Source organism: Pelobates fuscus, chromosome 7 (genome assembly GCF_036172605.1).
Source record: "Pelobates fuscus isolate aPelFus1 chromosome 7, aPelFus1.pri, whole genome shotgun sequence".
NCBI lineage: Eukaryota > Metazoa > Chordata > Amphibia > Anura > Pelobatidae > Pelobates > Pelobates fuscus.
The window spans coordinates 47,115,594-47,187,682 of record NC_086323.1 but is presented as its reverse complement, the minus strand read 5'-3'; the positions used below and the strand labels follow the sequence as shown (position 1 = coordinate 47,187,682).

General features: G+C 40.8%; 1 protein-coding gene across 2 annotated transcripts; it reads left to right on the top strand.

Annotated features, from left to right (window-relative positions):
• Nucleotides 1-29,691: 29,691 nt before the first annotated feature.
• On the top strand, nucleotides 29,692-49,182 carry NDC1 (NDC1 transmembrane nucleoporin). Of its 2 annotated transcripts, none has more exons than XM_063427246.1 (18): nucleotides 29,692-29,827; nucleotides 30,625-30,745; nucleotides 32,026-32,127; nucleotides 33,254-33,428; nucleotides 33,522-33,663; nucleotides 35,170-35,278; nucleotides 36,639-36,690; nucleotides 36,942-37,074; nucleotides 37,348-37,440; nucleotides 39,188-39,269; nucleotides 39,385-39,546; nucleotides 39,659-39,901; nucleotides 40,823-40,938; nucleotides 41,863-41,913; nucleotides 42,213-42,276; nucleotides 42,639-42,739; nucleotides 46,092-46,252; nucleotides 48,336-49,182. In XM_063427246.1, the coding sequence occupies exons 1-18, from the start codon at nucleotides 29,714-29,716 to the stop codon at nucleotides 48,397-48,399; spliced, it is 2,085 nt and encodes a 694-aa protein (XP_063283316.1). In that variant the 5' UTR covers nucleotides 29,692-29,713; the 3' UTR covers nucleotides 48,400-49,182. The 2 variants fall into 2 exon arrangements, with proteins under 2 accessions (XP_063283316.1, XP_063283315.1); XM_063427245.1 differs by having other exon boundaries at nucleotides 29,692-29,875.
• The last annotated feature ends 22,907 nt before the right edge of the window (nucleotides 49,183-72,089 follow it).

The following is a 72,089-nucleotide window of genomic DNA, read 5'->3' as shown; positions in this document are numbered from 1 at the left end:
CTTTGAGCGCTGAGCTGGAGCCATTCCAATTTTTATTTGTGGTGCGTGAATTCGGGCAGGCATTGCTGTCTTCATCACCACGGAGTAGTGAGACTTATAAAGTGGGTTTTTATAGGGGCACTACAAGGGTGAGGGTAGCGCAGACACTATTAGTGGGCTGCTGTGTCGAGGGAGGCATATGGATTTCGGACCGGTGTTAGCTGTTATCCTTGGCCGCTGGTAGTAAGATACTACGGGATTGAGGGAGGTGACTTTGGAGTAAGCACACGAGTAAAGGAAAGGGATTACTGTTGATTTTATTTGAACTGTGATGCATGCACTGTATTTCAATTGTTTTGTTGTCTTGTTTGTCTAATTAGGAGTCTCATGAACTCCTGTGTCTGTCTCTAAGGATTTTCCTTGCCTTTCATCTTTTCTACACTTTCTATATTATTATACTATCCACTCCCATTTCTCTTAAAAGGGAAGTGATTGGTCACACACTTCTCACCTCGCTCCAATCCGTGTCTACCACCCCGGGTAGGCGGATTCAGTGACTAGTCTACGTTTTGGGAAGACGCACCTGAGAAAGACCCACGGTTCTCGGGTGGCAGTCGAGCATTGTAGACGTTCCTGTTCAGTTTTCCTTCTCTCTCCCTATATCTAGGACGCTGGTATAGGGGAAAAAGGGATTATGGGGCAGGATTTAAGCAAGCCCAGTAAGGGCTGGCTAGCGCGTGTGATCTAGTTGAAGATAGAGATTGCTAAAGTGTGTAAAATTGCTGTGCCTTCACGTGGTAGATTACTGACAGAGAAGAAAGCAAGCTTACTGGTACAGAGTAGCAATGCAATTCAGCAGGAAGGTTGGGCTGAGGAAGAACTAGATCACAAAGGGTTAAGAATGTATGTATATCATAATAATTGTTTTTGTATTCTGTATTAGCCATTACCCTGGTAGAGGGTGGGGGTTTTGTATTGAGTTTCACTGAGAATATTATTAAATGTTGTGCTTTTGTGTCTCTTTGCTTTTGCAATAACTGTAACGTGGCTATCCTTCTGTCTTGTTACTGTACAGCATTGACATGGTTAAAGAGATTCTGCTGGCAGTCTCTCTCTCTCTCCCACTTCCCCCGCCTTCCTCTCTCTCTTGCTTTCTGTGAGGGGGGGTTGCGTGCTTGCAGATTCAGATTTGTGTTTCGTAGAGTTATTACTGATAAGACTTAGCAATGGAATTTTTGCTCGGAAATATTCTAATTGTGTATTTTGTTATTTCAATTGAAGTTGATAGGATCGTGTGGGGGATGTAGCTCAATGTTTATTGCGAAGGTTAGGAAAGTGAATCTGATGCAGGAATAGAGAATTATTTGGACGAGTTAAAAATGTAAAGGCAAGTGTGATTTGTTGCAATACTATGCAATGTGGATAGAGGGAATATGCAAACTTGTTACGTTAGATTGTGCAGAGGAAAAGTGAATTGGTAATTGTTGGTTGCATCCCGTGAGTTTATTTATTTATTTGGCACCATGTTATTTCAAAGCTTCACGGACTGTTACATGTATAATGCTTTCATTTGTCAGCTGAAATGCCCTACAAGAAAATGGCCCCTAGAACAAAAGAAGGTTGTCCTTAGTACCCACGCCTCCTCCTGCCCTCACTCTGCCCTTAGTGAGGTCATATCCGCCCGTGTATTGTGTCATGCTCATCCTATCTTAAAGACATGCTGTCTTCCTTAATTCCCATATATTATGAACAAAAAGGTTACGGTTACTAGGATTATCCTGCTATTAGTTTCCCTGTGTCAGGAAGGTGTCTGTGACAAGTATTGGTTAATATGTAGATAGAATATATATATGTCTATCGTTTCACGTATAAGTAACAAGTGTGTTTTAGCTTTGTGTACAAAGATTGATAACATGCTGAAAGAAGGGTTATCTTAAAGAACATTTACTAAAAGAAAGTTCTAATAAACCAAGATTTCTTGAACAAATGGTAATACAATTAGGGATTGGTTTCAAAATGTTTTTACTGGATAATGTTTGCCTCCAGATTAAAAGACTGACTAACATAATTTTTTTGTTGTAAGCCCAGATATTTTATTATTGCATATGCATAGGAATTGAGACTTTGGGCATTATAGTATATTAATTCTAGATCTGTTACTAGCAGCAAGTGCTTAGCCTTATGCCTATCCCACGCATGCTTAAACACTTCTACCAGTTAACCTCTACCACTACAGTTGGAAGGCTATTCCATGTTTCCACTACCCTCTCAGTAATGTGATGCTTCCTGATATTATTTTTTTTTAAACCTTTGTCCCTCTATTTTTGAGACTATGTCCTCTTGTTATGGTAGTTTTTCCTTCTTTTAAATATAGTCTCCACTTTTACTGTGTTGTTTCCCTTTATGTATTTAAAATGCTTTTATCATCTTTTCACCAAGCTATACCTGTCAAGATCCTTTAACCTTTCCTGGTGAATTTTACCCTGCAATCCGTGAACCAGTTTAGTAGCCCTTCTTTGAACTCTCTCTAAGGTATCCATATCCTTCTGAAGATATGGTCTCCAGTACTGTATCCAGTACTCTAAGTAAGGTCTCACCAGTGTTCTGTACAATGGCATGCGCACTTCCCTCTTCCTATTGCTAATACCTCTCCCTATGCAACCAAGCATTCTGCTAGCATTCCCTGCTGCTCTATTACATTGTACATTGTCATTAACAGCCAGAAACTGGAGAACAAGAAATGTGAATTAATGTATAGCCTTTTATAAGCTTAACAAAATATCCATTATCTTTTCCATTTATTTTCCAGAAGACAATGTTATTTGTCTATTTCGTATGTTTTAAAAATACATTATCAGTGAAGAGTAGAATAAATTTTATCCCATTTGCGAGACATAAAATTGTGATAATGTATATTTGTGATATAAGTAGAAATTACATTTTGAGATGTTAGATATAAATTATTAAATTAAGAACGAGAGTCAGGGATAGCGTCTGTCTCCGCGGGCACAAGACCCCGTGTGGAGAAGTGGTGGGCAAGCCATCATGGGCCACCCATGGGAGTGAAACGTTCGAGGCTTGTGGAGACAAGATGAGCATGTTAGCCTTTTATTATTTTTCTCTAGGGAAAGCATAGGGCCAGTTAATAGTTGTTGTACATGGGCTATTTGCAGCCTCCATTGCATTTCTACCTAGTCTTGATTTCTGATGTATCCTCCATTGCTACATCACCTGTCTGCTCCCTTACCTGCCCACCCCCGCTTATTCCTCCCACCGATCCCTCCCCTTCATCTGCAGTCCCCCACTTTCTTCTACTACCCCTCCCTCTACTCCACCTTCTCCTCTCTCCTCCTACTTCTCCTCTTCTCCTCCTCCTACTCCTCCCTCTCCTCCACCTTCTCCTCTCTCCTCCTACTTCTCCTCTACTCCTCCCTCTACTCCACCTTCTCCTCTCTCCTCCTACTTCTCCTCTACTCCTCCTCCTACTCCTCCCTCTACTCCACCTTCTCCTCCTCCTACTCCTTCTTCCTGCTCTTACTCCTCCTTCTTCTTCCTGCTCCTCCCTCTACTCCACTTTCTCCTCCTACTCCTCCCTCTCCTCCACCTTCTCCTCTCTCCTCCTACTTCTCCTCTACTCCTCCTCCTACTCCTCCCTCTACTCCACCTTCTCCTCCTCCTACTCCTTCTTCCTGCTCTTACTCCTCCTTCTTCTTCCTGCTCCTCCCTCTACTCCACTTTCTCCTCCTACTCCTCCCTCTCCTCCACCTTCTCCTCTCTCCTCCTACTTCTCCTCTACTCCTCCTCCTACTCCTCCCTCTACTCCACCTTCTCCTCCTCCTACTCCTTCTTCCTGCTCTTACTCCTCCTTCTTCTTCCTGCTCCTCCCTCTACTCCACTTTCTCCTTCCACTCCACCTTCTCCTCTCTCCTCCTACTTCTCCTCTATTCCTCCTTCTCCTCCTCCTACTCCACCTTCTTCCCTCTCACTCTATCCGCTACTCATTCTTCCATCTCCCCACCACCATCTCTATATCCTTTATATGCTTCCTCCCTTCTTATTCCTTACCAATTTCCTCCACCCATAGACAACTCTGCCTCTACCTGACAACATTATATTTTGAAGAAAAGTTGCTCTCGCCACTCTTCCGCCACTTCCCAGGGGGGAATACCACACTGAAAGAACTGTTTTGGGCACTCTCAAGGAAATAGTGCGGCCCTGACCCAGATTCCCATGGAAGTAAGGGAGGTGGCTGTCCCTCATGTTTTTTCTTCACTAAGTCCCCAGAAATCTCATGAAAGGAACTTGACTCATTAGAACAAAACATGAACATTCAATTTACAAATCTCTACAGAGGGGGGTCAGCAAGAGAACTGTGAATAGAAAGACAAAGTAGCTTTACCAGATCCTGACTCCACTCTGTTTGCGGATAAAGAGGAAAGGTACCATACTGGATTTGCTGTTGCTACAGAAGATCAGGTACGTCAAGCACCTTCACTTTCCTCACTCACATCTGCTCAAGACGCTGAATTGACAGCCTTCTCAGTGGCATACAAAATGCCTGAAGGAAGACATGCCAATATCTACACTGACTCAAGACATGCCCTGGGTGCAGCACATTATTTTGGATCAATCTGGAAGATAAGAAGCACCACTCAGCTGACTAAAAGCTGCCAACCAAGCCACAAGTGCACCAAGGGAAGTGGACAGAATGGTGTCCGCTAAAGAAACTTCTATACTCACCATGTAGATCCTACCTACAGATCTCAAGCTTCTAAAAGAATGACAAAGCAGCTACTGACCCTGAATAAATACAAAGCTGGAAAAACAGAAAGGGGCAACCCTTGAAGACGGGCTGTACTCCAACGCTCTTAAGCTCTGTTTACCCAAAAACATGTACTGGGCAGTGAGCCCATGGAACTTTATACCTATCCAAGACCCTCATGAACTCTTTGATCTCTAAATACTCTAAAGCACCTAGAATTACTCCTCTAATCACCAGTCACTGCCGATCCTGTGTTATTTGTGCCAAGGACAGCTCAGGCAGAAGAGGAGGAGAATCCTAAGCACCTAGCTAACTCTCAATATCCCTTTCAAGAATCCAGGTGACAAAGAGCTACTGGGTCAAATATGCACTAGTTATAATAGACATTTTGTCAGGATGGCCAGAAGCCTAGCCGGTCATCAATGTGACAACCAAGACCATATATCCAATAGTGCATTGTGAAAGTTGCAGAGATCACTCAGTGGATTCATTGTTCCAGATTCAAGACTCTCTCTATCTCTGCAACATGAGAAGTAACATTTGTTGATTTTGACACACTTTTGACTCTAAAGAAAAAAAAATGACTTGTTAAATAAAAAGATACCAGCAAGTAGGTGTTTGATGGCCATAATAATGCCTGACCACCTGCCATCGATGGAAAGCCGAGGACCCCAAAAGGAGACCTCGTGAAGCTGAAGAGATCCAAATGCCAAGCTTCCTCAGGATTATTTGCCCATCCTGAGTTTGTGGTGATATTAATATTGACTAAATGATCCGAGTCCACCTACGCTGATGTAGCGTGGGACAGGTTTAATACTACACCCTAGCCAAGGTTATTATGTCAATACACATAATACATGACAAGGTACTCTTGACACACCACATTCATGCTTCAGAACATAAAAAGGAGCACCCCTCTAAAGGGAAAGTTTGATATATATATATATATATTGATGCCATAGGTGTGCCAAGGGGGGTACCAGATGATTTTGCAGTAAAGGGAAAGTTTGAGTCCATTTTCCCAACCGTCACTGCTAATAATAATAATAATATTTTGATTTGCATTTATTATATCTATTGCAACCAACAACGTTTACCTGTCACCATGACTTGTGCCTATATTCCAGATAACACAGGTCCATATGGTAATGTAAGCTTGTCTATTTATGATGTCCCTCTGAAGAACTAAGAAGACTTTAAGAACCGTTACTTCATAGGGTTTTGTGCCTTTGGGCTAACCTGTCTTCTGAAACTAACTAATAAAGTTTATCTCTTAGAATATTAACATTTCATAGGGGGGACTGATGTAGAATTATTAAAAATCTTTATTGAACTTGTATTGAATTATTGTACTAACTCCATTTTAACTGCATACTGTGAATGCTCCATTTTGTCCTCCTAACCTGACTTCTTCAATCCTCCATTTTGTCCTCATAACCTAACTTGTTCATTTTAAAACTACATTACATGACAGAATTTCCCAGCACATCTAATACAATAGACAAAGACTGTATTCTCTATAAAGACATGATTAACTCAGGAACTGCTGACTTTACTGACTTTCCCCTAACTTGCAACATAGTATAATTTGAAGGCCACGAGAACACAGTAGTAATGAAATGTTCTATTCATAAGAGACCTTGCACCTGGACATGAGGCCCGATATCACTGACTGTGTAAAATGACGCTCAAGCCCCCCTTTCCACCGAGTAAACCTCATGCTGGGAAAGATGGCGCCTGAGCCTTCTGTCCACACCCTTGTCCAGAACAATACCACCTCCCGGTGGGAGGACACCTAGCTGGTCACTCAAATCCCTGAGCCAATTAATAATATTGATGGGTGGACACTGATATAGTCACATAACGTTTAATCCAATTAATGATGTTTATTTGTTATTATCTGATATTCAATGATGATGTCATTTTGCTTTTAAAAAGATCTGCACAACTGTTTTCCAACCAGATTGCATTAAATTTTCTGAAGTGCTTTTAACCTGAACTCCATGTGTCAGTGTGAGCTTACTTCTGCGTATACGCAATTTAATCATCTCAGATTTGGACAGGAACAGATAGACATTTAAACATATTTGTTTATTTCTAAATTAATCTACATCACAGGGTGCACAAACATCAGTGCTGATCACTTGTCTCGATTTCGTTTTAAGGAATTCTTCACGACACTACCCACCGTCTCCAGACGGGCAACTCCAGCCCCACTTTTCACAGACATGATAATGGATTAAAAGCTTTGTTTAATCACGCACGTCACATTTCTCACCTGGCACTTTCTGTAAATACAAGAAACATTTACGACAGAGCATTTCACATATTCAGGAAATTCATCACTGATTTTCACATTCACGATATGCTCACGATAGAATCAATATTGGGTTTCACTTCTTTTTGCCACATCAACCTAAAACTATCATTTAACACTATTAAACTATACCTCACAGGAATTCAACACCACATGCTTATTCAACAACCCAAAGCCACCAGTTTCCTGTCCTCATATCAAATCAAGACAGTTCTTAGAGGCATTAAAAAATTAGACACACATGTCCCCGCAAAACGACTACCTATAGATAACCATATATTTCATGCACTAGTCAACTTGTTAGATTCCTCCCCTTTTGAGCCCAGGACAAACACGGTAATAAAGACAGCCATATATCTAGCTTTTTATGGATTCCTCCGTCCCAACAAATTCACAACTAGGACTATTACGACCACCGATTACTTAAGAACCATGGACTTAGAGAAACAAAACGACCATTACCTACTCATACTTAAACACTCAAAAATCAGCACCATGGGTCATACCGTTACGATCCCCTTGTACCCTACTCATAACAAATGGTGCCCGGTACAAAATGTTGACAATTATCTGCAATCACTCCACAAACAACCATTAAAACCTTTGCTAGAACTGCACGGTAACGTTCTAACTACAGTAAGGTTTATGCTCTATGTAAGACTGCTGCTGACTAGACTCGGCTTGAACCCTAGTCAATTTTCAGGTCATTCTTTTCGAATCGGGGCAGCATCTACAGCCTCTGCTAACCACATACCTCCGCACATCATCAAAACAATGGGACGCTGGAAATCTTCCGCTTATACTCTCTATATACCCAATCCTGTTAAATAATTAAGACTAGCTTTCTGTGACTTATCTAAATTTGGTTTTGGTTAACGTATTATGTCTTATGGTATTTTATTTTTGCCCACTTTTTACAGGCCTACTGCTCTGTCGGTTTCGGCACACCACAACCGACTAATTCCAACTAATTGGTATTTATGTTATTATATGCTATGATCTCATATACGGCTATATTGCCAGGTGCTTGTCAGCCAAAATATAAAAAAATTGCCAAAGATAGCACTCCAAGGACTAGTATAAAGTTTAACTTTTATTACCTTCACTAAAACATCAAAAAGGTCAACGTTTCAGCTTGATCCCCTCAAGTTTTCGTCAGTTTGTCTGTTTTACTCAGAAGACTTCGCTGACCACAAATATTAGTGTTTCAAAACAGTAAAATGTATTACAACGATGATATCGTCAGTGAAAGTGAAATTTTTTGCATTTTTCACACACAAATGGCACTTACACGGACGATATAATTGTTGTGATACATTTTACTGTTTTAAAACACTAATATTTGCGTTCAGCAAAGTCTCCTGAGTAAAACCGTACCCCCCATGAACAGGTTTTATGGTGTCTTGGAAAGTTACAGGGTTAAATATAGAGCTAGCAAATTAAATTCCCTGGACTTTCGCCTGGGTTGTCAGGCAGGTCACGCAAATTGTAATTAATAAAATGACCTAATTATGTAAAATTATTACATAAATATATATGTAGGCACCATTATTTACTCCCGCTGGAACTTTGACTCTCATATTATAAATTCATTTCCTTTCCCTAATTCACAAACTAGCCTTTCTGCATAACTAGGTTCGCTCCTTTACACTACGTCTTTATCTTTGTTTTGGCATGTCATAGGTTAAGCTCTAACGGTTCCTTTCACCAGGCTCATTACAGTCCATAAGCACAATTGCAAATCTGTTTCCTATAACCTTATATACTGGTTCGTTATACTTAGTATGCGTATGTTTTTAGGCTCTACTACATTTACTTCTAACAGTCTCCAGGAAGTGTTACCCCAGTATCCTGTATTACTGTATCAGGTAAGAAGGTTTACCAGTGGTTTTTGTTTTCCAGTTGAATTTCCCCTGAGGCCTCATCCAGCCTCCACAGCCTCATTCAGCCTCCACCCCAGCCCCCAAGGTGGGTTCTAAACGGGCCACGGCTAAGACTCTGCACTACGATTTCTATGACAATCACCTCCTAAACCATCACCACTTTGCTACTACTAATTGTAACAATACAATGCTTGTCTTTCGTTTCTACATCTCATTACTTAGACTTTCGTCAATACCGCAGTCTCACCAATACTGGTATCCCGTATTTCAGTACCAGGTATTGTTAAATCTTACACACTACGATTACGTTTCTCCTAAAGGCCTCACTCTGCCTTCTTATTGGCTCACTTTCGGGTCCAGGAGCAGCCCCAAGCTCTATGACACTTTCGCAGAGACCCTCTGCTGGCTGCTCCTAATCAAAGTCAGGTGTCCGTCCGTTATCCACTACCTGGACGATGACTCCTGCCTGTTCATTCCTCCACTATCAGAAGCTCTCACCCACAATCTACACAGATGCAGCAGCACACACAGGGTTTGCAGCTACTTTCGGCAACCAATGGTTAGGGACAACTGGCCCACTGAGACGGATGCGTGGCCGGCCTTTAGAAAAAATCCACATTGTCTGAGATATACCCATCATAACGGCCGCCCATACATGGGGTCATCTCCCGACTGGCAAGGCAGTGTATACGCTACTCAGACAATTCCGCACCTCGCAAAATCATTGACAAGGGGCGGTCATTCTTATTAATTATGAGGCAGATTCGCAAAATGACTTGGCTGGCAGCAACCTCTCAGTTCCATCTAGTTTGCATACACATCCCTGGTGTCCATAACACAGCTACTGACGCTCTTTCACGCTTTCAATTTCAGGTCTTCTTCCAGGCTCTCCCTACGGCCCATCACCTACCTTCCAGTATACCACCTGAGCTAATCCTGGATTAAGCAGGCTATTACACCACGCACAGGCACTCATGCACCACACACTTTCACCCTACACCACTATCACTTACGCTAGGGTACTGTCTATTTTTGAACAAATTACCTGCAGAGGTTTACTTACAAGGAGACTTTTTCATTAAAACATGGTGGCTTTTGCCTCCTTCTGTCACCTACACCTTAAATCTATCACACAATACCATAAACTTTACCTTACCGGGGACAACACCACGTCCTCATAACCTTTCCTAATCACGCACCTTTCTTAACTTCCTACCCTATCAAGAAATCCTCAAGGGAATTTATAAGGTTACAGTTCCCCCTGGCACTACCAGATTATCAATATATGGTCCTACTTTTAGGCTACTTAGCAACCTACTGGACACATCCCCGTTTGCCTGTAACACAAATCTGGTAATTAAAGCCGCCATCTTTGTACTGTGTTCTCAGATCTATGGAGTTCACAGTCATATGTCAAGTAGATACGGCGTTATGCCTATAACTTTCCCACCTAAAGAAAATAGAAGATCACTACATACTTTCATTACCTTCCACCAAAGCCAATCACACCACTTATCCAACTCATTCCCCTCTTCCCTACCGAGAATGTTTGGTGCCCAGTTAAAATACTTGACATGCTCGTGTTGTCTCACCACTCGCACTTACCTGTCTCTCTACTATTACTACTCCAAGGGCACCCACTCACCACAGTTAAATTCATTTCTCACGTCAGAATCCTACTATCAAGGTTGGGCTACAACCTGGCTTCCTTCTCTGGTCACTCTTTCGTATAGGGCAGCTTCTTCAGCTTCAAGCTCTAACACACCAGTCCACATCATTAAGAGACTGGGCCGCTGTAAATCCTTAATTTATTACTACTCATATATCTCGACCAGAGAGGGAGCACCATCAAGCCTTCAGAAATCTTGCTTTGTTAACTTGCAATAAAGTGTGTTTACTTTGAATCCTCTTTTTGCCCTCTTTTTATTACAGGCCTACTTGTACGTTGGTTTCAGCACACCCCAACCAACTTTGCATCTCCTTCTACATCTGTTGTGGTTTAAATTCAGCAGACAGCAATGTTTTATCTCAGGTATGAAGACAAGGAATGGACACAGCAGAAATACGAGCTCGGAGGGCAGTACTCCGTCACACAAGTGTATGGCAAAATACTGCTCCTAAATTTAATGAGGAAAACACAGATCTTATAACAAAATTCTGTACACATCCAAAAGGGGTTGTCTTTACATAATACAGTCATGTCATGGCACTTACACGGACGATATAATTGTTGTGATACATTTTACTGTTTTAAAACACTAATATTTGCGTTCAGCAAAGTCTCCTGAGTAAAACCGTACCCCCCATGAACAGGTTTTATGGTGTCTTGGAAAGTTACAGGGTTAAATATAGAGCTAGCAAATTAAATTCCCTGGACTTTCGCCTGGGTTGTCAGGCAGGTCACGCAAATTGTAATTAATAAAATGACCTAATTATGTAAAATTATTACATAAATATATATGTAGGCACCATTATTTACTCCCGCTGGAACTTTGACTCTCATATTATAAATTCATTTCCTTTCCCTAATTCACAAACTAGCCTTTCTGCATAACTAGGTTCGCTCCTTTACACTACGTCTTTATCTTTGTTTTGGCATGTCATAGGTTAAGCTCTAACGGTTCCTTTCACCAGGCTCATTACAGTCCATAAGCACAATTGCAAATCTGTTTCCTATAACCTTATATACTGGTTCGTTATACTTAGTATGCGTATGTTTTTAGGCTCTACTACATTTACTTCTAACAGTCTCCAGGAAGTGTTACCCCAGTATCCTGTATTACTGTATCAGGTAAGAAGGTTTACCAGTGGTTTTTGTTTTCCAGTTGAATTTCCCCTGAGGCCTCATCCAGCCTCCACAGCCTCATTCAGCCTCCACCCCAGCCCCCAAGGTGGGTTCTAAACGGGCCACGGCTAAGACTCTGCACTACGATTTCTATGACAATCACCTCCTAAACCATCACCACTTTGCTACTACTAATTGTAACAATACAATGCTTGTCTTTCGTTTCTACATCTCATTACTTAGACTTTCGTCAATACCGCAGTCTCACCAATACTGGTATCCCATATTTCAGTACCAGGTATTGTTAAATCTTACACACTACGATTACGTTTCTCCTAAAGGCCTCACTCTGCCTTCTTATTGGCTCACTTTCGGGTCCAGGAGCAGCCCCAAGCTCTATGACACTTTCGCAGAGACCCTCTGCTGGCTGCTCCTAATCAAAGTCAGGTGTCCGTCCGTTATCCACTACCTGGACGATGACTCCTGCCTGTTCATTCCTCCACTATCAGAAGCTCTCACCCACAATCTACACAGATGCAGCAGCACACACAGGGTTTGCAGCTACTTTCGGCAACCAATGGTTAGGGACAACTGGCCCACTGAGACGGATGCGTGGCCGGCCTTTAGAAAAAATCCACATTGTCTGAGATATACCCATCATAACGGCCGCCCATACATGGGGTCATCTCCCGACTGGCAAGGCAGTGTATACGCTACTCAGACAATTCCGCACCTCGCAAAATCATTGACAAGGGGCGGTCATTCTTATTAATTATGAGGCAGATTCGCAAAATGACTTGGCTGGCAGCAACCTCTCAGTTCCATCTAGTTTGCATACACATCCCTGGTGTCCATAACACAGCTACTGACGCTCTTTCACGCTTTCAATTTCAGGTCTTCTTCCAGGCTCTCCCTACGGCCCATCACCTACCTTCCAGTATACCACCTGAGCTAATCCTGGATTAAGCAGGCTATTACACCACGCACAGGCACTCATGCACCACACACTTTCACCCTACACCACTATCACTTACGCTAGGGTACTGTCTATTTTTGAACAAATTACCTGCAGAGGTTTACTTACAAGGAGACTTTTTCATTAAAACATGGTGGCTTTTGCCTCCTTCTGTCACCTACACCTTAAATCTATCACACAATACCATAAACTTTACCTTACCGGGGACAACACCACGTCCTCATAACCTTTCCTAATCACGCACCTTTCTTAACTTCCTACCCTATCAAGAAATCCTCAAGGGAATTTATAAGGTTACAGTTCCCCCTGGCACTACCAGATTATCAATATATGGTCCTACTTTTAGGCTACTTAGCAACCTACTGGACACATCCCCGTTTGCCTGTAACACAAATCTGGTAATTAAAGCCGCCATCTTTGTACTGTGTTCTCAGATCTATGGAGTTCACAGTCATATGTCAAGTAGATACGGCATTATGCCTTAAACTTTCTCACCTAAAGAAAATAGAAGATCACTACATACTTTCATTACCTTCCACCAAAGCCAATCACACCACTTATCCAACTCATTCCCCTCTTCCCTACCGAGAATGTTTGGTGCCCAGTTAAAATACTTGACATGCTCGTGTTGTCTCACCACTCGCACTTACCTGTCTCTCTACTATTAGTACTCCAAGGGCACCCACTCACCACAGCTAAATTCATTTCTCACGTCAGAATCCTACTATCAAGGTTGGGCTACAACCTGGCTTCCTTCTCTGGTCACTCTTTCGTATAGGGCAGCTTCTTCAGCTTCAAGCTCTAACACACCAGTCCACATCATTAAGAGACTGGGCCGCTGTAAATCCTTAATTTATTACTACTCATATATCTCGACCAGAGAGGGAGCACCATTAAGCCTTCAGAAATCTTGCTTTGTTAACTTGCAATAAAGTGTGTTTACTTTGAATCCTCTTTTTGCCCTCTTTTTATTACAGGCCTACTTGTACGTTGGTTTCAGCACACCCCAACCAACTTTGCATCTCCTTCTACATCTGTTGTGGTTTAAATTCAGCAGACAGCAATGTTTTATCTCAGGTATGAAGACAAGGAATGGACACAGCAGAAATACGAGCTCGGAGGGCAGTACTCCGTCACACAAGTGTATGGCAAAATACTGCTCCTAAATTTAATGAGGAAAACACAGATCTTATAACAAAATTCTGTACACATCCAAAAGGGGTTGTCTTTACATAATACAGTCATGTCATGGCACTTACACGGACGATATAATTGTTGTGATACATTTTACTGTTTTAAAACACTAATATTTGCGTTCAGCAAAGTCTCCTGAGTAAAACCGTACCCCCCATGAACAGGTTTTATGGTGTCTTGGAAAGTTACAGGGTTAAATATAGAGCTAGCAAATTAAATTCCCTGGACTTTCGCCTGGGTTGTCAGGCAGGTCACGCAAATTGTAATTAATAAAATGACCTAATTATGTAAAATTATTACATAAATATATATGTAGGCACCATTATTTACTCCCGCTGGAACTTTGACTCTCATATTATAAATTCATTTCCTTTCCCTAATTCACAAACTAGCCTTTCTGCATAACTAGGTTCGCTCCTTTACACTACGTCTTTATCTTTGTTTTGGCATGTCATAGGTTAAGCTCTAACGGTTCCTTTCACCAGGCTCATTACAGTCCATAAACACAATTGCAAATCTGTTTCCTATAACCTTATATACTGGTTCGTTATACTTAGTATGCGTATGTTTTTAGGCTCTACTACATTTACCTCTAACAGTCTCCAGGAAGTGTTACCCCAGTATCCTGTATTACTGTATCAGGTAAGAAGGTTTACCAGTGGTTTTTGTTTTCCAGTTGAATTTCCCCTGAGGCCTCATCCAGCCTCCACAGCCTCATTCAGCCTCCACCCCAGCCCCCAAGGTGGGTTCTAAACGGGCCACGGCTAAGACTCTGCACTACGATTTCTATGACAATCACCTCCTAAGCCATCACCACTTTGCTACTACTAATTGTAACAATACAATGCTTGTCTTTCGTTTCTACATCTCATTACTTAGACTTTCGTCAATACCGCAGTCTCACCAATACTGGTATCCCGTATTTCAGTACCAGGTATTGTTAAATCTTACACACTACGATTACGTTTCTCCTAAAGGCCTCACTCTGCCTTCTTATTGGCTCACTTTCGGGTCCAGGAGCAGCCCCAAGCTCTATGACACTTTCGCAGAGACCCTCTGCTGGCTGCTCCTAATCAAAGTCAGGTGTCCGTCCGTTATCCACTACCTGGACGATGACTCCTGCCTGTTCATTCCTCCACTATCAGAAGCTCTCACCCACAATCTACACAGATGCAGCAGCACACACAGGGTTTGCAGCTACTTTCGGCAACCAATGGTTAGGGACAACTGGCCCACTGAGACGGATGCGTGGCCGGCCTTTAGAAAAAATCCACATTGTCTGAGATATACCCATCATAACGGCCGCCCATACATGGGGTCATCTCCCGACTGGCAAGGCAGTGTATACGCTACTCAGACAATTCCGCACCTCGCAAAATCATTGACAAGGGGCGGTCATTCTTATTAATTATGAGGCAGATTCGCAAAATGACTTGGCTGGCAGCAACCTCTCAGTTCCATCTAGTTTGCATACACATCCCTGGTGTCCATAACACAGCTACTGACGCTCTTTCACGCTTTCAATTTCAGGTCTTCTTCCAGGCTCTCCCTACGGCCCATCACCTACCTTCCAGTATACCACCTGAGCTAATCCTGGATTAAGCAGGCTATTACACCACGCACAGGCACTCATGCACCACACACTTTCACCCTACACCACTATCACTTACGCTAGGGTACTGTCTATTTTTGAACAAATTACCTGCAGAGGTTTACTTACAAGGAGACTTTTTCATTAAAACATGGTGGCTTTTGCCTCCTTCTGTCACCTACACCTTAAATCTATCACACAATACCATAAACTTTACCTTACCGGGGACAACACCACGTCCTCATAACCTTTCCTAATCACGCACCTTTCTTAACTTCCTACCCTATCAAGAAATCCTCAAGGGAATTTATAAGGTTACAGTTCCCCCTGGCACTACCAGATTATCAATATATGGTCCTACTTTTAGGCTACTTAGCAACCTACTGGACACATCCCCGTTTGCCTGTAACACAAATCTGGTAATTAAAGCCGCCATCTTTGTACTGTGTTCTCAGATCTATGGAGTTCACAGTCATATGTCAAGTAGATACGGCATTATGCCTTAAACTTTCTCACCTAAAGAAAATAGAAGATCACTACATACTTTCATTACCTTCCACCAAAGCCAATCACACCACTTATCCAACTCATTCCCCTCTTCCCTACCGAGAATGTTTGGTGCCCAGTTAAAATACTTGACATGCTCGTGTTGTCTCACCACTCGCACTTACCTGTCTCTCTACTATTAGTACTCCAAGGGCACCCACTCACCACAGCTAAATTCATTTCTCACGTCAGAATCCTACTATCAAGGTTGGGCTACAACCTGGCTTCCTTCTCTGGTCACTCTTTCGTATAGGGCAGCTTCTTCAGCTTCAAGCTCTAACACACCAGTCCACATCATTAAGAGACTGGGCCGCTGTAAATCCTTAATTTATTACTACTCATATATCTCGACCAGAGAGGGAGCACCATTAAGCCTTCAGAAATCTTGCTTTGTTAACTTGCAATAAAGTGTGTTTACTTTGAATCCTCTTTTTGCCCTCTTTTTATTACAGGCCTACTTGTACGTTGGTTTCAGCACACCCCAACCAACTTTGCATCTCCTTCTACATCTGTTGTGGTTTAAATTCAGCAGACAGCAATGTTTTATCTCAGGTATGAAGACAAGGAATGGACACAGCAGAAATACGAGCTCGGAGGGCAGTACTCCGTCACACAAGTGTATGGCAAAATACTGCTCCTAAATTTAATGAGGAAAACACAGATCTTATAACAAAATTCTGTACACATCCAAAAGGGGTTGTCTTTACATAATACAGTCATGTCCTGTCAATTGCATATTCAAAGAACTTAAAGCACATTTGGCATTAGCTGGTCAAAAGGTGTTACCTGATTGAACAAACACTTTCCAATAGTCACAAAGACAAGGTGTTAACAGGATATGCAGTGCAGGGTGGGGGAAACAAGAAGAAGATACAAATCAGGATCAAAGGCCAGCTGTTATAATAGAGCATCCTGACATTACTTAATCAATTGTGTGGTGTGACACAGGATACAAGGGGAAAGGTGCTCATTAATCCCTATCAACATCCCATTACGTATTAGAAATTCCGAGCACAAGTTAAAAGGCCATTAGGCCTAAATTTGTGGGAACGAGTTATGGCCCCTATTTAAACTCCTACCCCCTACTCACCTTTGACGTTCAAGCTGTTTGTCCCCACCCACCTATATATACATTTCACCTTTGTGGGCCCTCTGTTTTTTACAGGCCTACTCGTACGTTGGTTTCACACCTCAACCAACTTTGCATCTTCTCCTACATCCCATTACGTATTAGAAATTCCAAGCACAAATAATTTATATATATGATCTAAGTATATATAATTGTATTTTACACCGTTTAAAACACTTTTTTTTCATCCAGCATAGGGACTACCTGTCATTCCAGGCACTCCACCTGCTGGCACTGCTATGGATGGCCATGCCGTCCATGTGATCTTGAGGTCCTCGCAAGGACTTCGCGATCACATGGCACATGAGGGCCGGAACGGCAGCAGGGGACACCCTGGGATGCCAGGTGAGTCCCCCACCGCGATCACAGGTGTGGGATCGCCGGTGAGCGGGTAAGTAAATAGGATGACGGGGACGCCCGCTGTCCTTAGGGGGTTAATGTAGCATGTCTCTGAAGACTATTTAATGTAAACACTGCTTTTACAGGGAAGAGATAGGGTTTACATTACTGCCTAGGGACTCGTCCAGTGGCAGTCACTCAGATGCCCACTAGAGGTGTTTTCTGGGTCAGTGTTGCACAATACTGGCAATGCTAATTTGCACAATACATAATAAAAACGCATAAAATCACAAGACAAAATGTCACCTTGATACCGGAGAAACTGACGGAAGCCAAGCACAGAGAGATGGACACAGGTTTCTTCAGGAAGGAAGAGATTCTTTATTGGATCACCGATCGGGACTCAGAGGGACTAATGTCACCAAAATACAGCAAGTTCTGAGCCCCGGACAATAGTGCAGGCTCCTTATATAGGTACATAACTCCTCCCATATTAAGCTCCACCCGCACATTCTCTTGACCAATCAATACAAATAAGAATTAACTTCCTGCTTGACCGCATGGCTTGTCCAGCACAATGGAGGAGGGGAATACTAATTCTTGCACATGCTCCGTACACTACTGATCGTATCTTGCCTCGTGCAACCAACTGATCGATACGTCAGCATATGCACGTACACATGCCACGTGGTAATCTCGGCCTACTAAATTTATTTTTACCGAGATTCCACCACATTCCCCCCCCTTTGATGCCTCTTGATATTTCACAATTACTTGAGGCATCACTTAACCTTAGTTTGCATACACCGCAAGTTACCTTGAACCAGACCAGACTTATCTTATGATGTGAATCTTCAACACTCATCTTCCTGCATTGGTTCTCCCTGATCTAGAGCCTTATATTTATAAATTGCCATTATCTGTGCAGCAGCCTTCCTCTCTGATATATTTTCTATCAGGCTTTGCACAGACCTAACTACTAAGGGTATGAGACACGGCAGGAGTAGACACAACATTAAAATCAGTAGGACTCCACCTACCACTGCCTTAAGCCCTCCAAACCACTCATACCAGCTACCAAACCAACTGCTTGGATTATACCCTTTCCATACCTGAGTAGGCACATGCGCTAGTTTAACCATATGGCTAGTAAGCTCAGCTATTGCTTGCCCTTCGTCATCTATTTGAAGACAGCAATTGCTCAGGTTAAACTTCCCACATACACCTCCCTCTACTGCCAAAAGGTAATCCAAGGCTAATCTATTTTGGTATACTGCTGTCCTCATCCTGGTATTGTGCTTCGCTAGAAGATTGAGCGCTTGTGATGTCTCGTTAGTAATGATCTCAACCACCGCCTGTAAATAATACGGTTGAGCATATAAATAGGGGTTCTATAACCAAAAGTACCATCTTCTGCCCACGTGGCTGGCCCATAATAATCTATAATACGCTGGGGAGGCCATTCATTATCTTCCCAGGCGCCTATCTCTATGGGTCCCCTTTTCTTCCTATGATTCACATCATACACTTTAACACCTAAAGTCTCACCTGTTTCAATAGGTAACAAGAAGAAGGATGGTTTGAGCATACCCAACACACATGCCCCTTCCCAGTCCTGTGGCAACTCCGAATAGGCTTTCTTACCACAGATCCAGTACAAATTTGCTGGGGCTCTCCAGGTAGATGTGATGGATAGGTCAAACCACACATCCTTTAAATTGGCGTATCTAGCAAACGGGTTAGATGGTTCTGAGACATTTGAAGCCGACCACCAAGTTGTATTCTTTGTATCATCATCATAAGCTTTTTGCCCTAGACAAGTTAATTCTCCTACAGAAGTATTATACATCATTCCTTTCCTTGCTATGCAAACATAACCTATGATGGAGGTCTTTAATCTCCACTCAGATTTACCTCTAACACTCATATGATAATCGGCTTGTGTAGATATTAATTGGTCAACTGCCTCAGAACCGGACATTACCTCCTTTGCTTCCCAAGGCCATTGGTCTCCCATGTTAGTACCTCCACACACATAGCAGTTGGTAACATTAAGACTACCGGCAATACTTTCGGCTAAATCAATAAACAGGTTTTTAGCATTATGGGGGATCTTATTATCTATACTCATCTCTTCATAAAAGGAATGGTATACTTGATGAGTTTGGGAGGATACCGTATCAGTCTCTATCCCTATAAACAATATTGTCCCAGGATCTAAACCCGTCCCATATATTTGAAACCCAAATAAATTACCATATGTATCTAAGAACTTGTCGGGGTTATTTATAAGTATATGGACTGGATTGCATTCCATAGACTTACAATATGGGCTGGTAGGCAACTTAGTCACAATCATGTCCTTGTCTACTGTCTGTCCCCAAGTTGCCCACCCCACACAAGACCAATATGGACAAAAGTTATAATCTCTATTTGGGCATCTAGGACTCACATATTTATTTTTACTACTGGGACAAATATATTTATCGTTAGACCCATACGTCCTCTCCCATCTAAGATCCCCACATACATTCCACGGCTTTCTACCACTTGATATCGCCTTACACGCATCAAATAGCAGAACACCCGAAGAATGTACGGATTCTAATACCGTCTTATTAATTAGGGTCCCCTGAGGATCTCCATTCCTGAGAGTCAACCAAATTGTACGAGGTTGATACTCCGGACTGAAGCACTTAGGTTCTCCTACTCCTAAATGGCACACACTATATTCTATATTTAGGTATCTACATCTTGATACATCTCCTTTACACTCGTATTGTGAATGCCAAATTAGGGTTTGGGAAATATGGTTACCTGTTATTGTAGTCTTAATGCATACCTCACAGCTAGGAGTGTCGGTACCTCTACCTTCCTGAATATAAAAATACACATAAATAAACATTATCATAAACACATCTTTCGTCGTCATCCTCAGTCTTCGTCCGTGCGAAGGCACCTCAGCTTCCAGGATGTAAGGGCTGCAGGGAATGGAGTTCTGCTCGTCTTCACAGGAGTCCCTTCGAGACTTTTCCTGGCTTATATACTATACGTCGGTGAGCGGACAGGCTTTATTATGGCCCTCTCACTCACTTACCAAATCTCTGAAACAATAAAATTTTGTAATCCACAAAGTTCCTCGTCACTCCGACTGAGTCGTGCGCTTTAACCGGATCTTGCAGGGATTCTCTGGATCTGCTGTAACTTGCCAAGAATCGACTGCTGCTGGTTTAACCCTGGAGTGATGTATCCACGGAGTCACTTCGGCTACTTTTATCGCTGTAGGGGTAGACAAAAGAACAACATAAGGACCTCTCCACTTGGGCCCTAACGGTACATTATTCCACTCTTTAATCCACACTTGGTCTCCTGGGTGGTAACTATGAACTGGGGGATAAATATTCACAGGTAATCTATCTTGTACCCATTTCTGTACCTCCTCCATAGTCTTACCCAACTCTACAACCTGCTGCCGGGTAATTCCTTCTCCCAACTGACTCAAATCCCCCCTTAAGTTACCAAGTACGGGAGGTGGTCGCCCATACATGATTTCAAAAGGAGAGAGGCCCATCCTTCTGGTAGGTGTACTGCGGATTCGCAATAGAGCTATGGGCAAGAGAACGTTCCACTTAAGTTGGGTTTCCTGACACATTTTAGCCAACTGATTCTTAATAGTTCTATTCATTCTCTCTACCTTACCAGAACTCTGGGGTCTATATGCCGTATGAAGCCTCCACTTTATACCAAGCATATGAGTCAGTTGTTGTAGGCACTGATGAACAAAAGCTGGACCATTGTCCGATCCTATAGAGCAAGGTAGTCCATATCGGGGTATTATTTCTCGTAGCAGGAATCTCACAACTTCTCCTGCTTTCTCTGTACGAGTAGGACATGCTTCTACCCAGCCTGAATAGGTGCACACAATTACCAGCAGGTAACGATGTCCACCCGATTTAGGCATCACTGTATAGTCAATTTGTAAATCGGACATGGGGTGTCCCCCCATAAACTGGACCCCTGGTGGCTTTACTGGTCCTTGCCTTGCATTATTTTTAGCACACGTTACACATCTTCGTACAATGGCCTGAGTCAAGTTGGACAATCTTGGTATGTAGAAATGTTTTCCGAGAGATTCTTCTGTGCTGTCTCTCCCAGAATGTGTCCCGTTGTGATAGTTTTGGACAATTTCTACCGCTAGTGATGCTGGAATGACTATTCTTCCATCTTCTAACTGATACCATTTGTTCTCCAAATACTTTCCAGGTTCAGTTTTTAACCACTCCTCTTCTTGAGCTGTATAAACTGGAGTCCATTGAGACAGTGGAGTTGGTATAAGAGCAGCTATATGCCCCACATACTCCTGTCTTCCCGATTCAGCGGCACGCTTAGCTGTACTGTCTGCCATCCGATTTCCTTTGGTTACATCACCATCTCCTCTCAGATGCGCTCGACAATGTATGATACCGACTTCTTTCGGCTCCCACACTGCTTCCAATAGTTGTAGGATTTCAGCTGCATACTTGATTTCTTTGCCTTCTGAATTCAATAGTCCTCTTTCTTTATACAAAGCTCCGTGGGCATGAGTGGTTAAAAACGCATACTTGGAGTCCGTGTAGATGTTCACTCTTAAACCTTCAGCCAATTGTAATGCTCGTGTCAGTGCTATCAATTCTGCCTTTTGTGCTGATGTTCCTTTTGCCAGTGGCCGAGCTTCTATCACCTTGTCTATTGTTGTTACTGCATATCCTGCATAGCGGATCCCTTCTTTCACATAACTACTGCCGTCGGTGTAATATTGAACATTGGGGTTCTGGATGGGAAAATCACGAAGATCTGGTCTACTTGAAAATACTTCATCCATTACTTCCAAACAATCATGTTGACTTTCAGTAGGTTGTGGCAAAAGGGTAGCTGGATTTAAGGTGTTTACAGTCTCTAAATGCACTCTTGGGTTTTCACACAACATTGCTTGATACTTGGTCATACGGCTATTACTAAACCAATGATTTCCTTTGTAATCCAACAACGTCTGTACTGCATGTGGGACTCGTACATAAAGTTCTTGACCCAGAGTGAGTTTATCGGCTTCAGCTACTAGCAGGGCGGCTGCAGCTACTGCTCTTAGACAAGGTGGAAGTCCGCTGGCCACTGCATCCAGTTGCTTAGACATATAGGCAACAGGTCTTTGCCATGATCCCAAGTACTGTGTCAATACTCCCACAGCCATTCTTCTTTGCTCATGTACATACAGGTAGAATGGTCGTGTGTGATCAGGTAGACCTAATGCTGGGGCACTCATCAAAGCCTTCTTCACATCTTCAAATGCCGTTTGCTGTTCTTGAGTCCATAAGAAGGGGTCGTGCTCTGTACCTTTGATAGCTGCATACAGAGGTTTTGCCAGTATCGCGTAGCTGGGAATCCATATCCTACAGAAGCCTGCTGCCCCCAAGAATTCTCGCACTTGTCTTCTATTCTTGGGTATCGGTATTTGGCACACAGCTTCTTTTCTCTCTGGCCCCATAATTCTTTGACCTTCAGAGATATGGAATCCCAGATATTTGACAGTTGGCAAACACAACTGAGCCTTCTTTCTAGACACCTTGTATCCTGCCTTCCAGAGAATGTGTAGTAGATCGTGCGTTGCTTGCTGACATATTTCCTTTGTAACTGCTGCTATCAACAAGTCATCTACATACTGTAACAATACACACTCTCCTGGGATGGACTCGAAATCCAGTAGATCTTGACTTAGAGCTGAACCAAATAGGGTAGGTGAATTTTTAAACCCTTGGGGCAGTCTTGTCCAGGTCATTTGGCGTTTTGAGCCCGTTACAGCGTTTTCCCATTGGAAAGCGAAGATACATTGACTTTCTGCAGCAATTCGGAGGCAAAAGAAGGCATCTTTGAGGTCTAAGACTGTAAAATAGGTAGCCCCGCCCGGAATTAAAGCAAGCAGGTTATATGGATTGGGTACAACTGGATGTATACTAACAACCGCATCATTGACTGCTCTCAAGTCCTGCACAGGTCGATACTCATCTGTACCGGGCTTTTGAACAGGCAGCAATGGGGTGTTCCAGGGGGAAGTACAGAATTTTAGGATACCATACCGTATGAACTTATCCAGATAAGATTGGATGTTCTTCTTAGCCTTCTGCGGGATGTGATATTGTCTTAGGCTCACTGGATAAACCCCAAGTTTTAGTTCGATTTTAATAGGTGGAATATTGCGGGCCAGTCCTGGTGGGTTGTTCTCTGCCCAAACTCCTGGTATGTTGAATAAGGACTCATCACTCCTAGGGTTTTGGCTAGTCAACGCTGTATAAAGTCGCCACTCTTCTTCCTTTGGTACGGATAATGTCATAATACCTGAAGGTCCATTAAACTTTAAGGATGTTTTTCCATTTGGTAGGAACGTAATCTGCGCTTGTAATTTAGATAGCATATCACGTCCCAGCAATTGGACTGGACATTCAGGCATATAAAGGAATTGATGTTTTACTACGTGGCCTCCCAATGTACAGAGTCGACTTTTAAGAACCGGTTTTTCAGCACTTCTTCCAGTTGCTCCTATTACAGTAATAGTTCTTCCAGATGGAGGAGCAACTAGATTAGTCACCACCGAATGTTCAGCACCAGTGTCGATCATGAACGCACTCCTTTTTCCCCCTATTGATACATCGACCATAGGCTCCGCTCGACCAAGGGGGATGGAGCCCGGTCGGTATCAATAGTCCTCCATGACCGTGTCAGCCAATCCTACAAAGTCCCTACCTTCTCTATCGCGGGACCTTTGCGCTGCTGGAAAATACCTATCTTCCCTAACACTTCCTCTGTTCCCATTGCTCCCTCTATTACCATTACTCCCTCCGGGGCCTCCTCTACCTCTCGCTCTGCCTCTAAAGTTTCCATAACCTGTCCTAGGTCGGTCTCTCTCATACTGTTCTCTTCGCGGACACTCATTTCTCCAATGCCCTTCTTCCCTACAGTATGCGCACTGATTTCTACTCAGAGGTTCCTCATTCCACTTACTATCGCCTCTATCTGGGCCCCGTCTATCTACGCCTGCGATCGCTACCGCTAGCATATCTGCCTTTCTACGCATCTTGCGCTCTTCCTCTTTCTTTGTCTCTGTTTCCCTATTCATGTATACTTTATTTGCTACCTCCATTAGTTGGGTGATAGACATTCCTGCAAACCCTTCTAACTTCTGTAGCTTGCGCTTAATATCTCCGTAAGCTTGGCTGACAAAGGCGGAGTTCACCATTCGGGAATTATCTGCGTCTTCCGGATTAAAGGGGGTATACAAGCGGTATGCCTCCAATAATCGGTCATAAAAGACACTGGGCGCTTCATCACTTTTCTGAATCACCTCAACTGTCTTCGACATATTAATGGCTTTCTTCCCTCCGGCTTTCATGCCAGCAATTATAGCGTCTCTATAGGCTCTGAGTTGAACCATATCTGCGCCATTTACATTCCAGTCGGGATCGGTGTTAGGATAATGTGTTGCGGCCCATGCTGCTGGATTGGCTTGATTCAAAGCACGGGCTCTATCCTCTAGCGCTTTAATGGCCGCTTGATTAATCCTTGTCCTTTCCTCATTATTAAACAAAGTCATTAATAACTGCTGGCAATCAGCCCATGTCGGGTTATGTGTCTGAACTATCGAGGTGAACAGATCGGTCATAGCTTGTGGTTTCTCAGTGTACGAGGAATTGTGGGTCTTCCAATTCAAGAGATCAGTAGTCGTGAATGGGACATATACGAAGACTGGGTCAGCATGTGCCATTTGACCTACGGCATCGATATAGGCTGACCCGGGATTCAGACGAAGAGGCATCTGATAATGTTTTAATTGTTGGGTACCGGTCAGTTGTCGGGTTAGTATGGGGCTACGTGGAGGGGCGTCAGTTAGAGGTTCCGGTCGGGGGGTAATAAAGCATGAGGATGTGGGAGCTTGGTTTTGGGAAAAGTTAGTAAATAGAACACTTCGAGCCGAGCTAGAAGAAGCTTGACCGGAAGTCTGAAGTGGCGCCAAATCAGGATATTCAGATCTAATGGGGGTTGGTTCTGGTTCCGGAAGGGGAGATTTAGTACGAGAGGGGGTGGATTCTGTACTGGAGGAGGAAGCGGAAGTGGATGGGGGCAATGGGGGAAGGGATCTCGGACTCAGGGGGCGTGTCCAAAATGGGCCTAACACCAGTCCTAGTGGACAAACAAGTCCTAGCCACCATGAGGCGACATTGCTCCTCGTGGCATGTCTGAATCCATTTTGGCGAGTCATTTACGGCCTGTCTCCAACAATCAATATAAGGAAACTGCCCGTAAAGTTCAGGCCTACCCGATACAGTCACGTGTACGCGCTGTACCAGAGTTGGATCCAAACTGCCACGTGGCGGCCATGCCGCAACCAAAGTAGGCCACTCCCTAGTGCACAAAGTAACCAAACGTACAGGAGACATTTTAACCCCAAAATCACATGTTTTGAATCTTTTTTTAAATTCTTCACCATACAACCTAAGGGATCTGGAATCGTTGACTCCGACGCGCCCATACTTATCAATGGAACGTCGTTGACAACGAATACTATGCACACGTACTTTTCAACAGTCACACCCGTTTCCTCTGGCAACAGCACCACGTGGTACGGTTACCAAGTGAAACGTACACAATAACACAATAAACACTCAGGGAATTCCCGTACACACACAGCTGTTACACCAGTCACTAGATAATCAATATTATGCCCTTTGGCGAAACTATACAGTCACCCACGCTATAATTCTCTATATATGAATTACCCGTCTATAACACACCCCAGTAACATCGTCTTTTACAAATAGCGGTTACAGTACGGTTAGCATAGGTCAAAGCACAATTTAAGGTCACACTACAATTATTAGTGGTTATGGTGTTAAACATGCAATGGACGACAGTGATTAGTACTTATATACAGTGTCAGTAAATATACAGGGTTATGGTACCGTGCACTATGATACAGCAACACACTATTAACACTCTCGCTAGACGGCTGAGCTCGCGCTATCTAACAAGATATACACTTTACTAAACAATCTTTAACACATTTACAATTCCCAACTAAACTATTGGCCAGTACCTTGAATGGACTACCTAAAACTATCTACATCCGTTTTGGTTAGCCACACTGCCCAAGCACCACATATAGCGAGCTAGAGGACCGAATTTACACAGACGCCTCTTAGTCGATTACTATCAAAAATCTAGTGGGTTCCAAATTTACACGCCTTCCCACTTAGCCAAGATAGGTTGAGAGCTAGCGAACCGAATTTACACAGACGCCGCTTAGTCTCCCGGTCCCTCCGACCTAGCGAACAAAATATACACCCTAGAACGCTAGTCTAGACAAGACACCGGTGTCCGGCTAGGGCTATTTACACCAGAACCCCGCCTGACTAACCAAATCAAACGGTCTGACTAATGAGCGTTCGATTGAGCGGTGCGCCTTCGCTCCTTCCCTCCGACAGAGGGGGCAGATTCCATACACAAATAACCCCTTATGGGCCTACCGCACAATCGGTATACCCCTAGTGGGTCTGCCGTCTAAAACAGCAGTTGTCTTACCTCCTCGTTCCTGAACCTGAGTTCACACTCATCGACGGGGACACCCCAGCACTTCTTACGTAGAGGCCGATGATCTCCTGGACAACAGACCAGTGGCGCCGAGACGAAGGGAAGTCCACGCAGAAGTTCAGGGGTGCAGCCGTAGAGAACGTGGGCAAAGATAGACCGTCTCACGCCTCTGCCTCTCAGCTACCGTTGAACGATGAGCTTCCCGGCCAATGCACCAAATGATACCGGAGAAACTGACGGAAGCCAAGCACAGAGAGATGGACACAGGTTTCTTCAGGAAGGAAGAGATTCTTTATTGGATCACCGATCGGGACTCAGAGGGACTAATGTCACCAAAATACAGCAAGTTCTGAGCCCCGGACAATAGTGCAGGCTCCTTATATAGGTACATAACTCCTCCCATATTAAGCTCCACCCGCACATTCTCTTGACCAATCAATACAAATAAGAATTAACTTCCTGCTTGACCGCATGGCTTGTCCAGCACAATGGAGGAGGGGAATACTCATTCTTGCACATGCTCCGTACACTACTGATCGTATCTTGCCTCGTGCAACCAACTGATCGATACGTCAGCATATGCACGTACACATGCCACGTGGTAATCTCGGCCTACTAAATTTATTTTTACCGAGATTCCACCACAACCTGATATTACATAACATCTCAGGGAGTTACATAAGAGAAAGAAAATTGGAAGGGTGAAATCTCTAATCCACTAAAAACTACTTACAATGTGAATACTATGTCTCACTGTGCGTGTACAATGTGTATGTTTAGCAGTGTCTGTGCATACTGTGTCTGGTTAACTCTCTCACACTGGATATTGTGGTTCCATTTCTCTCACCACTCTCCCAGATTCTAGTCAGAGAAAAATACCGGCTTTTGCATTGTTGGTATTTTTGCGATACTGGCACTGGCCATACAGCCTGGTATAAAGCAGTTTGCGTTAACTAGGCACTTCTTAAAGGGATTCTATAATGTAAGGAATACAAAGTTGTATTCCTTGCACTGTAGAGCTTTCAGGGTTAAAAAACAAAATAAAATAAAAAACGTTTAGTCACTTACCTAATTCCAGTGCCAATGTCCCTGGGTGTCCACCTCCTCCTCCATCATCCAACTAGGCGAGTGCATTAGGTCCTTCCCATAGGAACGCATTGCAGAGCTTGAAGACATTCAGCGTCAGTTAGCCACCAGGAAGTGCCTCTAGTGGCTGTATGATTGACAGCCATTAGAGGTTGTCTTTGTAGTACAATATAAACAATTCTCAAAAACTGCAATGATTTACATGGCAGCACAGGACTAAATGGGACTGGGACACTTCAATGGGCTGAAGTAGTCTGGGTTACATTATGTTGCCTTTCTTTAGTGCTCACAGGGCAATATATTCACTATTGTTTGTTTTCTTTGTGTACACAGGTGTAAAAGTGTATATCTACACACTGGAAATGCTTAAACCAGTAATCCCTTTATGGTTAACTCTTCTTTCTGAATTTATTAAACTAGTCTTGAACACAGCTGTGATGCAACATTCTAGAACTGTTTGCCAGCACTCCATGTGAGCTGGTTTGATCTAGTTTCAGTTAATGTTTGCTTTGCTGTCACTACAAACAAAAAAACATCCAGTTTCTAGACTTCAATATGCATTCTCTCTAAAGCCCAGTATGAGGGTAAGTTAAACAGTGGTACTGATGATTCAGAGAACTTTTTTTAAAAGGATAAAAGGGACTTTTTTATGTGTTAGAATCAGGCATTATTGGGGCAGCCCATAAAAATTATTTTAATGTCTGAGACAGGCAACATCGGGGCAGCCCGTGAGAGGGCTTCTTTTAATATGTTAGCATCAGGCAATGTTGGGGCAACCCGAGAGAGGGCTTCTTTTAATATGTTTGAGTCAGGCAATGTTGGGGCAGCCCGTGAGAGGGCTTCTTTTAATATGTTTAAGTCAGGCAATGTTGGGGCAGCCCGAGAGAGGGCTTCTTTTAATATGTTTGAGTCAGGCAATGTTGGGGCAGCCCGTGAGAGGGCTTCTTTTAATATGTTTAAGTCAGGCAATGTTGGGGCAGCCCGAGAGAGGGCTTCTTTTAATATGTTTGAGTCAGGCAATGTTGGGGCAGCCCGTGAGAGGGCTTCTTTTAATATGTTGGTATCAGGCAATGTTGGGGCAGCCCGTGAGAGGTTTTTTTTTTTAAATGTGTTTGAATCAGGCAGTATCGGGGCAGCCCTAAAGGGGGCTTCTTTTGATTGTCAGAGTCAGGTAGTGTCGGGGCAGTCCTGAAGGGGGCTTCTTTTGATTGTCAGAGTCAGGCAGTATCGGGGCAGCCATTGAGAGGGTTTTTTTGTTTTTTAAATGTGTTCGAATCAGGCAGTAGCGGGGCAGCCCTGAAGGGGGCTTGTTTTGATTGTCAGAGTCAGGCAGTGTCGGGGCAGCCCTGAATGGGGGCTTCTTTTGATTGTCAGAATCAGGCAGTGTCGGGGCAGTCCTGAAGGGGACTTCTTTTGATTGTCAGAGTCAGGCAGTATCGGGGCAGCAATTGAGAGGTTTTTTTTTTTTTTTTTAAATGTGTTCGAATCAGGCAGTGTCGGGGCAGCCCTGAATGGGGGCTTCTTTTGACTGTCAGAGTCAGGCAGTGTCGGGGGCAGCCCGGTTGGGGTCCTTGTTCCCATGCCGCGCTGTGTGTTTGAATGACAGATGCGGGATCACCATGAATGTGAGCGCAGACAGACCGGTACCCGACAGTCACCGACAGCCATCCCCTGTAAGGCTGCCACTGAGTATACTGCCTGCCATTCACCAGGGGCCACGTGGCCCACAGTCCCTGGAACTCCCTGGGGAAACTGCATTGGGCAGATAGGGGTTAGGGAGTGTGTAATTATCATATAATATACATCAAATATAATATAATTATATAGCATTACAGTGCTATTTGTAAAGTTTTTACATTACATAAAGAAATTGTACCTTTATATTTGCAGGTCTATGTCTACAGTGGCTGTCCATAAATAGTTTGTTCTTTTTTTATTATTATTAATGGCATTTTATAAAGCGACAACAAATTCCGCAGCGCTGTACAATTGGGGAAAAAGACAAACACAATAATAACAGATCGATAAAACCGATAGAGGACCCGTGAGCTTACAATCCAAAGGTTAAACTGGGGAGATGAGACAACAGGTAGCAGAGGGATATTGGTAACCCACATACAGCCACTAAGGTTATTATTTATAAAGCGGCAACAAATTCCGCAACGCTGTGCAATGGGGATAAGGGGTTTTGATGTGTCCTCTGTACAGAGAACCAGTTTGACTGTATCACTGGGCTTCATTTGTGTGCTTACCATGTATTCCTTGTTATTCTCTTTATTCACTGTCTGCAAAATTGTGCAAAAAATGTATGTGATTTTAAAAAAAAAATATATATTTTTTTGGTACTTTGTGTAGTATTCCTTCATTCGTTGGTATTTAACCAGTATGCCCCTTGGTAACATGCTAAACATTTTTACTGCAGGTACTGAGATGGAGACTAGCTGCCAGTTTTATTTGGTCAGTTTTACTGCTGCCTGTAACCTCCATGGCTTTCATCATTTGTAGCCGAATAAAGATTTTCCATCCCATTGTGTGGCTTACAGGTGAGTGGTTCCTAAGATGGTTATGGAATCAGGAGCCTTGCATACATGCATGTTATATGGGGGATATAAGGAACAAATCTATTGTGTTTTAAAAAAAAAAAAAAAAAAAAGTGTATATAAAGGCGTTTCACATTCTTTTTAAAATAGAAATTCTAACAACATTTCTTTTTTAATAAGCTGCTACTCCCTACCAAATGTCTTCCCTAACACCAAATAAGAAATAAAATTCAGAAATATAGTGCAGTTTTTCAGTGTCAACATTACGCATAATAATCTCTAAAGTGAATACTATAGGATGTGATTGAGCAAAACACAGCAAACCTCACTCAAAACGTTAATAAACAAGTGGTAATGTTCCATATCCAAATCACCTATAAAGTGACACTTTAGAGTTTAAACTGAAGTGATGCACTTCATCTCTCATGTCTTCCTGGCTCCCATGGACCACTGCCATCTTTAGAATGTGGATTAACATTTTCATTTTATCAATCTCTGTTTCATCCATTGTGGATGATAGTGATTGGCTAAGTATACTGTGCTATGAGGCCCAGCACACCTAGACTATTAATGGTGTTAAGTGTTAATTCTGCATTGTAAATTTGGCTTTTAATTTTTTCTTTAACTTACCAAGGAGAGTGTGGAGCTTACATCAAACTGCATTTAAATGGTTTTGTATTAACGAAGAGATGTTGCCAAATCACTGTAGACCATATAACCATTAAGAAAGCTGTAGTTTTTATGTTGCTTAAAGTGCCCTTTTAAATATAGTTTGGTAAAATTAACTGTAGAAAGCTTAACTTGTGAACACATTCAGCAACATTTTTTTTAACTTCGGAATGTATGTAACAGCCAAGGATGGTGTGGCTAGGACAACATAAACAGAAACAAGTGTTTTAAAGGAGCTCTAGAGTGCCAGGAAAATAAACCCGTTTTCCTGGCACTATAGGGTTATTACGCGCCCCCATCCCGCTGAACAGGATATGTTCTGGAGATTGGAGTGTGAGGAAGTAATCCGAGAAGAAGAGGTCCAATATTCTAAAATAAATTTGCATCAAGCAGGTTCAGTGGAAGGAGTAACGTCTGCAGGATTGCAGGCGTAATTCCTGATTAGATCAGCTCAGTCTGAGGTCAATAAAATGAATACTATTAAATTACCTATTTATTAATCAGACTTCATTTCATAACTTGTATGAATTTGAAATTGCGTATGTTTTGCCACAAACATAAATATTTTCTATTGTACTGTTTCCTAAAATCTCACTTTTAAATTTTTTGTTTAGACTCCATTAGTGATATAGGCAGCAGTTACACCATATTCTGCCTCATCTTTCTTTGTCTTTTGTTGGGGATTCATTGTGTCTGCAATGTGCAGTTTTACACAGGTAAGACAGGTGTGTTTTTTTTTGTTTTTTTGTTTTTTTTATTCGATTCTTTATTTTTCTGTGCATGTGGAGTTACAAGAAAATGTCAAGTGCCACAACAGCACGCATGGATTAAACACCAGTATTGACAATGTGGAGCTCAGAAACTGCACATTTTTTTAGAGAGTATTTTAAAACAATCTAGTAACAATTTTGGCATGTAATAAAAATAATACACATTAAGCTGATATCAATAAAACAATGCTAGAGTAGCAAGCGCGTCTTTGATTATATTAACTAGCAGCATGAGTGTGATTAGCCCAGGTTTTGGTCTCAGTTTTTACTATTGTTCTGTGATGGTTTGCGCTGGGGTGCCCTAGATAGGTAGGGGCTGCACTATAGTGCACAGTAGGCGTACGATGCTTTATGGTGCGGTGCCTAGTGCTTAACTGGTAAACCTTTGCAGGAAGACGTGTGCCCAAAATACGGTGGTTTAAACCACGCTATTATAGCTGTTGGGTGGGCAGGAGGTAAGACAGTTTTACCACAAACAAAATCATTATGCAAATTCATGTAATTTGTGGGAAGAGGTTAAAAAAAGTATATATTTTTCTTCAATATATTTTCTGTTTTAGAGAAGTGCTCCTAAGGTAAATTCCATCATAACACAAGGATCCCAATCCATTCTACTTCCCTATGACACCAACATGCTGTCTTCAGTGACAGCACATCTGCCAGACATGCTTGCTAGAGGGCTAATCATGGCAAAATCAGTGCATGCGTTACTGTGACAGACAGCAGGGGAATTAGATGAAGGGAGAGTCTTATCCCTGTCACTCCATTGTCTGCATAGAAGGCTAAACTATTTTTCTAAACATTTATTTTTCAGCATTTCTACCCGGCAGAATGTATCAATGAAATGTTATTTTCTTTAATTTGAAGTGTCCTGGACTCTTTCTGCAATTATTGACAATTGTGTCTTCTTTTTGGCTCCTGAGAGATGTTCTCTATTTCAACCTCTTATTGGGCATGTTTAATCTTCGCTATTATTCATTTCAAAGCCATAGATTGTCTTCTCTAGCATTTAAAATGTTTATGAATATAGAGTGTGTATAATTCTAGCTTTTAACTAATGTTTTCTTTGTAGTTGTTCCTTCTATTCCGTGCTCTCGATTTTCCCTTATTGGACACATACTCCTTCCTCCGCGAGTTCTCCATTCCTTGGTTCACGCTGGCTTGGGGATGTTGGCTTTTTGGTGCTGTTCCTTCATCTGTAAAAGCTGGTATAGGCCTTTGGTTGTTCCTTGCACTTCTGCACCAAGGTACACACAATTTATTGTAATATGGTCTAATTAATGTGCACATGTCTTCACACCTAATACTTATTTTTTTGGATGCTGTATTTTCTTCTCCAGTCAGGTTGAAACCACCTCCAATCCAATGTGTCTTAATGAACACCACCTATTCCAAATGCTTGCTGGTGCCTTTATTGGTTACAGTTACAGCCTGTTGTACTTTGTGCAAAACATGAACTATGTTTCCTTCCCCTCTATACAGGTAAGACTAGGACGGGCATTTATTAGAATATCTAGTTTGGGAAATGTAATGGTCCTGCTTATGACTGATTCCAATGTGTAAATCTCACCAAGTTCCTATATTGTTCCAGCTGATTGGCAAGTGAATGTTTTTCTATGTAATTTTATTTTAAATAACTGGTTTTGAAGTCGGTCAATGCAAACTGTACATATGTTTTGTGCACACAACCCTAGCCTCTTCTGTTTCAATCTAGAGGTATTTTTGGAAGATGTTGTAATGGATTTATGTTTAGGTGAATTTGAAAAAGTCATAACAGGTTATAGAAAACTACTTTATATGTGTCTTCTCACCTGTGCTTGCTAGAATAACGTATAGATGAACTGCTAGTTGTCGGATTATGTAGGATGGAGTCCCTTTTAAAAATTATCTTGGTTTCACTGCTCGAACACCAACTATTTAGTGCCTCTTGGGAAGCTAGTTTATACTCAAGCTATCAATTTAAAACTATTAATTTCTAATAGTTGGCCGCACAAGTCTTTTATATATATATTTTTTTCTATCAAGTTTACTTTTTTTATGGTTCAAAATAAATTATTGTATAAGAGAATGGAATATGTGTACCACTACTCTATTTATTTAAAAAAAAATAATAATTTTTTCCCTTTGATGCTGAATGTAATTTTTCATCTATATATATTATATGAAATTATGGCTATTCTCTTAGCAACCATTATTCTTTGATGTGTTTTTTTTTTTTCTGCCAGAACCAACTTAAAGGACAACAGACCTCAAAACTATTTTTTAATATAATAATCCTACCAAGATTTTTATTTTTTTTTCCTTTATGAAGTATATGTACAAAAATGAGAAACTCTTCCCCCTCATTATGATCTGACGGGATCCTTCAGCCATATAAATACTCTGGTCTTACCTGTTTTACTTCCTGCACAGACACAGGGAAGACTATAGATACTGTCTATTTCCAAATACTGTCTGACCAAAGGTGCCTACATGACATATGGTGACAGTCGATGTTGCCTGGCAAAAGAAATCACTGCTTAGTTAATTCTGGATTATTATTGTGTAGTTATAGATCTGTGGCTTGCTCTATACTGCTTACATATAGTACTATAGAAGCCAGCTAAATTGCCCAGTTTGATAAATCTGCACAACTGACATTTACTTTCTCAGATAAATCCAATTCAAACTAGTTGGGGACGTAGGTTTTAGAGTTGAGCTGTAACTTTATGTTCTAGTTTGAGTCTATATTCAGCGCTACTTTTACTTCAAGATTCAGTAGCTGAAAACCTGAATTTACATTACCATAAAAATCGCTGATGGCTTATATTTGTTGCCAGCCAAACTGCTGAATGCCATGGTAACACATGGGTGATTCAAGTGGTCTATCACTGTCATACTGCAATATCCTATTCTTTGTTCACATCAATCATACTTCGTTTTATGCAATGATAACTTTGTTAAAAGTAGTGTTGAGTAATGTTTATCTTGCATTTTTTTGTTTTTAAGCAATTCAAATATGTGCAGTTCAGACGACAACTTCATCTGCTCATTAAACATAGCTGTCTACAATCTCTTTACTTGATTCGGAATTTCACTGTACTCTACTATTTTCTTGGTATGTTGTCTCATTGCTTTTTGTTTGATTTATTTATTTATTGTTGTGTTTGCAGTGTCTATTAATAAATGGACCCATTCCATATCATAGGATTTTACAATGATTTAATTAAAGGGGATAGACCACTTTTAAATTAAGACTTACTTAAAAGACCACTATAGTCACCCAGACCACTTCAGCTCAATGAAGTGGTCTGGGTGCCAAGTCCCCCAGGTTTTAACCCTTCGGATGTAAACATAGCAGGTTTACATTGCAGGGTTAATCCAGCCTCTAGTGGCTGTCTTCCTGACAGCCGCTAGAGGCGCTTCTGCGACGCTGAATGCGAAAATTTCATTTACCATTCAGAACGTCCATGGGGAAGCATTGAGTAATGCTTTCCTATGGGCGTTTTTTAGCGTGCGGCTCTGGCTCCGCACCACTCGGGAGCTGACATCGGAGAGGGAGCCCAGTGCTGGATAAAGGTAAGTGGCTGAAGGGTTGGGGGGACCTAATGACCATATAGTGCCAGGAAAACTAGTTTTTCCTGACTCTCTAGTGATCCTTTAAATCACCTACCCCATTGTCCATAATGACTGTATTTTTATGGTGGTGTGTGGGACCTTGTCAAAACCTATATTTCCGTATCTGTTTATCTTAGAGGATCATGTCTCCTCCCAAATATAAGGGACCTGCTTCTTTTGAAGAGGGCTCACATGCCCTTCTGAAATAGTTGGGACAGGTGATCTCCATTACACAGATGATCGAGTTCTTATTTTATAAGGGGCAGATGAGCTCATTTAGTGCCCTTATTACCATTTCATATAAAACACAGGACAATTTTAAAAAAAGACTACTTTTCTTTACAGTGTAGGGTGACTTGCCTCTGTCACAGTTGGTGTCCGTCTACAGGTTACAGTATTAGGACATAGGGACTCCTTATTTCCCCTAAACATGGCACAATACCTTAGTAATCACCTATTTTGTTAATAAGCCTTAAGTGACTTTTAGGATTCTCTTATTAGAGTGCAGACCTCTCCTTTGAGTAAGTGGTCACATGCCCAGGTAGTAAGTGGGTGATCAAAATGACAGCAGTGATCACCTGCATGCACCAAATACATAGGTAACAAGTCATGGGGTGTTGGGTAGCTCCCTTGTCCCCCTCAAAATACATAGACAAGCACGTGACCACATATATTAAAACATAATTCTCCTTCAATTATGTGGTCTTATCTCAATAGGATAGTTTTGTTGCAATTGTCATATTAGAATTACCACTTTTTTTTACTATGCTAAATTAGTTTGGATATGAGTAGGATACTTACAGTGAGACTGTATAACTTTGTCAAAGCCGATACTTAATTTTTTTTTTTTTCTCCTTCAGGATATATTCCACGTACATGGATGAAATCTGCTATGAACCTGCAGACAGATGGGTAACTGTTTATATACAATGCCTTGTTGCAATTGTAGAATACAATGTGTCTGATCTGTTATGTATCTACATTGTATTGACTCTTATAAAAAATAAATTAAAAAACGTAATATATTTATATGAGCACAAATAATATTTCAAGCTCGACTCAGTAACTGACCGGACCAAGGAAATGCACATCTGAATGTTTAGGTTATATATTTAGGGCTTTTCTGGAATTGTTTTTGTATCATCTGTTTCCCTCTTATACAGAGAAGAGCCCCCACTAGACACCGTGCGAGGACTCCTGAATCTCTCATTGTTTTACCAGACCTGGTTGTCTGGTATATTTGTCCTTGGCACCTGGCACATGTTGTCCCTACTCTTCAGAATCTTTGCAACGGAGGTCAGTACTAATGTCCTGATACCTATTCCATAGTGTAAAGATTAACAGATAATATCTATAGTTTTCATTGGTGCTAAGATCCGTAGCCTATGTGTATGTTTGAGTGTGCAAGGGTGCACATATTCTTATGCTTTGAGAACTTGTGGGGCATCCTTGAAAGCTGAGCCATATTGTGTCGCTGTAAATTACGATATTTAAAAAAAATAAATAAAAAAAAGTGGCTGAGTGCAAATTGTTCACTTTTTAATACATTGACTGTTCCCATTCCTGCAGCCCATTGTTTTTCCTGTGACGTTCTCATTCGTGGAAGAAGCAGAAAATTGTTTACCAAATGTTCTTGGAAGCAATGCTCCTCAACTTGTGAAGGTATGCTGATATGTTATCTGAATTGCACAGTTCTGTAAATTAGATGAACAATGATATGGGATAAAGGTGAATCTTGATTTTAAAGCCAAATGGTTTCCAACATTAGTCTATAGTGTGGATCTTGCAAAAGGTCTGTAGAAAGGTTGTAAAAATATGTATTTCTTTGAGGGATATTGACAAGGAGTCTCCTTAACCCCTTAAGGACCAAACTTCTGGAATAAAAGGGAATCATGACGTGTCAGACACGTCATGTGTCCTTAAGGGGTTAAATCCCTTTTGAAATCCACAAGCCATCAGTACAAATTACTTTATTTGAGTTTCTTATGGCAGATGCAAATTCCATGCTTCCATCAGCTACTTCATTATATTTAAACAAGTACAAGATTGCCAAGCCTTATTAGAGCTACTGAAGACTAATTGCCTTCTCTCAAAAAAAAAAAAGTATATAAAAATCAAACCGGGTTTGACTTCTTACCTGGCTTCCACTCGATGCCGCTCCCTGCCTCCACAGCACTCCCAGAGAGCTTCTGTCAGCTCTCCTGAGCTTAGCACTTCTAAAACGGTTTTACTACTCACAATGGAAGGTCACCTAGGCACTCCGGGCAGTATGACCACTATATAGAGCTGAAGTGGTTATAGTGCCTGGATTGTTCCTTTAAGGGAGCAGTGCACAGACTAAAATACAGTTTTAAATTTGACAAGACCACTTGAAATCTCCTCTCTTGGCAAATCAACATGGGGATTTAGTCACAACATGGAAATACTTTGTTTAAGCTCACCATTGCTTCAAACGCAGCCAAATTAGTAGGTCCTACACAAAGCTGATCTTAACATTGGAGATAAACAAATAATGCTTATTGTTCGTGTTTAAACCCTTCACTATTGAAGTAGTTCTGTGTGAACATATTGTGACTGAATTGGCAATTTCTTATTTGCTAAGATGATCTTAATTCACCTGTTAATATTTAACCCCTTAAGGCCCCGATTTCTGGAATAAAAGGGAATCATGACATGTCACACATGTCATGTGTCCTTAAGGGGTTAAAGCAAGACCCCAGCTTCCGTAACAAGTTGTTATGGGGCAAGAGTGTCTGGGCGCCAGCTTACCTTACGTCAATGGCTGCTCATAAAGTGACGTGGTGATGGGTTGAGAACAAAAGCTTTTGCTATAAAGTGACATAATGCTTCTCCTGGTGGAGCAGGCAGGATGTTGCACGGGTGCCCAGTAAGATCGAGGAAATTTTTCCAAATCATGCTAAAATAGTTTGACAGCTTACTGTGGTATGGTACTGGTGCTTTCCTGACACCATAACCACTACAGTGATTTGAAGTGGTCATGGTGTCTGCAATGTGCAGCATTTTGCAATGAAGTGCTGCACATACAGAATTTAATCCCTTTGCTGCGGAGGTGTACCTCCATCTCTGGCAGCGTCATAGTGGTGTCACTGGCCAGTTTAGCACAAGAGGTTAGCCTGGCTGGCTAATGTCAATTATGAACATATTTCTGTGTACAGAATGTCTATACACAGAACCTGGTAAAAGGGCAAACTGTTGCCAGGACATCCTTGCATTATAACCACTGCATGCTTTAAGAAAATGCCAGGTAAATTTTGTTTTATAAGGTTATAAGTGTGTTAAAGTATAATCATTGTTATTTTGGGATCATCAATGAGTGATATTTGTATTGTGTGTTTCTTTACATGTTCATGTCTTCTATTTTTTTTTTTTTTTCTATTTTTCTCTGCAGTATCTGGCTTTTCAGGATTTTGTGCTTCTCTCTCAGTATTCACCCTCTCGAAGGCAGGAGGTCTTCAGCCTTAGTCTGCCTGGTATGCATATTTGTGATACTACACCAATCTGAACACATAGAACATCTATTTATGCTATTGCTGTGATGTCCTTGATTTAGTTGCTGAGCGGTGCTCTGTCGTCTCCTCATAACAGGGGGTCATCCTTACAACTGGACTGCAATTTCAAAAGCATGTTTGGATTTGCTGAATAACATGACTGCAAGACTGGTTGCTTATCAGGAAGCTGCTGCAAGTAATGGGCGTATGAAGCTCTCGTCTTTCTCTGCAGAGACTCTGAAGTCATCCAGCAGCTCGGGTAGTTACTAATTTTTGCATTACACTTTATTGTAGGCCGCTCTTCTCTATAACCTTTTATATTTATGATTTTAATTTGATCACACTACATTATTTGGTTTTATTGTATTCAGGTACATCCTTTGACGAACGTAGTGATCAAACTCAGAGAATTATCTTACCACCCCGCACACTAATGACGTCACTGCTGAAGACCACACCTTCTGTAAAGCCAGCATTGGATTCAGGTAGCCCTTTTGCACCAGCAGCAGTCAGCCGAGTTTCTCAGATTGTGGATCCCAATTCTCCTTGGCATAGCTCTGTCCAAAGCCCCCATCTCATAAGGAGAGGTGCAAAACTGTGGTCCTGCAGCACAGGTAAGCATTAGTTGCTGTAATATAGTTGCTACGGTCAAAGGAATACATAACATAAGCAAATTAACTAATCACATATCCCTATGTGCTCCTGTTTGTCCAGGAAGAGAATTATTTCCCTGCCTTCCTCTCCACCTTTAGAATGATTACTTTAAAATAAAAAATTATTCTATGCATTATATGTGATATATCACTCAGGTGTCATCCCACACAGCTAGACTTTGCTACTTTATGTATATATTTGTAAACCTTAACGTGACACTGTAGGCACCCAGACCACTTCAGCTCATTGAAGTGGTCTGGGTGCAATGTCCATGTCCCTTAACCCTGCAATAGTAATTATTGCAGTTTCTCAGAAACTGCAAAAATCACCTTTCAGGGTTAACTCTTCCACTAGTGACTGTCTGCAGGATTCTACAGTGCCAGGAAAACGGGTTTGTTTTCCTGGCACTATAGAATCCCTTTAAGCTCCCCTCTATCATGCATACCACCCTAAGTGATGCTGCAATAATTCAGCAGGACATGATGCTAGGATTCTATCCTTGAACTTTTGATTGCAAAGCATTTTCTTACTGTTCCTTTTCATTTACAACACTCAGGCTGCATGATGTTCCCACGGATGTCTAATATCTAGTTTCCCCATCAAACTGTCCTAGGATTTGTACAATGAGCACAGACAGCTGGCTCATATCTATGGAAGCAAACTCATTGTAGTTTAATCTGTGGAGCCCCAGCTGCTGCAGATAATTAAAACAAGAGAAATTAAAGTTTCTTCATTTAATTTTGAAACGATAGGATAGATTTCAAACTTTAAGATGTGTAGTGGTGATGATACGGAGTGTCCAGTGTTGGGATTTAACATTTAATGTTGCCAGTCTCCCCTGTAGCCGTGAGGAAAGAGTTTAGTTGTTTTTGTTTTTTTAGATGCCCAGGCTAATGGCTGTGAAGTTTCTGCTTTCTCCCCGGTGACACTAAAATCCGTGCGTCCTAGTGAGCAGACTAACATATTCTACACGTGGCTCCAACAGAAACAGGAACAGGTGAGCTTTCCTCTGTTATTGGAGCGTATCGTAGTATGATGCCATAAATGTTTACAGTGATTTATGTTTGTCTTCAATTATAAATTTTCCTTTTTTAGGGTTGGCACAGACAATAAAATCATCCTTGTTCTACCTGTGTAAATGTTTTCCATTTCATTGGTATAAAGAAGGAACTATTGTGCTAACGTCCTGTGAAATGTCTATGAAAAGGACATTTCACATAAATGGACAACCACCATGTGTCTGAGAGCCTGCCATGTAAAACATCTTTTTGGTTTACTTGCGTCATAAATGCATGGTTACTGCCATAAAATGAATACTAAGTTGTAAGATGTAATACAGTTATTGAATCTCCCAGATCCTCACATCTGTATTCATAATATGCTCTACCAAAAGTTTCCAGTGACTCTTTCCCCAGTGGAAGACTTGTGACTTGTTACCGTATTGTGTATGCCTGATTGTCATTATGGATCTCATTGACAAATGAGTTTGGGTTTGTACTGAAACTATCTACCTTTTCCCCATAAGCTGTTTCTAGGTAGTTTGAAAATAGTTTGTTGTAAACCACTGGTGTACCCTTTTTGAGTGGTACAACTAATTTTAGATAAAAACGGGTTTTGCTTGTTCTACTATTCCATTGTGTAACTACAATACCATGAAGGTTAAAAGCTTCATCTGTGTTTACAGACCTCTTGGAGAAAGTGTGTTCTCTCTGTCCTTGTTAAATACCTCTAGCACAAGAGCTCTAGCACTAACTTTTAGTCCCAAGCATTTTTTCTGAACCTAGGTGCTGGTTGTACTTCATGGAGCCAATGGTTATCAGTTGGTTTATTGACTTCCTAATTCATGGAATAGGTTCTCCGGTGTCTGTGTCATTTATTAGCTTCATTGTACTAACTCTCTTACTTATATTTTGTTTTCTAGTTCAAAAACTTCCTGTCGAAGCGAGTTATCATCATGTATTTTTTCAGCAAGGTATGTTTGGAAAAGCTTGACTTGCTAGTTAGCTAAACAAAGATGAAAGAAAAGAGAAACCAATTCTAGTACATACATAGTAATAGTGCTCCAGCTGGCATGTTTGGACCCACCTATATGCGGAATAATCGAAAAGCACATATGTACGTTATCACGTTCTGACAACTCTACTAATTTATCTTGTTTGCCCATTCAGTTATTTGCACAGTCATGTGGTTTGGTTGTTTGGATTTAATGTTGGTCTGCATTTCTAATTATTTATTATATAAATTATTATTAACCTTCTTTCTGTTTTCTAGCGCCCAGAAGCTTCAAGTCAGGATGCATTTGCCGATGCTCAGATTCATATTTGGGCCCTTGAAGGTTAGGGTCCTGTTTTTGTTTTTGTTTGTGATTATCCATTTTGGGAAAACCTGTGTAGCACTGACCTTTCCGACTTGTCTATGTTAGCTTAAGATGTACATTTCTCAGTACACCATTAAGTATTCTAGAATTTAGCACCAGCTGTATATTTGGCATTCTGTATATAGTGAGTTTACATCATTTTGTAAACATTTCCTCAGTAGAATGTGAGTTTTATTTTTTCATAAACATTTGTAAACGTTTTGTTGTCCACTTGCTGCTTTAAGGAGAGTAATAGTTAAACTGTATCCATTTGCACTTGCTGGTGTTTGCTAGACCCCCTCTAGTCTTCACTTACTATTGCTGGTACGCTTCTGTTACAGGATTGTCACACCTGGTTGCCACCTCTTTCTCAGAAGACAGAATGGGAGTGGTACAGACCTCTCTTTCTTCCATATTAGGAACCTTCCTGACCTTGCAAGAGGTGAGTGGCACTGGGGCAAACTTTAAACCTACAGACCTAAAAGAAGATTTAATTATCAAACACTGTAAATGATAAATACAGCCCTGGTTTTGCATGTGGTAAATTAGTCCATCCATTTGTATATACATTTTGGACAAAACAAAATATTTTTTTATGTATTAAAATTTTTATAAATAGGAGCTATTTTATTAAAAATATTGTTACAGACTGCTTTAAATATTAAGGGGGTATTTCAGGCTATAATTAAGCAGCATTTTATTGTGTAGACAATGCATTAAAAATCTGCATAAAATGCGCAACTTTATGTTAGTACATAGATTCGAACTCTTTTCAATGTAGTTCTATTACGATTTCGGCATTTAATAATAAAGGACTGAGATTTTAAGTACTACAGTGGTCCATGTTTTCGCATCTATATTGTATCCCTGTCTCCGCCACTGAAGTGATTGAGGTAATATCTTCTATGCCGCTGGAGTGGAACGGCACACAAGGTGGAACCTTCTTAAACACATTTTATAGGTCAAGTCAAACAGTCTGAGATGGATTCCACTGCATTTACTGGGCCGGATTAGGTTTATTCTACAAGTTAAATAGTAGAAAATCCACATGTTCAACAGGTTAGTCACGCAAGTGTAACTTTATTGGAAACTGGAACAAAAAATACATAGTTTCAGCACAAAGCCATAATCATGTATGATATATGATTAAGTATTTGTATCAAAACAATGTATTTTGTTTGTTGCCAATGAACTTACACTTATGTGATTGCCGTGTCGAACTTGTGGATTTTCTACTATTGCTACTTATTTGTCAACTGTCTTACACCACGGTTTACGAGGTTGAGCCTTGGATCTCCACATCTCCCGCCCAGAGTGCCACACGGGATTACTATTCTACATATATAGTAGCATTTCCTTAATTATCACTCTCGGTTCATAACACAGACTTTGCATAGACCTTCAGCTGTTTGGTGCAGACCCATGGATGTGTGTGCACATTGTTGCACAAGAAAAGTCGCTACTGCGCCATTTAAATCTTCGTCTTCTGCAACTGTTGGGATTTTTCCCTTTGGCAACAGAATTTTTTTTCGCAAGATCAACTTCTTTATTCTCAGGCCAAAGATTATCAGGCATAACATAAACTTAGACAATACATCAGGTTTGTTCAGGCATAGGAAACAACAATATGGTAGATCCAAAGTGAGTAAAAGTTAAAGCGCATTTCAACTTCATAGAGTACATGTGTAGTTACCTGGGACGAGCTAGGGGTGAGCTGTATGTAAGGGTATTGACCCTGTTCGCTATGTTCCCGGGATACTCGAGGCTGGGTGGTATCAGGCTAGTTGTTCCAGCAAGGTGGGAGTGAGATTTAAAGTTAGGCTACTTGTGAGGTTTGCTGAATCATGTGGGAGTTCAGGAGGCCAATAAATGTAGTGTTGTCTGGCTAGGGTGTCAGTCGGGCTTGAGTGTGTGTACAAGCCCCTCTACGGGAGAGAAATGTTGGTCGACCCTTGGAGGAAGGTGAGGCCGTCGCCGCCATGCTCAGGGTAGCGTATTAAATGTCATCCTGTCAGTTAAATGCTTAGCAGTGTAGTGCCGCAACAATTCCAATGTATAGTTATTTCTACGGTCATCGCCCTACATGTGAACTAGAGTAAGGCTTTAATCTTGGTTAAATGTTTATCAACAGCAGTAAAAGAAAACAAGAAACTTAAAATAAATAAAAACATTTGTGTTTTAGGCCTTTGTGAGTGGCCATGTGTGGGCCATACAGTCCCCAATCTGATTCAGGTAACTGGGTCAGCTGAGCAGTGTCTCCTCAGAGCCGCAGGGGCGGTGTCGTCTTGGTCCCAGGACTCCTCGATGGTTCCCGCAGCAGGCGGTGGTTGTGGTGTAGGCAGTGCCAGTGCCTCTAGAAAGGCAGTTGCCCCTGACATGGCTGTCAGAGAATGGGCAGTCCCCTCATGGTGGACCAAGAGAGATCCAGTGTGCCCCCATCTGTAGGATATTCCTACTTGTCTCAGGTAGGTTGTTACCGGTCCGAAGGTCTTGTGTCGAATTAAGGTGGCTCTGGTAAGGTCCTGAAAGAACGATAGCTGGGAGTTCTCAAAAGCCAGCAGTGTTTTGCCCTTCAGGGCCATCATGATTTGTATCTTGTCGTGCACAGTATGACATCTCTCGCCACTGTGATTTGAGTGCGTGCTATGCTAGTTACACGCTAGATCCCATCCAGGACAATTTTCTTGGCTATTGCGTGTGGCAAGATTGTAGATAGCAAGCGCCTGGTATAGTGTGTCAATTCTTCGGGTTGAGACCGTGGCGGGTATTCCCTGTATTTTAATGTTCTGCGCTGTCGGTCCTATAGGGACATCATTTAGGAGTCTAACACATGTCTGTCACTTGCTGTATGTCCCCTTTAATCCTAGTGACATCAGCTGCCAGCAGTTTGTTTTCGGCAAGAAGGATCTTTAGATCACACTTGGTGGTCAGGTCTGAGTCGTCGGGGGAATGGGGAGGTAAGGTTAGGTCTGTTTTTTTTTTTTGGGGGGGGGTCTCTGAGGTGCTTGGCTCCCTGTAGTCCGGGACCCTGGGGGGTTCTCTGCCCATGCGGGCTCAATTTGTGCTGGCCTCTTAAGCATCTCCCCAATGTCCCTACCAAGTGTTGTGGTAGCTGTTTTTTGTGTGCGTCGGCTCATATTTGGTGTACCGGTGGGGGTTTAGACGTGTGTTGTTCGTGCCTCACCTGGTTCGCCGAGAAGGACCTTGAGGCTGAGTAGTGGTGATGCGCGGTAGGCCGCAGCCTTGTGCCTCTGTCTGGGCTGCTTCGCTTCTGGAAGAAAGGCATCAATCGATTCCCTACACCCTCAGGATGAAGACTGAGCTGGGTGTGGAGTCGGATTGGCTTTGGGTGAGGAGATATTTGGCTGGATTGTGCAGGAGAGCTGCTTAAGATGGCGTCCGCTCAAGATGGTAGGCCTCGTGTGTTTAAAAAGAGAAGTTTTTATTTTTTTATTTTTTTTTTATTTTTTTTAGGACTTTAATTTTTTTATTTTTTTTTAAATTATAATTTTTATTTTCATATTTTAAACATATTCCAAATATATGTACATACATCCTACATATCCAAATGACATACAGTGGTTCCTTTATGATCTTCACCATATATATTTAAATTATCGGTCTCAAGAATGGTCAGATAGTAACCTTACATTCAAAACCATTATGTCAACCATCCAAGACGTAGAAAGATTAATATTCTAATTTCTTTTACCGATCCTCCACTATTATCCATAAATAGTTTTGTCTTTACATTTAGGCGTACAGTGCAGTAATGATCTATATTTGTTTTGCAGGCAGTAGAGAAACATTTTAAACTCCCACATGCTTCCAGCAAACCTGCCAGAACACCAGAAAGCTTTGTGGATTCTTCCTACAAGACACAGAGATTTGCACTTCGAGCTGCTTTGAAAACCGCAATTTATAGAATAACCACAACATTTGGTGAACACTTACAGTAAGTATACTTACACACTTTCCATAACAAGCACAAAACCTTTACGGCATTAGTTCTCACTCTGCTCCAATTACAAAAACTGGGCACTTTCAACAAAAATAAGTTTTTAAAACCTGTATGAAATGCAGTCTGTTTGTAGTACCGTGAAAAAATCTTTGAAATTGCAGTATTTTTGCATCCTGGTTTCTGGAGATTGATTGATTAAAGGAAGAGTGTAAGGGAGCTGGGTCTGATTGCCAATCAAGCAATATGCTAGCTGCATTCGCTCCTGCACGGTACTCTCAAATAAAAAAAAAAAAATAATAAAAAAAAGACAGGCGTGTGAAACAGGCAAACATTCCATAGTTGCTCTTTTTCTGTCTTTTTATTTTTTTTTAATTCCTCTTCTGACAATCCTTCTCCTGTGTACATCCACATTCATGTTTTGTTTCCTTTTGATTATGACTCTATCAAATGTAGTGAATTGATGTGAAATTAAAATTCACTTATTTTTATCACTGCACCTCTCTATTATTTTATAAACCTTTTTTTATGTTTTGTAGGGAACCTGACAGGTGAGAGGGTTGTGATTCTAGATTTTTAATTTGCATATTTCCATCAACATCAGTCTTGTATAGTATGTGTATCCTTCTGGATAGGAGTAAAACAGTTTAATTGTAATCAGATAAATAAAACTACCTACCGTATATACTCGAGTATAAGCTGACCCGAATATAAGCCGACCCGAATATAAGCCGAGGCCCCTAATTTTACCCCAAAAAACTGGGAAAACGTATTGACTTGAGTATAAGACTAGGGTGGGAAATGCAGCAGCTACTGGTAAATTTCTAAATAAAATTAGATCCTAAAAAAATTATATTAAATATTTATTTACAGTGTGTGTATATGAGTGCAGTGTGTGTGTGTGTTGCAGAGCCTTGGTGGGGGGTGGGCATTTTTATTATTTTTTTAATTATTATTTTAATAAAAAAAAAAATTAAATTGTTTATTTTATTATATATATATTTTTTTTTTCGTCCCCCCTCCCTGCTTGATACATGGCAGGGAGGGGGGCTCTCACTCCCTGGTGGTCCATTGGCAGTTCAGTGGAGGGGGGCTGGCAGAGAGCGTTTACTTACCTCTCCTGTAGCTCCCTTCTCCTCCGCGCCGGTGTCCGGTCAGCTCCCCTGTCAGCTCACAGTGTAAGTCTCTCGTCTGCGCTCTGACCCCGCGGCTCTCGCGAGACTTACACTGGGAGCTGACCGGACCGGCGCGGAGGAGAAGGGAGCTGACAGGAGCTGCAGGAGAGGTAAGTAAACTCTCCCTGCCAGCCCCCTCCTACACAGCCCCTTGTCTGTATTATGGCAATGTAAATTGCCATAATACAGACATTGACTCGAGTATAAGTCGAGTTGGGGTTTTTCAGCACTCGAGTATATACGGCACCTACATTTTTGTAACCTTAACTTGCAAATGTACAGCTATGGCTAAATACCGAAGAATAAATCTGCCTTGTCCTGTCCATCACTGACAATCCTAACTATTTCAGGCAGTTATGTTCTTGCCCTTGCTGACTTTCTCCATTCTCGTGGTGCTTTCCTTTTTCCATGTTACAGGCCATCTTCGCTTTATATTGCTCTTTGCCCGTTCCCTAGCCTCCCCTATATGACCTACATCCTGGTGTCTTGCTTTGTGAGTCAGCTACACAATACCTTTTAACCAAGCTTAGATCAGCACAGCTCATTTGTAGGTCCCGCCATTGGGCAACACACCTCATTACACTCCACATTGCAGTGCTAGATGAAGTGCGTCTCCATGTACTTGCACTTCTTAAGCCCAGCACAGTCTCTGATCTTGAACCATAAATCTGCTGCTGGTTTTGCTTAAATCTGGCTGCTACGGATAAACTTAAAAATAACCTTCTGGGCTGGTTCTCCATGGCCCAGTTTTCATTTAGTGATGGTGAGCAAAAGGCTGAAGCATGTTTTGGGGATTTGTCTTGCTTTTTTGTTGTTGTTGTTGTAGTTTTTATGTATGTTGCTGCTAAAAAGTTTGATACATTGGCATAATTCCACTTTACCTTTTCTTTTCCTTTTATCCCCAGTGCCGTTCCAGTGTCTGTGGAGCACAGGAAAAGGTTGCAGCAGTTCCTCGATTTCAAAGAATAAAGTGCTAACCAGAATTTAAATGCGTTCTTCACTGCTTGAGTGATCATTTTTTGATGTAGGGAAAAGTAACTTTGAGACAATGAGTACAAACCCACTGCCGTCAGCAAAAAAAAAAAAAAAATGGACACAATCTCTCTATGGAATAATTTTTGTCTTTTTCGGTTAACTGTAATTTTATTTTACTTTTACTTTCCTTTGAGCTGCTCCTGCGTGTAAATCTATAATTTTTTTTTTGTTCCTTTTCTTCTTATTGAGAGAACAATGACTATTTTTATACTTGTACTTTTCATATTGTGTGTTTTTTGTATGTGACTTTTACTAAAGTGCAATCAAGTTCAACATTAAAGCAATATATTTAGCAAGCTGGACAAGTGCTAATTAATGAAACAATAGATTACCTTTGGCAGTAATCACTGAAAATAAGAGGAAATCCCTCAATAACCCTACAGATATGCACAAAAATCGAATGAGACAGGATGTGCCTAATAGCTGATGTATAATTTGTTAAAGTAGAAAATGATGTATAGAAGCTCCAATGCATTGTGACTGGGCATTCACAACATATCTGTTGGTGACGTCTAAATATTGCAATATACTGCACCATTGGTTCTTCTCTCTGTGTCTCTTTACATGTACCCTGGTAATGTTCAAGTACCATAAGAGGCAGGAACTCCTGGTGGAAAGTGAAAAAATCTGGGTTGTGTCCTCTGGACTTTTTTTTTTTTTGTATTTAAATTTCTCACTTTAACACATTATACATCGGACATTAGTCGCATCCAGTTGTATTTATTTTTAAAGCAATATGTTTAGCCTGAACAAATTTGTTGGTGGTTATTATGGTTTCTTTTATTTCTAAAACAAACTCTGGAGTACATACTTGGTATAATATAAACTGCATATTTCTGCAATTTACGTGCACATATTTTTAATTTAATACCTATTGCATTAAAATATTTTCAAACATAGTTACATTTCATGTCCCTTCGTGAGCTCACACCAAATCACAAAATGACTTGGCAAATCCTACTGCTCCTCTGTCTTGGCACTGCTGATCATACCCAATAAATACCTATACAGTAGGAATGTCTACAAGCACAATCTCAATGAGAAATTGAAAAATCACTTTAACCCCTTAAGGACACATGACATGTGTGACATGTCATGATTCCCTTTTATTCCAGAAGCTTGGTCCTTAAGGGGTTAAAATGTTTGAAAATATACTGTTTTTGTTTACTTGAACCCAGGCCCTCCCCTTAAAAACAAAAAAACACAAGCAGCAATTACTATGATATATGAATCCAATGCTTCTGATATGGCTGACATATCTAGCTTACTTTGCATGCGAACACAGAATGTAAATTAGATTTGATTCTGTTTTTAGAAAGATGTGCCTGTAATACACAGAGACCCTCCTGGTGTGGCTCTAGATATATGCACAATACCTGATGTGTTTTATCTAGACTCTTACCTGTCGGATTTAGTTCTGCTGAGTAGCTTGTGCCTGCAAATGCCAGGAATTACTTCATTCTCAAATCCCTGATGCTTGTAAAAACTTGCAAGGATAGAACTGTCGCCAGGTCATTTAATAGTGACTGAATCTGTTTCTATCGGTAGGAATTGGCAGATCCTTTCTTGCACCTCTGTATACCTCACCAGCTATCAGACTCCACTCCACCTAGATACATCATCCATACAACCTATAGGAGGCATCTCCCACTGTATAAACTTAATGGGAAAGTAACTGTCAAGGGAATATTTAATGATGGAAAGCAATAGACTTAAGAATGGTACCTACCCTATGCTGCTTGCTCCTGTTCAACCTTACGTCACCCTTTGACAAGGAGAGGAAGTGACTATTGTACCCATCAATATTGGCTCTAGCTGTATGGATGGACAGTATGTGCACGCCTTGGTGGACCAGAACACCATTCATAAATACAATTAGTATGTTTTTTCTTATTACATATTTCGTGGCTCATTCTCTCAAAACTAAAAATTGATAGTCACACAAGGCTATTTGTATGTGGCCATGCCAAAGGATACCATTTTACATTTCATTTGCTGGTTACCCATATCTCTTCTGCAGCTCTGAAATGCATCTGTGCTTGGATCAATATTTTCTATTTCTGTGTGTCATTCACCTGATGACATCTGTTATAGCATTTTATAAATTCTTATAAACTGGGGATTTAAATTTGTAAAGGCCCTTCACATCCTAGAGTTCACAATAGGTGCCCTTTGGTAGGCTGACCGCATTAGCAGCAGCTGTCATTCTCATCCTGGTTTGACACACCGGAATGAAAGTCAGGAAGCGGAGGCGTTGGTGCCCTAACTTTGTGGTTAAATCATCCGCCTCGTGCCAGAAAAACTTTATGAAATGCAAATACACCGTCTCTGCCTTTAAGTGACAACCTGCAAAAATGGACGCACTTAAAGGCACCCGGACCACTTCTGCCTATTGGAATGGTCTGGTCTCCAGGCACCCAGACCACTTCTGCCTATTGGAGTGGTCTGGGTGCCAACTCCCACTACCCTTAACCCTGCAAGTGTAATTATTGCAGTTTTTATAAACTCCAATATTTACCTTGCCGGGTTAAGTACTACTCTAGTGGCTGTCTATAAGACAACCACTAGAGGGACTTCCGTGTTCTTAGAACACAAAAAGTGTTTAAGCTACCCTGGAGGTCCTCATGCTATGTGAGGACCTCCAGCGTCGCCAAAATCCCCATAGGAAAGCATTGTATAATGCTTTCCCATGGGGAGGTCTAATGCGCGTGCACGACCATTGCTGCGCATGCGCACTAGGTCTCCCCTGCCGGCTGACGGTGGGGGAGGAGAGTAAGCGGAACATGACCAGTGCCAAGGGACATCGGTGCTGAACTCCTGTAAGTCACTGTAGGGGTTTTAACCACTTCAGCAACTTGGGGTGGGAGGGAGAGGGGTACTCCAGGGTCCTGCAGTGCCAGGAAAACAAATCTGTTTTTCTGGCACTGGAGAATCCCTTTAATTCACTTAAGACAGGGTGCTTAGCTGAACCAAGGGCTAGTACAAGCCCATAAGATAAATACCACAAAAAGGGTCCAGGTACTCCAATGTCTTCAGGCACCTTTATTGGAACATTGCAACGTTTCGACTCCCAATGGAGTCTTTGTCAAGCTACTTCACACAAAAGCTTACAAACATTTAGAAGAAAAAACAGTGAAAGTGCAAAATCACAATCAACCAATTAAATAATCCGTAGTTAATTAACCAAATTTTGGCTTAATGTGCAAAGCAATGATTTGGCACACACCATCCATCAGAACCACATCCACAGCTTGTCTTTATAGACTATAAACTGTATATATTGTGGAAATTGCATGGACAAATATAATAATATAAAGGGAATAAATTATATAAATATATTTATTCCTTTTATTTATATTATTTATTCCCTTTATATTATTTGATTTGTCCATGCAATTGTCACGATATATATTGTTTATAGTCTATAAAGACCAGCTGTAGATGTGGTTCTGACAGATGGTGAGTACCAAATCAGAGTTAATTAACAACTGATTATTTAATTGGTTGATTGTGATTTTTCACTTTTACTATGTTTTTTCTTATAAATGTTTGTACGCTTTGGTGTGAAGTAGCTTGACAAAGACTCCATTGTTCTAATAAAGTTTCCTGCAGACATTGGAGTGCCTGGACCCTTTTAATTCACAACCTGGCTGAAGACAGATAAACCATAAACATTTAATGATATCCTTACTGTATGTCTGCCTGGGTGTCCTGTCCTACCAAGGGAATACAGCTGGGTAAGAGTATTCCTCCAGTTTGACGACTTGGCGTAAGACGTTCAATTTTGAGAGAACACTTTAAAAATAAATAAAATATTTCTATTTGTTTTGGGACAACAGATGAATTCCTTTATGCTTTTCATTTGTCTAACCAGGGGCAACTTTTGGTTTTGTGAATAACACTATAATTTGCTCCTAGATCGTCTTCATGGGTTATTTACTAAACTATGAATCTGCATCAGGAATTTGAGAATATTAGTAATTAGAGTAATTTCATTACATTTACGAGGGTTGGCTTGACTTTTTATTAATGTGTTCCCTAAATCCTCTAAACATTTTGTACCCTTTCACCCTCTCACACAAAGGTCTGTGGTGGGTAGGAATTGTCCCTGTATGCCCCAAATCCATTTAATTAGCTTTGCTGCTATAATTTGATTATGTGATTATGCCCTCCCCGCAGACAAACTACTCCTCTATAGTTGAATTGGAGATTTATTTATTTTCCCCCCAAATCATGTTTTGCCTATATTTTGCAGTTTATTTTAAAATTTTCTCTGATTTGTCGTTCGGTGAATAAAAAAAAAAACCTCCTGTAAGGAATTTCAAGTAAACTCAAAATTTTAGTCCACAATCGCCGAATTAAAAAGAATTCTCCAAGTCTGCCATGATTGTGATCCTGCTATTTTGGCCTAACATTTTAAATCCCTTTGGCCTTTCTGTCCATTACCCAGAGTTTAACCAGATAATTTCAGAGCCTTTCCATGACTAGGTTCAATTGGCAGTCTAGGCTGCAGTGTTGTTCTGTGACCACTAGGGTGCACTACACACCTTTCTAAAATGCAGCATATAATAGCATGCTTCCTTTACTGCACTCACTCTCTGCTCAGGAAAATGAGCTTTAGGTGACCTGTGATGATTACAAAGTGACTGAGCACAGTGAAAACACAGGTAAGGGGACAGGAACTCTGGGAGGGCCTATTTCCTAATAATTTAGTACCCTATCCTGCAATGTATTCTGACTACTCAAAGAATAGGTTGATGGTGACTCCATACCTTGGCAGGACAAATCAAGGTGTGTTCGATAAAGTGCTGTGGGGTTTACACCATACAGTTAGGGATAAGATTGTGTAAATAGTATATTATTCAGCAAAACACAAGGTGAACACAGATAAGAACTGATAACCCTCTGTAAGCTTCTCATGATACACAGAAATCTTACATTGGATAGGGGTAAGCCCACCTGCCACGTCAAGGCATTGCTGCTACCCAGGAGTAATGGGAGATTGAATGCCTTGACGTGGCAGGTGGGCATAACCTCTCATGGCCACTGGAGGTAACTAAAAACCTCCATTTGTTTAAAAATACATAGGGATGAGGAAAGAGTGCAGGTAACTTTTTTTCTTTGGTTTTTACTATATGTATTTGGGCTGGTGTGTACTATGGTCATTGTTTCTTTGTATTTGTATTCACTTTTGTATCACACAGCTAGGTTGCAATGCTGCTGCCCATCCCATGTGTTCCCTATTAAGGGTTAAGAAGCATGTAGGGATGTATATAAAAAATACCCCTTTCTGTCTCATTAGAGATCTTTGCCAGAAGCTCAAGGAAGCAAGGTGACTGTTTAGAGTTAGGACCCACCTGGGGGGGTCTGCCTTGACATGGCAGGTGGGCATACCCTCTCATGGCCATTGGAGGTAACTAAAAACCTCCATTTCTTTAAAAATACATAGGGATGTGGAAAGAGCGCAGGTAACTTTTTTTCTTTGAGCTGAGACATTGCTCATGAAATTGGGTTGTTCTAAACAGAGTCTGCATCTCGCAGACATACACAGATCTCTATTAATGCCCCATCACACTGTGCAGATCATACTGATTGTAGTTGCTGGGATATTGGATGTCACACCTCACATCCCGCACAGCATGATCTGTGTGAATAGGACATCGACACACAGAGGTCTGTGAGTTGTGTGTGCAACAAAACCCCAATACAATCAAAAAATGCAGCATAATAAATCCTGCAATGGCCTCACTTTGGCTGCCATGGTTGTGGGTGAGAAACATGCAGCACTTGCCATCTGTGTCTTCTCATTGCTACCAATGGGAACTATACATATAGCAGCAGTATAGGAGTGTGCAGCACATTGCATCTAGCTGTGTACCAGGAGAAAATATTATCTAAACTTTCATTTAAATATAAAGCGCAAAATACACCTGGATGCTTCCTCTAGTAATAACGTGTAGTATTAAAGGGTACATGTCATGCCAAGTACAACGTATGCTCTTTCTAAAGAGCATTACATTCTATCTATACACTGTGCTATCAGATTCGCTAGCAAATATATAGATTGGGAGGAAAAACCTATTTTAAAATTGGTATTTCTCCCACCTGTCAATCAGTTCTGCAGCACAGACGCTATGCACAAAAATTGGCGAAGAAGAGAGCAAAAAAACCAAAACAACTCCCACAGGTCCTTCTGTTCTTCACACACATAGCAACCACAGTATATGCGCTATGGTTGCTATAGCAACTCCCCAGGTGGTGTTGCTAGCGCTGACTAACTAAGATAACAAATCCAGCGTGTCGCCCTTTGCGGAGAAAGTTTGCCCTTCTTGGGAAAGCATCCGCAAGCAGCGAAAATCAATGAAGACTGCGGAAGGAGAAATGGCAGACCAGAGGTGGGTGCAACAGTAATGTAACGCCCACTTCCTTGCAGATATAGTGCCGCTGGCTACAGTTGGAGCAAACTCCATTTCCTTTGTTCATTTTATTATAAATGTGTATATATATATAGATATACTATTACTTCAAGAACTAGAAGACAATAAAAATAGAGTACAGTTACACAATAGTTTATTATTGTACTGTGAGGCAGTAGCCCACAATCCTCTCTATACAACCTCCGGGGAACAATTGCCCCAATTGCCAGCCCTCCCCTGCTGTATCAGAGGGTGAGTCATAACGGGTTTTCTTTAATGATTAAAGGAAAGCTTCAAGCACCATAACCACTACAGCGCTCTGTGGTTATAGTTCCCGGAGTGTCATTGCACTATCCCTCAATAAATAGTCTAACCATTATAGAACAGTGTATCAACTTGCCAGGGTCGCCGCGGCCTAGGCGCTACGCTGCACGTCTCTCTATCGAACAAAAGCAAGGCCAATGCAGGACCATGCTCATTGGCTGAGAGGTGTTAAGCTCTGATGCTCTCAGCCAATGAGAAAAAGTCCTGCGTGACCCTGGTTAGGTATATAGCTAACCAGATTCTCTCCCAGAGAAGACCAGAAGCAGTGGCTGCTGCCCCAGGCACCCATTGAAACCCAGGAAAAACAGTTTCACTACTTACAGTGGAACGACAATAAAAAGACACTCCTGGCACCACAGGCTGCAGTGATTATGGTGCTTGCAGTATTCCTGTAAGTCAAGGTGATCACGTTACAATGTAAAGTATTCCAAAAACAGATGTGGCTATGGTATATGGCAATGCCTGTTTAGAGGAATAAGTAACTGAAAAGCAAGTTTATTCTGCCATGCAATAGTTTGCCTACATTTCCCACAATCCTCTTCCACACCTGTGTTATGGATGTAGTTCAGTTAGGGACAGACAGCAAGACATTTATACAGTGGGATGCAGGGATTCCTGTCACAGCTGGGAGTGCTGTACATGGAGGGGTGTGTGCATGACACTAGTGATGAGGAGGGAACTTCTAAAAAAAAAAAATAATTTACTCCCTCCATCGACAGCTCCAGATGCCTACACATGTGTTCTCCCCTCAATGTTAGCACCAAGTGGTACTCACAGAGCTCTCAGGGGGAATGGGAAGTGTCAGCTCCTGAGACAAGAGTCACACACAGAAAAGCCAGAACCTCCCATGACTCAGGAGGACCTCTGGAATAAAGCAGTACTGAGTATCACTGCAGCAGCATGAAGGGTAAGATAGATAGCTCGGAGACCCTTTATAAATGCATGTTCTCATTCTTAGTCTACATATGTAAATATCTGATGTATATTTATTTATATGATTATAGGTATTGGATAAATATTAAATTGGAAGTATCACAGTTACACTTCTATCTATTAGTACTGAATGATTATCTATCAGTTATGTAACAAATATTTTTGATCCATTGATTGTTTTGATTTACATTTTATTATGTTAATAGTATTAATTAGTTTTGTATCCCATACCTACAGATTACAATGTGACATTACCGGTATGTATCATGATCCTTCTAGTTTGTGGGGGCTCTTGAATTGTATAGTGCAGACTTTATATTCACTAAACTGGCGACTTTGGAGAACTTAAAGGCATTTTTGGTGAGTTACCCTATTTTTTTTTTTTTTTTTTTAAATGTGCATTTTCCTTCTCAGTTATCTACAAATCCCAGTTTAGTGAATAACCCCCAAAATGTCAGTTTAACAAAAGTTGTGTATTTCATGATCTATGTCGTTGACATTCTGGACCTTTGGGTGATGCTGACTCATTAACACAGGGATTGGCAACCTTCGGCACTCCAGATGTTGTGGACTACATCTCCGATAATGCTCTTACACCCATAATGCTGGCAAAGCATCATGGGAGGTGTAGTCCAAAACATCTGGAGTGCCGAAGGTTGCCTATGCCTGCTTAACATGTGCTTCTGTTCTATATAACACTATATGGATTGCCCCCCATAATTGACACTTCCGAGATTTTTTGGAATTTTTAATTTTTTTTTTTACTGATTATTACATTTCAGATTAGTTTGACAAAACTCACAAATTCAACCCGACCAATGCAGCATATGAGTATTGAGAAAACAATGCACAGGCTTCATTGGACAGACAGAAATCCCTTTACAAAGAGAGTAGTAGATACACTGAACAGTCTTCCAGTGGAAGAAGTAAAGGATGCAGTGATTGGGATGAACTAAGTGAAAGAGTAAGACTTTTAATAGGGAGAGAAAATACCACTTTGTTTATACTTGTCACTGCAAACTGCTGTATAGCTGTTCATTGCTGTCAAACCTCATAGCAAATAACTTTTTAGGTTCAAGGCGCCCTTAATATTTTAACAATTTTTCCAAGGCGCCCGAAGTCAAAACTAATTTCTAGGTTGTATAAATGTACAGCGCTGCGGCATACACTGTCGCTACAGTGTAATGTATAGTGTTGGTGTTTGATTGAAGAGGTGCTTGTATATAATTTTAGTGTTTTTTTAATACAGTGTTGTGTTTGTATGCAATGTTTGCGTTTTGACTGCAGACGGGGTTTTTCAATGTAATGTTCACTTTTAAATGTGGATGTACATTTGTGTGAAGTATTTGTGTTGGATTGCAGGAGTGTGTTTGTATGTTGTGCTGGTGTTTGATTGCTTAAATGTATGCACATACACTACCACATACATACATGCTTACACAGATATACATACACGTCTAGCCCAACTATTCTTCTTCTTCTTATTATTATTATATCAACATGTACTGCAGAAGGTAAAACAAAAGGCATTTGAGAAATATTGTCAACGGAAGAATGATGAGAATAAACCCCTTTTGTCATGAAACATTTCGAGAGTGACAATGTATCATAATTCACATATTGTGTAGTATTAGGTGATTGTCATACTGTCTCTGTGTGATCGCAGTGCAGTGTGATATGTTCATCTAACCATACGTGCCGTATGTTACATTGATAGCCTATATCTTTACGTGTATGACTGACACTGAGTGATAATGTATATCTACATCATTAGTACTGTTGGTCACATTAATAGACTGTACCTTTACCCATATTATTGACACATGGTTTGTGATCGCTACAGTTTGCATTGAGAGTTTATTAGCCTGACAATAAAACAGACATACAATCTGCCTTCAATAGATTTTGGCAAAACAGTCATCTAGTCGTCTGTTTAAAACAGATATTGGATTGTAAATCTATATTGTACTTTATGATCAAATAAGGGCCAGCAGTCTTTTTAAATGGACATATCCCAGTAATGTACCAGGGTTCTCCCTGTCTCTGCTGTGGTCTGCTAACTGTTGTACCGGGTACATTGATGTCTCTTTAATAAAAAGTGTTACTGGCTATAGGATCCAGCTTGCTATTGATTATCTGCTAATAGAAACCAAATGGAAAAGTTTCAATCAGTGTCATTTTTCTTCTCCACATGATCACAAAATCTATGTGATGGCTGTTAATCAACGGACTGTTATCGAATATTTCAAATAATAGCCGATATTAATCAACGACTGGTGCGGTTAAAACCTCCTAGTGTGTGCAAAACTAAGCACTATAAAAATATAGATTATTAGATTAGAATTACAAGTCATATCAATCATTCCAAAATTATTCTTGCGGTCAAAATATTGTGTGAAGATTCTATTACATTATTTTTGATTAATCACAATTCAAAAATGTAAATAACTAACAGATTTGGCAACTTTAGCTACAAAACAATGTTCGTTTGTTGTTAGTGGTGTTTTGTATGTATACAAATTTTGTTTTCCTGGTTAACAAACTGTGTTCAGTGATGCAGAATCTGTACCCCCAAGCCAATTTGCTCATTTTTCATGGTTTACCTATTTTTTTTTTAGTTTTATGGAGTAAAGTAAGATAATATTATTACTTAATGGAATCATTCATATTATAAAATATTTGCATTCACATTACCCAGTTGGAAGTAAATGAGAAAAGACTCCACAACAAAGCCTGTTTTAAGAAAGCATTGTTTATATAACAGAGCGATTGACTATAAACAGTTTTTAGTGCTTTTGTTGCGGAGCTAATTTGGAGAGATTTTTTGCAGACATCTCAAACCTAAATTTTGATTTCAGAAAAAAAAATATATATAGAAATGTTATGTTATAGAATTTATGAACTCTAAGGGTCGAGATTTTTTTTTTTTTAAAGAAGATCTTACTACCTAAAGCATTTATTAAGATGAAATCTTACCGAATCCTATAAACCTGGAATTTATTACAAATAGATCACTCACATCGTATAGTGTGTCCAATATAATTATGTACGTGTATATATACTGTGTCTTAGCTTTGCTCTGTTAGTGGAAACAAATGTTTTTAATTTAATTCTAGCAGCTAAAAACTATCACATATTTTGTAAATTGATTAATACATTCAGAGAGAGGTAGAATACATCGTTTTTTAACAAGTCAGTTTTTCTGTAATTTTTATTTAAAACAGATTCCATGGCTTTACTTTCTAATATCAGTTTGAGTACATTTAGACTTTACATTAAAAAAAATGTATATATAACTTATGTCCTCAAATATGTCATTGTTTGTTTATATGGTCCTGGCTAGCACCACAGTAAAAAAAAATAAACATAATTTGCTTTAATATACCTGTATTGCATAATTAATTAATTAATTATGTTTTCAATGGAACGATTCATATTGCATTTATAGTTCTTCACATATATAAGTCATTCTACATTAACCCATTAAAAATTGTAGATAGAAGTTTAGAATGTCTGACATATATATACACATAGACTGGTAATTGTTAGTTTTTAATAGATTATCGGTGTTTAGTAGATATATATAGATTTTGTCCATTTATTCAGGTGTGTTTCCCCTATCTCCTAATCAGGGCCGTCTTTAATATTGATTGGACCCTCGGCAAACATTTGCTTGGGCCCCCTGTACCCTGTATCTTGGCTCCCCCACTCCCAACCCCCAGGTCCCTGGCAAGCAATCACGGCCTCCACCCCAACCTACTGATGGAACTAATGTAGAGAGGGGCTGTGGTGCAAAAACATTTTTTCGGTCTCCCCTATAGCGCAAGAGGGGATAAAAGATAGATACCCATCTGTCGTACAACTTCCATGATGCTATGCGAGCTGGTGATCGACCATTTGGCCATACTTGTACAGTTGTATTCATAGGCGTGCGCAGCCTATTGCATTAGGGTGTGCACCCTAAAGCACAAACACACGCCGCGTGTATTTGTATGTGTGTATATATATATATATATATATATATATTTATACACACACACACACACTGCTGTGTGTGTGTGTGCGTGTGTAAGGGCGCTGTTTGTGTGTGGGTGCTGTGTGTGTGCTGTATGTGTGTGGGTGCTGTATGTGTGTGTGTGTGTGTGTGTAAGGGCGCTGTATGTGTGTGGGTGCTGTATGTGTGTGTGTGCTGTATGTGTCTGGGTGCTGTATGCGTGTGTGCTGTATGTGTGTGTGCTGTATGTGTGTGTGTGCTGTATGTGTGTGGGTGCTGTATGTGTGTGGGTGCTGTATGTGGGTGTGGGTGCTGTGTGTGTGATGTATGTGTGTTGTGTGTGTGGGGGTGCTGTATGTGTGCTGTGTGTGTGTGGGTGCTGTATGTGTGTGTGCTGTATGTGTGTAGGTGCTGTGTGTGTGTGTGTGTGCTGTATGTGTGAAAGTGCTGTATGTGTGAAGGTCCTGTGTGTAGGTGCTGTGTGTGTGATGTATGTGTGTGTGTGCTGTGTGAGGGTGCTGTATGTGTGAAGGTGCTGTATGTGTGTAGGTGCTGTGTGTGTGGGTGTGTGTGCTGTATGTGTGTGGGTTATTGTGGGGGGTGGAGGTGGGGGTACATGACTCAATATCCCCCCTCCCTTCTTACCTTATGTAGGGAGGGGGGATTCTTGTTCCTGCTGCCTTCCCTGGTGGTCCAGTGGAGGTGAGGTGCCGTTTAGTTAATATCCCCCCTCCCTTGTTACCTTATGTAGGGAGGGGGGACCATGCTATTGCCATCCCTGGTGGTCCAGTGGAGAGTGAACTCTACCCTGCGGGGCTAGAGTTCACTCTCGCGAGATTTGCGCGTTGCTGCGGCAACGCTCAGATCTCGCGAGAGGAACCCGGCGGAGATGCTGGTTGAGCTCCCCGGGTCCTCTCCTGCCTCCCTCCCTGCCTGTGGGTCGGTGGGGAGGGAGGCTGAGAGCAGAGCCGGCGCTCGGATAGCGGAACTCTACCCTGCGGAACTCTACCCTGCGGGGCTAGAGTTCACTCTCGCGAGATTTGCCCTGCCGGTCTCACTACATAGGCGTGCCGCGGGGATTAGGGTGTGCCCAGGCACACCCGGCACACCCCGTGCGCACGCCTATGGTTGTATTTGTGAGCAGTGTTTGTGAATTTGAATGTAAGAAGGTTTTTGTATAGGGTATATGTGTGCATGTAGGGGTGTATTTGTATGTACTGTTACCATTGGAATGCAGCGGTGTACTTGTGTGTAGTGTTTGCGTTTGAATGCAGGGGTGTGTGTTTGTATGTAGCATTAGCTTTTAAATGCAGTTGTGCTTTTGTATATTGAGTTGAGGTTTGTATATAATTTTAGTGTTTTAATAAAGGGGTGTGTTTGTATGTAACATTTGTAATTGCATGCAGGGGTGTGTTTGGATGTAGTGTTGTCTTTTAAATGCAGATGTACATTTGTGTGTAGTATTGATGAGTGAAGGGCGTGTCTGTATGCAATTTTGGAGTTTGAATTCAGGGGTGTGTTTGTATATAATGATTGCGTTTGCAGCGGTGTGTTTGATTGCCTGGATGTATGCATATACATACTAACACAGATATACATACACATTGACACGCAGATACATACATAAACACTGATACATGCACACACCTGGACACATGCACACATCTTAACACACAGGTACACACTAGCACAAACACACTGGCATATACACACACTAGCACATGCACACATTCAGATACACACTTTGACACACAGATACACACTTTGATACAGACACTGGTGCACACATACAGATACACAGAGATACACACTGTCACAGGTATGTACACACACTCAGATACACAGGTTTACATGCAGGGGTGTATTTGTGTGCAGTGTTGGCATTGGAATGCTGTGATGTATGCATTGCCACATACACACAGATGCACACTTACACAAACACTAAGATACACACAGGAACACAGACACACATGCAGTGGTGTATTCGTGTGCAATGTTGTTGGAACGCAGGGGTGTATGTGTGTGCAGTGTTGGCATTGGAATGCTGGGATGAATGCATTGCCACACGCATAGATACACACTTACATATACACACACACACAATATAAATATATATATATATATATATATATATATATATATATATATATATATATATATATAGTGAATAGCTTGGCACTCTCCTTAATGATATTTCCTGTATATCTGCCTGGGTGCAATCCACAGTGCGATTTTGGTTTGCACATGATTTAAATAAATAGAAAAAAATGTTTTTGCAAGTCCTGAGTGTGCATCCTGGATTTTCTTTTCGTTTATATATATATATATATATATATATATATATATATATATATATATTGTAACAAACCACCTCTTTTACAGGTAGGGTTGTCACAGATCTTGCAGTAACCACCGCCTTCTAGGGTATATAAAGTCCAGGACACAGTCAGCTCGGTTTTCCTTTTTTTTATTCAATAAGAAAACAGGTGCTTTAAATAATAACAAAAACAAACAAAATCCCTTGCTCTTACTTGAGCTCTTACTAGACAGGAAATTTCTATCTACAATTGGGTGGCTTTCCCACTTACCAATTTTCCAAACAAAAGAAATGTCCTTGCAATGAACACCGCTGTCATTCCCTCACCCTGCAGCAGGTTGCCCTCTTCATTTAAAGGTCTGTCTACTAATTGACTAGCTACAGGTGAGTGTCAATTTAGTTAACTCTTAAGTCAGATCTAAATTGTGGTTTGTTACACAGCAACTAATGCTGTTGGAGCATTGGCCCACCCTACTCTCCAAATACTCCGCCCCAGGGACCCATACCATGTTTTGCAGAACCTCAGCAATGTAGATTGCAAACACTAACATCTTCCCTGCGGCATTTAACTGAAAATTCTCAGGTTGCAGTTTAGCAAATCAGGCCTGATGTATCTTCCATCAACCACAATGCCACTTTTACGCTCACTATATATATATATATATATATATATATATATATATATATATATATATATACACACACACACACACACAAATGCTCAGAAACACACACCCACACACACGCAGGTACACAAACACTTTGACACACAAGTACACATACACAGGTATACATTCATACAGATACACACAGATATACATACACAGACACGCAGACACATATAGCCAGGTACACACAGCTAGATACACACACCAACATATACACAGTCAGATACACACACACATACAGCCAGATATACACACAAACACACACACACACACGGTCAGATAAAGACATATAGCCAGATGCACTGACTCAGACCCAGGTACACACACACACATATATAAATTTACATCATATTTTAGCCACCCTCTTGTCTCCTTACCTTTTGGGTACAAGAGAGTGGCTTCCCTGGGGTCCAGTGGGAGCTAGAGGGCCAAGGCTGATGGGAGTCTGACTTCCTCAGTCCCTTTCCTCCTCCTGTGTATGCCTCCTCCACCTCCCCAGCGGCACTCTATTACTTGGGAGGATGTGATCTCACCTCACTTCCTCCCAGCAGGCAACATGAAAGGGGCCCAGACCGGACCACTCTTAAAGGGCTGAGGGCCCCTAATTACATCAGGTGCTGCAGTCTACAGGGTTTGGGTGCTGGCATGGGGTCCCACGGGGCAGCTACTTTGGGCCCCCCAGGAGTAACTGGGCCCGGGGCAGCTGCCCCTTTTGCCCCCCTTTAAAGACGGCCCTGCTCCTAATGCTCTACTGTAATATATTCCAATATTTGTTAAAGAACAAAATATAAACTGTTTAAAACCAACTGACTTATGTTTTATGTGCTGACAGATCTATTCATTAATGGGTTTTCTATAAGATTAGCAAAGCATATACAGTATGTTGTAGGTATTCTAGATATCTATCTACCACCATGGCAAATTTTGAATTGCAAGTGTTGTAATGGCTTGCTTGAGATGCTGAACTGGAATGGTGTTGAACTACAACTCATGGGATTTTTTTTCATTATCTTTAGGTTGGTAAAGCATCATAAGAGTTGAATTTCGGCAACAGCTGCTGGTGTTCTACCTTCTGACCATCCCTGGATTTAGGTTTTGGAGTTATAGTTCGGTTTAGGAATTACAGTTATGACATGATTGTTAAAGGGACACTATAGGGTCAGGAACACAAACATGTATTCCTGACCCTATAGTGTTAAACACACCATTTAGGTGGCTTGCCCCCCCAACCCCCTTAACCCCCTTAAAAACAATTCAAGCTCCCCTTTTTAGCCAATGGAAAGCATTGGATTGGCTAAAATCTGCATGGGACGGGGCCAAATGCCATTTTGGCCAATCAGCACCTCCTCATAGAGATGCATTGAATCAATGCATCTCTATGAGGAACATTCATGCAGAGCGTGGAGACGCTGAACGGCAGGGCTGCTTACTCTGCAGCACTGAGCCAGGAAGCACCTCCAGTGGCCATCTGAAGAGTGGCCACTTGGAGGTGTCCTTAGGGACAATGTTAACAATGTTAACAATGTTTGCATGAAAATGCCTGAAGGCAATGATTATACTCACCAGAACAGCTACATTAAGCTGTAATTGTTCTGGTGACTTTAGTGTCCCTTTAATGTTATGAGATACAGTCCAGAGTATGTAGTTCAAGTGATGTTGTGTATGTAGGGTTAGGACGAGTGCCATAAGAACAGTGTTAAGAAGTAGTTAGGATTTTGGTGTTAGGGTGTATCCATTGGCTCTTCAGATGTGCACTTCATCTCCCATAATGCTGACAAAGCATCATGGGACATGTAGTCCTCAACAGCTGGAGTGCCAAATGTTGCCTACCCATGTACTAGGGCTTAGGGTTTGAAGTTAGATGTATGTGTGTTTTATACATTGTGTTTATGTACAAGTTGGGGATTAAGTGTTACAATGTGAGTTAGAATTAGGGGTTAGGAGTTTGCATTAGTTTACATAGAAGTTTTTATTTATGGTACATTCAGTTATAACTCCATCACCCAGCAATCACTGTATAAACTCAATGACGTCATACAGTCATCATTGTGATTAATGCCCCCAAAAAACTCATGCAATAATAAATAGTAAACTGGTTATCTAATAGGGTCTGCACAAAAGGGCTTATTCGCTAAATACTGAATTCTAATTAATTAAAACACGAATTGCATTATGTAGGTAAAAAGACCTGCTTTGGGAAAAAAAATCTAACTCCAATATAGTCACAGCTTGACTATTTCAGCTATAAGCTGGTGTTTAGTTTATAACCCATCCACCCATACATTTTGTTATAAAGAAACAATGTTCTCAGATATTTATTCTGAGTGTCAATGTGATGAGAATGTTTAATGGGAATGATGAGCTTCTATGAGACTAGTGACATTATTATGTGTTCAATGCATACCTGTGTAGCAGTTTATCGTCCATCAAGTCTGGTCAACCCATTTCTATCTTCCCGTTTAACTCATGTGTTTCTTAGAGGCCAGGTCCTTTGAGAGATAGACGTGTGGCTGACAGTAACATTAGTCTGGATACTGTTATCAGAAAATTTAATTTATTGATGAGCTATTGAAAATCAGGTAGATGTTTTTTATTTTCTAAATTTGTTTTCTCTGTCTAACTGTGGGTTGCTGTGGATAAAGCTGATTGTGACATTTAATTAACTGAACTAACAAACTGTTTATTGAGAACATTCTGCTCTTTCTTAAATGTTTACGAAAGAGGTTCAGGTTAAAGAACAGTCAGAAACTTTTCAATTAATGCACTTTCATAAAAATCAAGATTGTCAAATGTATGAATTTGGCAGAATATTTTTGTTATGCTACAGACCCTTTCAACCCTTGTGAAAAGGAGGGTCGTTGAAACCAGGCTAATTATTATTTGGAAATGTCATTAAAAGTATATTACTTCTTGCAAGTACCAGTTTATGACTGCAGATATAACTAACGTTAGTCCATTCACAAAATACCCAATCTAGACAGACATGGCTAGCAATTTTTCTATTTTTCAGCATATTTTGTAACAGAATTCCAGGTATCCACATCTCACATTTGCTGCTGGAGTATGGGAATTGAGTGATGGAACTTACTCTGTCATGATACCGATGCCCAGGTATCGTCATGATGGAGGATTATCTTGTTTGGTGAAATGTTCCATTTAATTATTCCTAAATTTCCTCCTGACGCTAAGGACATGTTGCAGTAATTGCTTTATGTCCCAGGAAGGAATAAATGTTGCAGTGAATTCTTTATGTTTCAGGAAAGGAATGTAGAACATATACATTTTGGTAAGAGCATTAATATAATCAATAAATTGTTTTTATTTTTATATTTTTCCTTAAATGTGGTTGCTCCTTCCACATCTCAACTACTTTAATTAAAATGACTTTCCCTATGCTTACAACAAAGACTTTGCATGAATAGATGAACCTGTGTTATCCTGTAATCTAGTAACGTGTTGGTAGGGTCCTTATTGAATGGTGTTTCTGTTCACATACATGTATTTACCATCATTTGCTTGCATGCTTTTTTGACCCATTGTACAGTGCAGCACAGTATTAAGTTCTATGTATAGAGATTCCAAAGAAAGATATTTATAGGGATTCCCAGTGTACTCCTCTATGGTGTATCACATGTAACTATTCTCCAGAATAAACAAGCATATTTCGAATATAATGTCCTTGTAGCTAAACTCTTCCATTAATCATTTGAATTTTGTTGATGCCTAAAACTGTGCCGTATGTTCAAGGTGATACCTAACATTCTTTTGCCTACAAAGCACAAGACCTTGCTTCTACCCCAGCTTTGATCATGAGTCAATTCACCAAATTTGCAGGTCATCTCGAACTGATGTTCTGACTGGATATAATTGCTTTCGTATTTTGGTATCAAAAACTTCCAAGGGATAATATATATAGTATTAAGGTTGTGGCTTTTTTTTTCAATTGTACTGGAATTAAGAACATAAAGGTCCTTTTGAATGGAAAGATAGAAGTAATTCTAGTCCAGTATTCTTGATTTCAATGTTATACGTCATCTTTCCCCTAATTTTAAGGTTATGAACCTAGTCGCAGTTCCACGTTTTCAAAGCATGCAACTTTAAACTATTGCGTGCGGTGCTCCATATTAAAATAAAACTGATTTTAGACCATATTGAAGTCTATTCAACACATCTCCATATTGAATTCTATTCAACACATTCTATTGCCATCACTAAAGAGCCTCTTCACCTGGGATAAATATTTATAGGTCTCTACTTATTGCATCTTAAGTTGTATTTAAAAAAAACAAACGTGCATTTAAGTTTGCAACCCTATTGCTCACTAAATGTTCGAGGCTGCTGGGTCTAAACAATTATTGTATGTTAACACTCAACGGCATATGCAGTGACTTGTAAGACTCCTGAAAGGATTACTGTTATCATAATATATTCAATTCTCAATTATTACACCTATCACTTTAGTATGTTTTTCCCACTACATATTGAACAGTAGTGAATTGAAAACCTAACTGCCAAATATATTTCAAAATAGCTGACCTAGAAAGAGTCTCCAATTTATTTATAGTCACAGCTTAGTGAATAAACCCCAATATATATATTCTAAATGTAATATTTGCCTGTAACCTTTAAACATAATTCACAGACACTAAATCAGAGGTTGCCAAATACATATCCCCATCTGTTGAAGAACTACAACTAACATAATACTCTGCTAGACTCAAATTCAAAACTTTAGGCAAAAAGTTCTGATTTGGAAACATTCCCCAACTCGGTTGTAGTTATAACTCGCTATAGTCATTGAGTTCTAACATTATGATAGTCCTCTTTATGTGTATATGGGTTCCTTGCTAGATGCCTGCATGGACCAGTTGTCTTTGAAATCCGTTAGGTCCATCGAAGCAAAGGTGTTACTTTGCCCCAAATAAGCACATCAAACTCACTGAAACAAGTATGACGGATCACTACCAATGGCCTTATTGCACGTGAGCGATTGTGACCTTCATGTTACTTGCTGTACACCTGTATTTTCTCATGAAGTCCATAATCCTCAATGTAGTATGAACTGCATTCTCAGCATCATTCACATCCCTCCATGTCAGTCTCATCCTGAGTGTGATGACTCTTTGTCTGACAAGAAGGACTTCTCCTCATTTTGAGTTTGCTTTGCACCATCACAAGGTTCTCCAACAGGAGTCTCCTCAGGAGCCTGATGATCGTTTCCATGAATCCCTTTGCTGGATGTGAGTGGGGGAATGCCAACTCCCCATACCCTCTTCCTTGTCACCGTGACACCCGAAAAGGTAGCGTGTCTCCATTTGGTTCAGGTCCCCTCCAGTTCTTCTAGTTTTTACTATTTTTATTGACATTTAGCTGTAACTTATTCCACAGCGATTTACAATATTATAAATGAGGAAATTTAACAATAAATGAGAAAATTACAAAATGTTACAGGAACAATAGGTTGATGAGGAGCTTGCTCAAGAGCTTACAATGTAGAGGATTATTTTTGCTTCTAATACAATTGAAACTGTTTTATGAGACAAGACTCAACTCTTAGAGTGCCAGAAGATGGCTTTTTTTTTTTTTTTGTTTATCAATAGCATTTAACGATTGAATGAGAATTTGTTTTATCTTCTGAGCACTTGACATTTCCTCACCTTCACTCAAGAAATGTCTGGTACATTGAAGAGCCAGAACTGAGCATCAGGTTTCAATTTTCTAAATAGTGGTAATTTTCAAAATTGAACACATGCAAGTGGAATATTATTGCTTAAACTGTTAAATATTGTCATTATGAGACGTGGGCATTAGTTTTTGAACACATTTTCATCAGTATTAATGTTATTCGTCGAAAAGACGTACAAATTACAACGAATGAAAACAAGACTAGCGACTGGGCAGCTATTGCTGCCTATTTGTTAATCCAATAACGGGGGACCCTGTACAAGTTCCCCATGCCACCACAGTGCGGCAACTTTTAAATCAATTAATGGGGGGACATAATGTCCTGCGAGTGGGGGCTATTAAACTAAAGGCCATGGGTGGGGGCTAATAAATAAATTAAACATTGAAAAGCCACTGACTGCTCGCTGTTTAGTATACCTGCCCCTAGTCGCTGCACGGCGGGTAGGGGCAGGAGGGAGGATTTAATTTCCCTTATTACTAATACTAATTATTTATTACTGAGTATTAATAACATTGACTGAAAGACCAAATTTACGAAAAAAGGAAGGGCTTTTCGGAATTTTGGTCTTTCATCTTCTTAGTAGATAGCTCCCTAATCCTTGTGCAATTGCCATAAGGATACCAAAAAGGAGCTATCTACGAAACAGTACCCTAATTTGGTACCCTTAAATATGGCAATCCCACAAGTGTACCAATTTAGGGAGTTATCTACTAAACGGCTGCAAGATGCAGCAGTGGCCCACGACATGGATTTAAATTTTACTTGGCAAAATGAAATTCCAAAACTAAATTAATGTCCAAATTTGGTCTGAAAATGAATGAACAAGCAGACGAAATTCATTTTAGATGAAACTATATATATATATATTTTTTTCATCAGAATGTATTCGGAAGAAACGAAAATTTTGGCGGCGCCCAAGTCTTGTCATTATTTATAGAGACAAGAAAGCAATAACAACCCCCACGAAAAAAGCACGGATCCTTTTTACTGTTTATGGTAAAGTGGAATTTTGTAAGGAAAATAGACAAGTTTGGTAGTTTTATCAATGGAGACTGTAAATTAGGAGTCAATGTTCGATGATGTGAAATTTCAGTGCAGAATCAGTTGTACAGTTGGTTATTACACCAACTGTAAAGATTTTCAAACCACAGTGATGTTTTATGAGTTAGATTTATTAAAGGATCACTATAGTGTCAGGAAAACAAAGCGGTTTTCCTGACACTCTAGTACCCTGAGGGTGCCTCCACTCTCAGGTTCCTCCTCCCGTGGCGCTGAAGGGGTTAAAACCCCTTCAGCCACTTACCTTTATCCAGCGCAGGGCTCCCTTGGCGCTGGTGACCTCTCCTCCCCTGCTGGTGTCAGCTCCCAAGTCCGACGTAAGTGAAGCCGAATGCGCATGCGTGTCAAGTGCCGCGCGCGCGCGCATTCAAAGTGTCCATAGGAAAGCATTTCTCAATGCTTTCCTATAGACGCTCTGCACGATGGAGGCAAAATTTGCCTCCAGCGGCGCAGATGCGCCTCTAGTGGCTGTCCGGAAGACAGCCACTAGAGGCTGGCTTAACCCTGCTATGTAAACATAGCAGTTTCCATGGTGGGAGAAGTGGAGACAAGTGGGCTTTCTTGTTTCTGTTTTGGTAATTAAAGATATTTCATGTCTGCCTTTAATTCCAGTTTGTTGTTTTCAGAAAAACTGAGATCAGAATTTATTTACATTCTAAAAACAGCTGATTCCATAGATATAGCTTTCTCACTGTCATAATATTTTTTTTTTTTTATGCCTCAAATTAAGCGAGAATTTTCCATTTGCTTAGAGAGTAATGATTTGTTTAGGCTTTTGGCTCCGAGCACTATGAGCGTTTTGACGCAAGTAATTATTTCTTTATTTTTCAATTATGTCACTATAGTGGGTCAGAGTACATGGCGAGGTTCGACTCTGTATCAGATTGTGTTTCATTTATAAACTAGGAAATGCAATTTTTTTTTAGAAACCTTACGTTTTGCTTTTAGTCATCAAAAATTATAGACCACAAACATACGTAAACAAAATTTGATGTCAGAGAAAAAAGTTTGATGTAGTCATCCCATTCCTTGCGGTTAACTCACTAACCACTGAATTGTAGGGCATTCGAAAGACTGAATCGCAAATTTACTCGCTGTAGTCGTTACTTGGCCGATTTTCTTGCCTACGTTTTGCAGTTTGGGTTTCAGTACGCAATGTTTAGCGAGATGACTGTACAGAATTCTGATTCTTTTTTTTCACCATCTGGTTTTCTTAATTATGTCAACCAACATTAACACCATGTCTGAACGTAACCAGCGTTTAAACCTGGGTTTCCCAGGTCTGAGGCAGTGATGGTAGCACTGCCCTAACCAGCCTCTATGAATCAGAAATTAGTTAGGAGAGAAGCATAATGAACTGAAAAAGAAACAAAGGAAATTAAGGAAGATGACAGAAATGATAGGCTAAAGTCTGTGTCCCTTCTGCTGATAGAAGTCAATGAAACCACTACTACTGAAGTATAAACCCATTTATTTTTGTTGTCCTTACATATTCTACCTTATACTCAATTGACATTTTTCTGTTTAGATATATTTTCATATATATTCAAATATATTATTTATCCATATTTAAAAAGATGTTGATAGAGGGAGTGAGAGATATACCTTCTGGGGATCCTCAGTTCATTGTATGTTTTGGACTAGGTTGGGTGAGGTGCCTGAGAAGTCTACCTACAGGCACTAGAGATGGTGGTTTGACCCTGTCTATATTATGCATGTTCATCTTGTTTGGAACATAACATACATAATCTATACACCAAATATTAGTTAATTCTATCTACTCAAGGTGCTACAATTTGGACATATCTATATCTTTGCAGGCCTGCTCTTGCTTCTATGAAGTAAGAGGCAGTGTTCGCCAAAGCCATTTTACTCGAGGCCTCCTCTTGCAATTCCCAAGAGGCTGTAAAGGGGTTTCGAGATGATCTATGCATCAGTGTCTGAACATTAAAGTTTCCATCAGAAGGATGTTTGTTATGATGTCAGGATCTAATTATATACCTAATTTAATTTATGGTACAATGTTTTCACTTGATCAGAAGCCATCTTAACAAAGATCTCTAACCGGCATCATAATCTACTTCAGAACAAACTTACCACCAGTATCTTAACCTTTCTGACATTTTTATGGGATCCTTTACTTGCAAAGTCCCAATATCGGTTACAGAATAGAAGCCGTAGTGGATTAACAGGTGCCTTGCAGGCTCGCAATGGCGTTTGATCATTG

What these genes read in the sequence shown, in the direction of transcription:
- NDC1 (XM_063427245.1), top strand. Translation starts at nt 29,714, where the DNA reads ATGGGGGCTTCTTTTGACTGTCAGAGTCAGGCAGTGTCGGGGGCAGCC. An exon ending in TCCAACAGAAACAGGAACAG is followed by an intron (nt 40,939 to 41,862) that starts GTGAGCTTTCCT and finishes TTTGTTTTCTAG; the next exon opens with TTCAAAAACTTCCTGTCGAA. An exon ending in CCTTCCTGACCTTGCAAGAG is followed by an intron (nt 42,740 to 46,091) that starts GTGAGTGGCACT and finishes TTTGTTTTGCAG; the next exon opens with GCAGTAGAGAAACATTTTAA.